At 41.6% G+C, this 56547-nt stretch overlaps 3 protein-coding genes across 5 annotated transcripts; all 3 read left to right on the forward strand.

The window, feature by feature from the left end:
* The first annotated feature begins 1321 nt into the window (after positions 1-1321).
* cUnh8orf76 (chromosome Un C8orf76 homolog) lies at positions 1322-13645 on the forward strand. The gene is made up of 8 exons (XM_082551989.1): positions 1322-1517; positions 2155-2256; positions 2882-3025; positions 9187-9237; positions 9683-9827; positions 9952-10081; positions 12473-12605; positions 13154-13645. Exons 1-8 carry the CDS (start codon positions 1413-1415, stop codon positions 13424-13426), a joined length of 1083 nt encoding a protein of 360 aa, XP_082408115.1. The 5' UTR covers positions 1322-1412; the 3' UTR covers positions 13427-13645.
* Positions 13646-16961: 3316 nt separating this feature from the next.
* LOC309717612 (fucolectin-5-like) lies at positions 16962-19845 on the forward strand. Of its 3 annotated transcripts, none has more exons than XM_082552296.1 (5): positions 16962-17171; positions 17466-17489; positions 18184-18478; positions 18886-19034; positions 19212-19845. In XM_082552296.1, exons 1-5 carry the CDS (start codon positions 17138-17140, stop codon positions 19556-19558), a joined length of 849 nt encoding a protein of 282 aa, XP_082408422.1. In that variant the 5' UTR covers positions 16962-17137; the 3' UTR covers positions 19559-19845. The 3 variants fall into 3 exon arrangements, 2 of the variants coding, with proteins under 2 accessions (XP_082408422.1, XP_082408421.1); XM_082552295.1 differs by having other exon boundaries at positions 16964-17171; positions 18172-18478; XR_014279758.1 differs by having other exon boundaries at positions 16968-17171; positions 18196-18478.
* Positions 19846-23810: 3965 nt separating this feature from the next.
* On the forward strand, positions 23811-27895 carry LOC309716888 (fucolectin-5-like). The gene is made up of 5 exons (XM_082550978.1): positions 23811-24067; positions 24362-24385; positions 25099-25381; positions 25789-25943; positions 27116-27895. Exons 1-5 carry the CDS (start codon positions 24034-24036, stop codon positions 27457-27459), a joined length of 840 nt encoding a protein of 279 aa, XP_082407104.1. The 5' UTR covers positions 23811-24033; the 3' UTR covers positions 27460-27895.
* Positions 27896-56547: the final 28652 nt, after the last annotated feature.

Below are 56547 nucleotides of genomic sequence, written 5' to 3' on the forward strand. Positions count from 1 at the left end.
GGAAAATGGTACAAAGGGAATATAATATTTCATTAAAATAAAGGATTTAAAAAAAGTTCAGGTGTGATGTTTTTTTATTCTTGTTATTCTTGGCTGGTGAACTCTTAGCCACCTATATAGCAGTTTCTAAATCCCTCCCCAGGTGTCTCAGCCCCCACTCCCACCTTCACCCATGTCACCCAATAACTCACATAATAGCATGAAGGAGCAATGTTTCACTAAGAATCCAAACCTGCTTATAAAACTGGTAACTACTTTGATTGGTTCACATTAAATACATTTGGATCAGACAGAATTGAACTTTAAATAAGTTCAACTTTGATGTATTTAACTATAACATTGTCTTTTAAGTACCAGTGGGTTTTCTTACCACAATATTAAGAATTTTTCCTCTCAATTTCAGTCTTTTCCCTTTTTTGACACTTATTTTCAGTCTTAGCTCTGTCACTGTGGAAAGGAGGTGTGAAGGATAATGATAAAGTACACAGCTCAGTGAAAGTGGAACTGAGTTTCATGTTTTTGATGTTTTTCCTTTCAGAGCCCTTCAACCTAACATGACATGGAAAGACGCCCTGTACCACTGCAGAGAGGAACACATGGATCTGGTTTCCATCCTTGATGAAGAGACTCAGGGCTGGGTTTAGTTGGAGGCTCAGAAGGCTGACACTCCCTTTGTCTGGCTGGGTCCTCACTACACCTGTGGCTTCAGCTTCTGGATCTGGGTCAACGATCAGTGTGTATTTTTTAATCAGTGGGCTCCAGACAAGACAAGAACAGCAGTCTGTAGCATAAGTAGATTAATTTGTCAAATACCCTCAGCACGTCAGCACGTCATCACGTTGCCTGGTGGGTGGTGTGGAGACTTAACTTTGTGACTAACTCAAGAATGAGGTGACATAGGCTTTTTAAAATTGATGCCATAGGTGCATCAACTTGGAGGCTGAGGGGTAGCGCTGCCAGCCGCCAGTGTGGTGTAACATTTCCGTCAGGTTTACAGATATTCAGTGATTGCATCTGTGTCAAATTTCCTCCTTTAAATAAACTGCATAATTCCACATATGTCTTGTACATTGTAAAATGATGCAGCATCATCAGTGTATTTTTGCCTTAATTTCATTGGATGAATATGCAATTTGAGCACAGAGGCAAACACTTATCAAAAGTGGTCAACTGTTTAGATGGGAGGACACAATGGAGACTCACTTTTACATTTTACAGCGTTTGTCTGAGCCGCATGTTTGACACCACGATATGAATTCTTCTTTATATCCAGGGAGCTGAGTGGTTACTGCGTCATCAGCCGGAACCTTTCTGTCCGGAAATGAATTCGTCGGGCTGTTTAACCAAGCGCACAGTAGTTGCTGTATGGGCAGCCTGTATTTGTGGAGTAAATTGTATGTATTTAGCTCCAGATGGAGATATTAGGGAGCACGTTTGACGACTCGGTGTTTTCGGAGGTCAGAGACCGAGTGTGTGCGTCTCTGTCTTCTTACAGCGCCAAACTGTGTGAGCCAGAGGTGAGAGTCTTACACAGAGACGTTACTACATGAAGATAGACATGAAGGTTGTTTAGATTGTCCTTCGTGGTGAACACGAACACAGAGCGTTATGTACAGAACAAACACGGAGCTAAAAGACTAAAGTGCGAATTGTAACGTTTACGATCTGACATGTAGCTCATACAGGAGAATAACTGTAACTATGGTTCGTCATTTTAAGCGTTTGTGTCAAATTAGGCTGGTGATTACAGACACTCAGTTTTAAACACACAAATTAAAGGAAATGAAGTTCATGCTTCTAAATAAGTGCCCAAATAAGTACCCTGTGGCATTTCTAGAGGCCAGACGTCTCCCATGTTATTGCACTTGGCTGAGTCTGTCACATGTTTCGTTTACATGGAGAGAAACAAGCAGACAAATCGGATATCCCACCTCTGAATTAAGTGCGAGATTTCAATATTGCTCCTCTTTGATATTTGTGCTGCTCGCTGTAAGTTAAACTGCATTATTATTATGCTGACGTTTAAGCATAGATGAAGCTGAGTAGCTGCTGCATCAGGGCAAAAGTGGAGACATGTACTTCTCTGGCAGTGACTGACTGAGCAGCATCCTCTAACAACCTCATGCTGTGTAGTAAAGTTGTTCCTCTCTGCAGTGGTTTTGTGACAGTGCTGCTCTGGATGCTGAAGATTCTCTGGAGAAGCAGAAAGTCTACAAGTTCAGAGGTGACCTGGCTGTGAGACAAGGAAACTATCAGGTACTGTCACTCATTCAATTTAGTCTGTGCTCTCTTACATCAAACACTTCCTCGGAAAGTTTCACTGGGACATGGAGGTCTATTGTAGCAGGTATTTGTATAGCTGATAAACCTCCTGTACAGCTGATGCAAACTAACAGGCAAAAAAAAAAAAAAGTCCATTCATGACCATCACTTTGTTGCTTTATCAACAGCATCAGTATTTGAATATTTCTGTAAGACTGTTGTAAAGTTATGAACAAACAAGACTAGTTAGATCATTTTCATATTTCCAGCCTAATAAGTGACTTATTAGGCTGGAAATATGAAAATGATCTAACTCAGAAAAGAGCAATTTTTATAGTCACATTTCACACAGCCAAAGAGCACAGATGTAGTCAGCAGTGGTTTACACAGCAGCAACATTTCCAGACAGCATGGAAAAGATTTCCTAAAATATTGACAAGAAACTTCTGTTTCAGTGAAAAAATAAAACCTACAGAAGCTGTTTAAGCGTTGGACCAAATCACACTCTGGGTTTGACTCTTCCTGTTGTTGTTGCTGCCACTCTCACTTTTCCACCTTAGCGTTTGTAACGTTTTAGAAGTTTTGTTTGGTTTCTTTTTGTTTGGTGTGTGTGGGTCAGAAAGCCTTGGAGGCATACAGCAGCTGCCTGCAGTGGATCGCTGACAACAACCTGACCATTAGACGAGATGTCGTGGAGGGGATGGCCCGATGCTGCACCAGACTGGGACAGAGAGACAGAGCGCTGGAGTTGGCCCAGTTACTGGTAATTCTTTACCTGACTGGGTTTTCCATGAGGAACAGTCAGAGTGAATACTGTCAGCTATCATGTGACCATCCTGTGACTTTTTATCCGCTTTTTAAAAATCTGTCTTCCTTAACAGTGACCCTGTCTGCACTATAAACTCTGAACACTAAGGGTGTGTTCCAAAAGTCCCTCCTATCTCCTTTTTCTAACCTCTTTTCCTCTTTTTGGATGAAAACATCATTGAGGTCAAAGAAAAGTGGGTAGGATCACTGAAAAGCATTTAGGAAAAGAGAAGAGCTGTGCGATGAGAATTGGAACAACCTTACACCAGTCGGATGACGAATGTTGAAACTAACTCGTGCAGATGGACTACAGAATACAGAATCTTATTTCACCACAATGTGTTTTAACCTCACTCTGCTTGTCATTTAAATGATAGCAGCCTGTGAGAAATATCTCTTTGGAAATTATAAAGAAGGAACATTTAGGGCCAGATTTATTAACGTCATGCAGCACCACTAGGCCTTCTTTTGACATTTTAAAGGTGCATCTACACACGTGGTACAGTCACACAGCAACTGGGATGGACAATTTTTTTTTTGTTTCTCTGCACATTGTACACGTCAGCTGTTCCACTCACATTTCAGGTTTATATGGTGGAACAGTTTGTAATATTATAAAGAGACTAATCTCTGCTGCTTTTGGCAGAATGCTGTTTTTTACTGAAGTGAACTCACTGCATCTTTGTAAATAAATTATAGTTTATTGTGAGTAGGTCACCCTGCAATTGCGGCATCACAATAATTCGCTCCACTTAGTAAAACTGTCCCATAGCCTATAAAATTAAACCCATCTTTTTGGCTTATATTAACCAGCTGTGATCCAGTGGATCATACTTCTTTTTCCCTTTTTAGGATTTCTGTGACTGCAATAAAATTCCATCCCTCCCTTATACCAGCTGACCTGAAGTAAAAATAAATTTAAGACAATCCGAAAGTCTTCAATACAGCAAAGGACGAGCTCATAATCTTTACAGAGCTTACATAAATCCATGTCCTTCATGCCATAATCTGCTGATATAGTTTTACATTTTAACAGCAACCTGTTAAAGTTGTTAACTTGTTATTTTCTGTTTTATTGCGAGAGTACGGTTGCCCGCGAAGTGTTGTTGTTGTGTTCAGTATGAAAAATGGCGGAACGGATAAAGCGCTGTGAATGAGAGTACGACGTCGTGTCTTTTGAGTTAACATTGGTAGCAGAGGATGGTTTCCAATTACAAAGTACCACCAAAGCTTGATGAAGCCAGGCCATACGAATGCTGGAAGAATGAAGTCAATATCTGGAGACGAGTTATGGAGCTGGATAAAAAGAAACAGGCACTCGCGGTGGCGCTGGGGCTCGAGGGAAGAGCCAGAGAAACGGCCATGGAGATACCCGCGGAAGATTTGGACAAAGATGACGGTATGGAAATACTACTTGCAAAACTTGATGCGGTGTTTCAGAGAGAAGAGAAAGACCGCGCTTATGAAGCCTACTCGTGTTTTGACTCCATTGCAAAGAACCACAGCGTGTCCATGCCAGACTACATTATAGACTTTGAACAGCGTTATAACCGGATGAAAAAGTACAACATGACGCTGCCTGACGCTGTGCTAGCATTTAAGCTTCTAGATACAGCTTGTCTTGATGAGAAAAGTCGACAGCTTGCACTGACAGCGTGCACGGACTTAACGTTTGCGTCTATGAAGTCTGCACTGAAACGGATTTTCGGAGGGAAAGTAACCGGAGTTTTCAGCGGAATTCAACTGAACCAAGAAGCAGTTTTCCTTACGGAACAAAAAGGTCCCAAATACAAACGAAACAACGGTACTTCGTCGCGGAGTGGACAGCGACAACCACTACAAGGTACCAACCCACTTGACAAGTTTGGCAAGCGAACAAGATGTGCTATTTGTCAGAGCACTTACCACTGGGCGAAAGACTGTCCTCATCGTAATGGTGACCAAGTAAAGCTAACTGAAGATGGGAAAGTGGAGGAGCGTAACATTACTTTGTACACTAAAGCCTCAATGACAGACTCTGAAATCTTCCTGACTGAGGCACTGGGGTCAGCCATTATTGATACTGCATGTACACGTACAGTTTGTGGTCAGAAGTGGCTAGACAGTTACATGCGTGACCTCAGCCAAGGCCAAGTAAACAAGCTGTTGCAATCAGAAACCCCCAGCTCCAGACCATTTCGCTTTGGGGATGGTATTGTAGTGTATTCCAGCAGAAAAGTGAAACTTCCAGCCAAAATTGGACAAACAAAATGTGACATTGAAAGTGAAGTAGTTCCTGTTGACATTCCACTACTACTGAGCAAAACGTCTCTCAAGAAAGCAGGGACTGTTCTAGACATGGAGAATGACAGTGTTGTCATGTTCAAGCAGCCTGTTCCCCTAGAGCTCACTAGTTCGGGACACTATTGTGTGGACATTAGAGATGAAAATACTACAGAAAGCTGCAATGAAAATGAAGTTCTCATGGTAACTGCTGAAATGTCTACAAAAGAGAAACAGAAAGTCCTTGTGAAACTTCATAAGCAGTTTGGTCATGCATCTGCAGAGAGGTTATTGAGGCTCATCCAAAGCTCTGGCAATACAGATAACTGTGACATTTGTCAGAAATATTGCAAAACCAAGCTGAGACCTGCTGTTGGTCTACCCCTGGCTTCTGAGTATAATGAGACAGTAGCGATGGATCTACATGAGCTGGAGCCCAATGTGTGGTACCTTCACATCATCGACCACTTCACACGCTTCAGTGCCGGCAGCATCGTAAAGACAAAGAAAGCTGCAGAGATCGTCAACTCCTTCATTCACACCTGGATAAGCATTCACGGTGCCCCCAGACGGCTCTACACAGACAACGGCAGAGAGTTCAACAACACAGACATTCGGGACATGGCTGAAAACTTCAACATTGAGGTAAAAACAACGGCGGGGTATAGTCCCTGGAGCAACGGACTACTGGAGAGACATAACATGACACCTAAAGAAATCCTCCTGAAGGTAAAAAAGGAACGAGGATGTGACTGGCACACTGCGCTAGACTGGGCCCTTATGGCCAAAAACAGTATGCTTAATGTACATGGTTATAGTCCACATCAACTTGTGTTTGGCCAAAACCCCAACCTTCCTTCTGTGTTGATGGATAAGCCACCTGCCTTAGAGGGCACAACTGTAAGTGCAAGAGTAGCTGAACATATCTCAGCATTACATGCTTCCAGGAAAGCATTTACTGAGGCAGAGTGTTCAGAAAGGATCAGGAGAGCACTACGCAAACAACTTAGGCCTACAGATGACAAATATGAGGCAGGAGATAAAGTATACTACAAACGAGTCGACTGTACAGAGTGGAAGGGTCCAGGTGTAGTTATTGGGCAGGATGGAACTGTTGTATTTGTAAGACATGGGGGGACTCTTGTAAGAGTACACCAGTCAAGATTGACTAAAGTGGATTCACAGACTGGAGATAAACAAATACCACACAGTACTACTGATGATGACAACAAAGACGCAGTTGAAAATGATGACACTGACACACCCGATGGTGAACAGAGTATTAGTGAGGAAGAAGACATCACTATTGACAGAGAAACTAACACTACAGAAAACATGTCTGTCACACAAACTGCAAATGAGCCCTCTACACCCACTGATCATGTCTCTGCAAATGTAAAGTTAAGATCAGGACAGCTGATTGCTTTTACCAACAGAGACAACGGTGTTCAACACACAGCCAGAGTGCTAGGCAGAGCGGGAAAAGCAAAAGGGCAATACAAAAACTGGTACAATGTGCAATATCTTGAGCATGATGGTAGTGAAGGTGAAAAGAAAGCTGTAGACATGTCACTTGTTGATGGTCTTTGCACTGAAGCTGAAAACAGAGATGCAGATGTACTCATAACAAAAGATATTTCCTTTGATTCTGCTAAGCAGCAGGAGATTGAGAGCTGGCAAAGTAATGGTGTGTTTGATGAAGTGAAAGACCTGGGTCAAAAATGTGTGTCTACTAGATGGGTCTGTACACTCAAAGAAACTACTAATGGTGTTGTCCCAAAGGCTCGACTTGTGGCACGGGGGTTTGAAGAGGTAAATACTAAAGAACTACAGAAAGACTCTCCAACATGTGCGTCTAAGTCCCTCAGACTGGTGCTAGCTGTGATATGTCAAAACAAGTGGAGAGTAAATTCAATGGACATTAAATCTGCCTTCTTGCAGGGAATGGAACTGTCAAGAGACATCTATCTTCGTCCCCCACCTGAAGCTGGCAAGGACAATGTTCTATGGAAACTGAAAAAGTGTGTTTATGGACTTGCAGATACTTCACTTTATTGGTACAATAAGGTCAAAGACATTATGCTCAAAACTGGTGGTAAAATATCACAGGTTGATCCTGCAGTGTTCTATTGGCAGAATGAACAATCTGAGGTTACAGGAGTGCTTGCATGTCACGTTGATGATTTCCTTTGGGCTGGTTCAAGTCACTTTGCAACTCATATCATTCCTGTACTGAAATCTACCTTCCTTGTGGGCCGTGAAGAACATGACAGCTTTTCTTATGTTGGTATGGACATTTGTACAGTTAATGATGTAATAGAGGTGCATCAACAACTTTACATTGACAACCTACAACCGGTTCAGTTACAAGCAGCACGGGCTGTACAGAGGGAGGCTTCCTTAAGTGAAACAGAACGTGAGCAACTCAGGTCAAAAATAGGACAGATTTTGTGGGTTGCCAAACAAACAAGGCCTGATGTTATGTTTGACACATGTAGCCTTGGATCTAATATCAAAGATGCAACTGTACAGTCTATTCATGAAGTGAACAAAGTTATCCGTAAACTTAAGGCAGAGAAAGTGACTCTTAAGTTTCAGCACTTGGGTAACAGTGAGGATCTGGCATTGGTTGTTTTCAGTGATGCTTCATTTGGCAACCTTCCTGATGGCGGTACTCAAGGAGGGGCATTAATCGTCCTTATGGGTAAAGGAGGAAAGTTTTGTCCTCTCTTCTGGCAGTCTAAAAAAATCAGGCGCGTAGTCAGAAGGACACTGGCAGGAGAAACTCTTGCCATGTCAGATGGAATAGACAGTGCTGTCTTCCTGGCAACACTTTTTTCTGAGCTTACAACTGGTAACACTGGTCTAAACGCTCTTCCTTTGATCTGTGTAACTGATAATCATTCCTTGTTTGACGCACTCAAGTCTACTAAGCAGGTTACAGAGAAAAGACTGAGGCTAGAAATGAGCAGCATTAAAGAGCTCATACAAGCCAAGAAAATCAGACAGGTTTGTTGGTCAGATTCAAAATCTCAACTTGCTGATTGTCTGACAAAAAAGGGAGTTTCACCTTTAACCCTTCTAAAGGCGCTAGATGAAGGACTCTGGATACTGTAATCCTTTGTCTACAAAGTTGTCTTTGCATTCAAATGTACCATTGTTTATTGTGTGCAATGATAGTATGCTTTAAGTAAAGCAAAGCACTTTTGAAATGTTTTTTTTTATATAAATATATACATATATGTATACAAATGTTTACAGGGGTGTGTTTATACTTTTATTTTATTTTTTTTTAAGAAAGAGGGAGATTGTTAACTTGTTATTTTCTGTTTTATCGCGAGAGTACGGTTGCCCGCGAAGTGTTGTTGTTGTGTTCAGTATGAAAAATGGCGGAACGGATAAAGCGCTGTGAATGAGAGTACGACGTCGTGTCTTTTGAGTTAACAAAAGTCACAGCTGAACTCTGAACATCACACAGCTGGATTAAAAACTACTTCTTGATGAGTTGTTTCTTCATGAAGTATAAAATACAGTTATAATTAACATTTCCATGATCTGCACCACTTTGTTTATAATGTCGATTGTTTTCATTAACAGTCGGATGGTCTGCCGCTCTGAATTATGGTATGCCATCTTCTCCCCTTCGTAAAGGATGTTCCAGTGGATCCTAAGGAAGCAATAAAGGAAGGATTGAAGAGTCACTTTTCTCACTTAGGACCTTAATAAGCAAAATGGACTATTGGAACGCACCCAGAGTTTGTCCTCAGAGGCTAAAAGCCTACGGACCAGATTTAGTGTGAACTGGTTTAACTCTAATCCGGACCTGATAGTAATATGTACGTGATCTCTCTACAGAGCAAAGACGCCTCCAACACCTGTCACCTAACCAGCCTCCTGCTGCTCAAGGTCAGCTTGAAAAACAAACACACACACACACACACACACACACACACACACACACACACACACACACACACACACACCCACCCACCAATGATTTAGATTCACTAGTTTAGTTTCCACTACTTGAGAGAGAACCAACCCTGACACGGGCAGAACATGTGAACACAAAGGCCCCAACCAGATGATGGATTTGAACCCACGACCTTCATGCTCTGAGACAACAGTGCTACCCACGGGAAAAAATAAATGTTCGGAAGTGATTAATACTGCTTTTTTCATTTTATTATTGATACTTTTTAGAAATCATTACAAATGAGTAACTTAAATATTGAAGAATCAGTTCCACTGTGTTGCTCCCAGTATTCCTAACACAGACGGCCTTTTCACCCTTTTCTTGCTCACAGTCCCAATCATTCTGTACAAATCTAATGTTTACTTTTTCTCCAAGGTCAGCATCTATGAGCAGTTTGGAGCTGTAGGATCAAAGATGTCGTCTCTGCAGCAGCTGTGTAGCCTGCTGCCCTTTAACCCCTGGCACTGGTTCAGCCTGGGACAGATGTGTTTGCAACTGCTGGACAGAAACAGAACCACAGGTAGTGTTTCTTTAACTTCCTTCTTCAAGTGTATTGCTATGGTAAATGAACTCTGTTGTAATTTTTTACAGCAGGTAATCAAAGATATAACATTTTCCCTTTGCTGTATTTGTGTTTTTCAAAGAATCCTCCTCCTCTGAGAGCTGCAAATCAACAGATGAGCAGGAGGACAGAGAGGGGCATCAGGAGGAGACCGCAGAACTCAGCGAGGACAGAGTCTGGCTCAAAGCTTGCACTTGTTTCATCAGGACAAGGTACAACATGTGACTGTGACCCCTGTATTTACAGGGAGTGCAGAATTATTAGGCAAATGAGTATTTTGTCCACATCATCCTCTTCATGCATGTTGTCTTACTCCAAGCTGTATAGGCTGGAAAGCCTACTACCAATTAAGCATATTAGGTGATGTGCAACTCTGTAATGAGAAGGGGTGTGGTCTAATGACATCAACACCCTATATCAGGTGTGCATAATTATTAGGCAACGTCGTTTCCTTTGGCAAAATGGGTCAAAAGAAGGACTTGACAGGCTCAGAAAAGTCAAAAATAGTGAGATATCTTGCAGAGGGATGCAGCAGTCTCAAAATTGCAAAGCTTCTGAAGCGTGATCATCGAACAATCAAGCGTTTCATTCAAAATAGTCAACAGGGTCGCAAGAAGCGTGTGGAAAAACCAAGGCGCAAAATAACTGCCCATGAACTGAGAAAAGTCAAGTGTGCAGCTGCCAAGATGCCACTTGCCACCAGTTTGGCCATATTTCAGAGCTGCAACATCACTGGAGTGCCCAAAAGCACAAGGTGTGCAATACTCAGAGACATGGCCAAGGTAAGAAAGGCTGAAAGACGACCACCACTGAACAAGACACACAAGCTGAAACGTCAAGACTGGGCCAACAAATATCTCAAGACTGATTTTTCTAAGGTTTTATGGACTGATGAAATGAGAGTGAGTCTTGATGGGCCAGATGAATGGGCCCGTGGCTGGATTGGTAAAGGGCAGAGAGCTCCAGTCCGACTCAGACGCCAGCAAGGTGGAAGAGGAGTACTGGCTTGGGCTGGTATCATCAAAGATGAGCTTGTGGGGCCTTTTCGGGTTGAGGATGGAGTCAAGCTCAACTCTCAGTCCTACTGCCAGTTTCTGGAAGACACCTTCTTCAAGCAGTGGTACAGGAAGAAGTCTGCATCCTTCAAGAAAAACATGATTTTCATGCAGGACAATGCTCCATCACACGCGTCCAAGTACTCCACAGCGTGGCTGGCAAGAAAGGGTATAAAAGAAGAAAAACTAATGACATGGCCACCTTGTTCACCTGATCTGAACCCCATTGAGAACCTGTGCGTTGCAGGACCACTTTAGTGTTCAAGTAGTACAAAAAACAAATAAGAAAACACCCACAATGTGTCACAATGTTTATGGGGTGGCTGTGGCTCAGGTGGTAGAGCAGATTAGGTACTGAAGGTTAGTAGTTCGATTCTTGGCTTCCCCAGTCTGCATGCCAAATATCCTTGGGCAAGATACTAACCCCAAGTTGCCCTCGATGCGTTCATCGGAGTATGAACATGTGTGAATGTAGTTTAGTTTGCACTTGTGTTGAGAAGTGCTTGTATGAGTGGGGTGCGAATGGGTGAATATACAGCGCTTTGAGTACTCCGGGAGAGTAGAAAAGCGCTATATAAGAATCAGTCCATTTACCATTTGTTTGTTTTTTATTTCAAATATTGTGTAACAAGACAAAACTGCAAATGTGAATGCAATTTTTTTCCCCCTCACTCTAAACTAACTGAAGCCTTTCATTGAACTACCACATAAACAAATTAGTACTGTCTTTCTGGCCAGACACGTGGCAGCACTTCTGCTATAATTTTGTTCGTATTTAACAAAATAAAAATGCAGACATAAGTGTTCACATTAGTTTTTGACTGCTAGTGAAAATTGTTTTCTTTACAAATAACTCTCCTACTGAACTAACACGGCCAATCCCTCAGCATGTTTGTCTTCTCTGCTCATATTGCCTTCATAATAAATCATTATTTGCTTTTTAAAGAACTTATTTTAACATTGCACTCAACAACAAACAAATCCTTCCTAACAAAAAAAACTAACTTCTAGGGCCAAATTTCATTATAGTTCTTCATGCCAAAATACGGGCCGCAAGTGCCCCCCTGGCCTTGTGTGAATATAATGAGATATACAGTTCTTATCCTAACAGTGAGCAAGTTGCTGGATTACAGTATCCAAAACAGTTAAGACATAACTCTTACTAAATAAAATATACACAATATGACAACACAAAATAGGTCAAAAAGGTGACACTTACACTAAATAACAACATTAGTGAAGTAGAAAATGGAAAAAAATAAAAAATGAATAAAAACCTAAATTTAATACAATACAGAGCTTAATATGTAAGATGGTAACAAATAAATGCAGTTATTGTGGTGTGAAGTGGAGCTGAAACAGGTGACTGTCCAATAAGTGGTGCAGAGTGTTGTATGGATCCTTTAATTATCCACAGCCACAGTCTTTTGGATGATGTCTGTGCCAGCTGTCAAAGATTTAAGCATAAAAAAGACCAAGTATAGACCGATAATATAGGGTATAATATTAGATATAAGAGTACTCACATTGTCTTGCTGCCTCCTACAGACTCCTGTTGAGAATCCTACGACAACAGCAGTCCTCCTTTGTGCTTCAGCGTAGTGAGAGAGTCCTACAGATGACAGAAGAGGCGTTACAGCGGCTAAACCCCAAACAAGAAACCCTGCAGGCTCTCACTGAGGTGAGAACCCTTCTTGCACACATACTCTGAAACCAGTTTTTATAGTCCCACGATTCTGGTCGAAGGGGTTTTCACACACCAGACTTGCTCCTGTTGAGTTCGTCAAGATCCTGATTGGGTGTCAGTGGAGGTGGATAACATAAGCTTCTGCTAAATGTTGACTGGTTGACAAGTGGGCTTGATTAAAGAAAGTGGTGACAGTGGATTTACAGGAATATGGAGAAGTTCAAAGACAAAAAAATGGCATGAAAAGCAAAGACAGTGGCTGTAGTGGACAGCTCATTGTTTTTAAGATTCTGGTTTACTTCAGCTCTTTGTACACGGTTGGCTGGTGGACCAACAACAGCACGAGCATCAGTGGCCCACAGACAGTTTGTACCACATACTTTAAAGACTGCTTCCATCTGGCAGCTTGGCTCTCTGTAGGTAGACGGGACATGCCGTCTAGCTGGACTACAAGACCTGCTTGAGGAGGCTTAAATTCCAGGCAGTTTGGGTTAAATTGGCTCATTTTTACACATCAACATTATCTCTCTTTGGTCTTCCAGGTGATGTCAGAGGACCTGATCCCAGAGAAGATGAGGGAGGACTACCAGGATGGGGAGAGCCTGACCAGTGTCTCTTTGCACAGCTTCAGACAGCGCTGGTGGAACAAGATCTTACTGACAGGCGTGTTAGAGACTGACGGGCAGCAGCATGAAATACAATATCCTCATGCTGCAGTGTTGACTGTTTACAAAGGTGAACACAGACAGGAAGGAAGTGAAGAACCAGCTGAAGATGGTTCAGACAAGCAGCACAGTGAATGTGGTCGTCATTAAGCCTGCAGACTGAACCTTCACTATTTCATCCACTTCACGGTGATAAATATACGGCAGTGCCTCTGATCTGTATCAAACCATGAAACAAGTGAATTATTTTAACTGCTTCATTTTGTGCTTAACATGTTTAAAATGTGTAACATCTCTGCCAAAGAGGTGATGTTTTCTAACAGTTTTATGTTGTTAACAATCCATTAAAATTTGGCTTACATCCATCAACATCTTCAAGGTCAACTTCATGATTTATTGGTTGAAAACTGACAAAAACTGAGAGACTGTGATTCCTACAAATGTGGTGTATACTGTCAGCATATAGAAAGTAGCACGAAAGGATTTAAAATATCTTCGACTGACAGAATTGATAGCTCTGCATGTATATAGCATTGTTATCTAAAACTGTGTTTTTTACTTATATTGTTTGTACTAATAACATATAGGTATATAGAGAATGATATATGGGGATTTTAAATATCTTGTTACTTTAGACCTCTGAACTTTCCTTCAAGGCCAACGAAGGTCAGACTTTCATAAAATGTTGTTTAAAAACAAAAACAAATCTTAAATTGATCCTGCTTTTGCTTGTACTGAACATTTAGGGAATGATAAAGGTATATGGGGATTCTAAATATCACATCATAGTTTGCATCCAAATATCATGTAACATTTGACCTCACTTTTACACCTCACTTCTGCCTGTCTCTGAGGCTGACCCCAGAATGCATTTAAATGCATTATATCCTACATAATGTTTGTGTAATCATAGTAAACATCTGTCATTTTACTGCACTACAAACTTCTTAAAGTACTTTTAAACTTAACAAAGCAAAGATTGTTTTGGTTCCAATTATACATATCAGTAAAATAGTTAGCATCATGTGGAGATATAACAATTTAATTAACCCAGGACCTTGAAAAGTGTAGAGCGTTAAACATTTATGAAAGCTCTTACTAAATCAGGCACTGTGACCACTGCTGCAGTGCAAAATGAACAACTCTGATAGGACGATGAGGATTTGTAGTTATGTTCCTGCTCGTGCAGGATCAGTGAGTCTGTTTAAAATCAAGCAGCTGACATGATAATGGAACAGCAGCATATCTACAGGAGGACAGAAGTCTGAGGTCTGCATCCAGCTTTGGAGAGGTAAGACACTCTGTTGATGGGATACAACTGTTTATAATTCCCTTTTCTGTTTAGTCTTTCTGTATTGTGCTGGACAAATCCACTTTTCTTCAGGTATATTTCAAATAAAAGCTAATCTTTTGCTGTAATCAGATAAATCACAATTTGATATTAATTCTGCTTTTAAAGCATGCAAGCTTTTTCTGACTTGTTTTACCTTCAATCATTTCAGGTGACACAACAGAAGCTAACAGAAAGAATAAGGCGGGTAGTGGGATTACATCAGACAACAGAACAGACGAGAAGAAAGAAAAGAGTGAAACAATAATATAGAGGTAATTGTGTGTCAAGGGCATTGAAAGGCAGCAAGAAAAGGGAATAATGGCAAGAAGTAACAGATGAAATATTATTAGAAACATACAGCAGATAAAATAAAAACTGAACACATCCCCAATTTGTTTTTCTAAAGGTGCTATTGGCACGAAATTCTCATCAGATGTCGAGAACAACCAATCCAATTCATACATGCAAAGAAATCAAACGATAAATATCCATAAATGAAGCTCTGTGTAATAATGGGAAATGACATAACTGCCTCCTTTATTCTACTTGTCTGCTGCTGAATGTGACCAGAAGTTTGTAAAAGATTATGAAGGGGCTGAAGAGTCTTTCTTTTTATTTAGACATTAAAACAGTAATTCTTTATATCATTATTTAACTGACAATAAAAAAGAGGAATTACAAATAAATATTTCTGAAACTATTAATCCATTGATGAATGATAAAAAAGAAAAAAAGGCTTAAAAAAAGCAGCAATAGCAAAGACATAATTTCTTAAAGAAGTTGCTAATTTTATCCATATTTTCTCATTATTATTCCGATTTGTGTCAAAAAAAGTTTATTAGATTTACAAATTATTAGATTTACAAATTTCTTTACAAATTGGAAAGTTAGAACAACACAGTAACACAGTTACTAATGTGGCAGACGTGTGGTCTTTGGCCTGCTGCAGAGGAGGGGTGACGCCGTGAGCTCACAGGGCAGCGTGGAAGCGGGGAAGAGCAGGTGTGCTGAACTGGACTGATGAATGGAAATTTATGTCTTGAAGTGAGATGGAGCAGAGGGAAAGAGACAGCTTCAGAGAAGTGACAGTTGCACTGCTATCGATAAAGCTGAAGAGTGAATCCTTCGGTCCTGTGTCGCGACTAAATAACAAGAAAGGAGCATTAAAAATGTTAAAAATTTATTTTGAATAAGGAGTGGCAATAACTGAGCTAATAGGCAGTATAACACAGAGCACTCACTGTAAAACAAGATGAACAGCTGATTGTCTTAAAATTGACCTCATAGCTGACAACAAAAGAATAAGAACACATTTTTAAAATGATTGTAAAAGTAGAACAGAGTTTATCATCTTATCTGCATCTGCCTCTGATCAATAACCTGCAGCCCCTGCTTGCACACTGCTCCACCACAGTCCACAGTGCTTCACCTCCTCAGCTCTCCTCGGTCTCTGCTCTGGATTTCACTCTATATTTGCTCAGAGTAGTTCTCCACACTCTAGAGGTTGTGCTCAGTTCAGCTACGGTTACCCAAAATTCAGAATTTGATGAATAAATCTATTCTAGTAAACGTCATAAAATATGAGATGATGGATTTTAATTTAACAGAGTAAAATTCCACATGGAAATACCAAAGGGTTCAAACAAAAAACTCCTATAACAAAATCTTTTTAAAAATCCAATTTAAACTGAGCAATAAGTAAAGTGATCAAAAACTCAAATTTGGAATCCAGATTTTTTTAAGTGATATGTAAGATAGTGATTCATCGTGACGAGATTGTTATTACTGTTATATCAAGTGTGCATGGCGGAAATTACTTAACCACCTGTTGAAGGCAACATGCTAATATAATGCTAGCAAGCTCATTACAATGACGGCTGTCAGTCCAGTCATTCCTTATTTAGCAATGTACTTGTGCTTCACCTCCTACTCAGCTGCATTATTTACCCACCTAGTTTCAAAATAAATGTAACTTTCTGTACTTAGAAAGCTTTCCTCCTGGCAGCAGTGAGAGGTGAGAAAATCTCTACAAGATGCACATAGATGTCACTGAATGTACGTCACTTTCAGGAATTTAAATAAAACTGAATTTGAATATGAATCACAAGCCTCCTTTTTTTCTTTCAAGCACACCAAATATTTCTGAATATCTTTTTATTTAGTCAGCCTCGACTGGTAAAGTTAATTTCCTGGTATGCTAAAGTATTTGCATGTGCTGCTGCTTGGATGCATGCACAATGTAGGTTAAACAGGGTGATCATAAGAATCATGATAAGTCCAGAGATGCAAATCAGATGTAAAAGACTGGGAATGCTTTGCCTAACAGCCTCACTCTGAGTGTTAACAGGAGAAATTTATATTTTCATGTTGGCATCTATGAGGGAAGTGACAGAAATACAAATCCAGCTCTGACTCAGAGAGGGGATCATATCAACATCAGTGTGTCTACAGAAAACTCCAGAGTGAGGGTAGAAGTCTTTTCTTTCTCTTATTAGAGGACACATTTGTGCAAAGAGTCTAAAGTAAAGATGCTGTGGAGTCTGTTGTTCATCACTTTGATTGGTAAGTGGATCATTTGATGTTCCTGCCTGGCACAGTGATGTTTCAATGATCGTTATAAAGAATGAAAAAGATCAAATATAACAGTTCAGTTTTACTGTGAGTTGATCCAAACTGCTCGATAAAGCAAAAGTCGTTTCATTTAGTTTAAAGAGGATTTGACTTTAGTAAAGCCAGTTTCATTTCTGAGTGTTGAAGGATGGTTTACATTCTGTGCTTTCTGCTGTATTACCAAACAACAATATCAGAGCTGGCAGTAATTCACTCATTCTTACATCGTTCTCTGAAACTTCACAGGAAGATCAACTCAAAAGGATCCAGGTAAGAGTGCATTTCTAATCAGTTTCTTCCGGTTATATCAAAAGTATGATGGTGCTTCTGTTCTGAATATACTTATTTGTAAAGTATTTAATTTTATGCCTTTTTAATTATTTTTATATATTTTTTTCTCCCTTTATTTGTGCATCACAGTAGACGCCATATCTGTGGGAACATGTTCCATGTGGGGATTTTTTTTTTGGGACTGAAGCAATATTACAAATATCTGTATAAATGTATGATATAAATGTAAATTCATATTGAATTATGTTCTATGATACGTTATCACTGTGATTTAGAAATAAATGCTTTGATAAACATGCAGTCTTTGATGTGTGGGTGGGAGTGTAATATATTACAGGGTCATCCTTCAGGATGTTTTGAGAGTCCAATTATTCATATCATTAATTTTGATGATTTCTTTTTCACCAACTGCGTGAGAGAGAGAGAGAGAGAGAGAGAGAGAGAGAGAGAGAGAGTGTGTGTGTGTGTGTGTGTGTGTGTGTGTGTGTGTGCACGCTAAATATGTTTGCCACAAAAGATTTAGTCAGATCATGAAGTCATAATTCAGATTCATTATTTAGGAGTGAAAAGGAGATTTTGATAAAGAAACACTAGAACTCCTGGTCTGAAGTATTATTGCCACTGACATTGTTTGTTTTTTTATTTCCAACTTCACTTTCAGTTACATCATCAGGATTTAGTCCAGGATGGGAAACTATCAAACTGGATGACAAAGTGGCATTTCAGTCTTCAGTCTACACAGATTATTATGGTGTCAACTACTCTGCTGACAGAGCTTTGGATGGAAATTATTTGACAGGTTCCTTCACTGAATATGAAACCATCAGCTGGTGGACAGTTGACTTATTTGGTCTATATGAAATTTCCTGCATCAGCATTTACAACATGGATCATTTCAAAGTTGATCTAAGAGACGCGCACATCCTCATCGGGAACTCATCTGAGAGAAATGCTGCTGACACCACTGAGTAATACCTTCATCTTACTTTGAATCATTCTGTTCTCAGTCAGGCTCCAGCATGTCCAATGTTTTTAGATAATTTTATGAACATTTAAATGCATTTAAATCCAGTAATACAGTAACAGAGATAAACCTGTATCAGTCCTATCAGATGAAATAGGAGGTCTAATATGGTGTGATGTGGTTTGGAGTAATAATCAAGTATATGTGAAGAATATAAAAATCTTTATTTATTCTCATTTTCCTTTGTTGTTTATTTGTAGGTGTTTTCCTTCTTTCTAAAATGTTCTCAGACAGCAGCTCACATTTATTATCCAGCTGTTCGACTGTCTCCACTGTTTACAGCATGATTTAATCAAACAGAGCCAGAAACTCTTTCTGTACATCTGTCCAACCTTTTGTCTTTGTTTACAGGTGTGCAACAATAAGCACAACTACTAGTGGAGAAAATAAAACATTTAACTGTGAAAATGGACCAAAGTGGGGGCGTTATGTAACTGTGTACAAAAACACATCTGGGTTTTTAATTCTGTGTGAGGTGACGATGAAAGGCAGAAAAAAAGGTACAATAAAACATTCTTACCCACTAAGTTAACTGGTCAGTCAGTAGAGTCAATATAAATGTGTAAATGTTGACAGTAAGAATTATGTGCTTGAATCAACGCAGCATGTTAGACACTCAGAAACACTGTTTGGTTTGATGCTTCTAAGTTTCATGTTTTTGATGTTTTTCCTTTTAGAGCCCTTTAAACTGATTAAAGAGAACAAGACATGGGCAGACGCCCGGTACCACTGCAGAGAGGAACACATGGATCTGGTTTCCATCCTTGATAACGAGACCCAGGTCTGGGTTGGGTTGGAGGCTCAGAAGGCTGACACTCCCTTTGTCTGGCTGGGTCTTCAATACATCTGTGGCTTCGACTTCTGGATCTGGGTCAACGATCAGTGTGTATTTTTTGATCAGTGGGCTCCAGATGACACAAGAACAGCAGTCTGTGGCATGAACGCTGCCATGAATACAAGTGGGAACCATTTGTGGTACAAGAAGTCTGTTTATGATAAATATAATTTCATCTGTGCAGTGTAAGAAGATCCATGGGTTGGTTTTGTTTATTCAGTTAGACAGGTGTCAGTAGTGGCTTGTTGGGTTCTAGCAAACTTTCCTCTAATAAATCAAAGGTGATGGGTTCAGGCTCAGTGTAGCAGGAAGATAAACAGTGGAGAAATTAAGAAGAACTTTTCTATTAACACTCAGAAACATGTTATTATTATAAATTACTTTTGATTGTATTTCATGATACACTGATATGATGATTATATGACACTTAAAAAACTTAAGCATTTAGTGTTTTCTATAATTTTAAATTGACATATATATATATATTATTTCCTTTAGTTGTAAATGGATTGTTGGCCTTTGAATTGTTTTACTCGCGTCTGTCATGTTTAAACCTGCTGAACAAATAAAACATAAACTGGAAAACAAATGTTTGTCAATTCAGTTTATTTTTGTTGGGATGTTTGTCAAGTTTACAGACATTCAGTGACTGTGTTTGTGTTTCAGATTGTCTCCTTTAAATTCACTAAATAACTCCATATATGATTTTTACACTGTAAAATGCTTGTTTCAGTTAAAATGGTCATTTGCACAAAAGTGTCTTTTTAATGTTTTCAAATGGAGACAGTTCAGTAACGACCACCACCTGATGACCCTTTTATTCAATCCATGAATTTGAACCAGTGATAATTATTCTGAATGAATCTGTATGAGCAGTGAAATTACGGCACTTACAGTGTTTTAATAATATAGCCTTCATTAAAGCCAAAGACACTGAGAAAAGGTTCCACACCCATGACTGTACTTTGAACTGATGTTACGTTGATATAATTAAAAAAGGCCTTAAGTTCCTGATATCTTTTAAAAGACAAAATGTGTTTTTGTGCAGGATTTTCCAACAGTTAACATCTGAGAATAAAAATAACTACATCAATATCACATTGACTGAAGTGCTCTCCATTTTAAGTGTTGATGCTTGATCATCGCGGTAAAGAAAGTTTCTGGAATCTCCATTTTAAGGTCGCTAGCCTTGATCTAGCAATCCTGTGCCTCACTCAGAGTCACACACATCCGTTATTACAAATGTTTACCAGGATCCTGTAAAGTATCTTTGCTCTTCGTAGAGCTGCACTCTTCTGGACACAGATCTCAGATGTCATTCCTGGGATCTTCTGGAGCCACCTGCCCAGTTTAGGGGTCACTGCCCCGAGTGCTCTGATTACTACATGGACCACTGTTGCCTTCACCATTCACATCTTCTTAACCTCCTCTCTCAGCCCTTGTTGTTTTTCCAGCTTCTGGTATTCGTTATTCCTGATGCTGCTATTACTCGGTATAGTGGCTTGTCCATCACTAGTATGTCTGATGGTTTGCTATCACCAGTTTGTCCGTCTGTATCTGGAAGTCCCACAGGATCTTAGTCCGGTCATTCTCGACCACCCTTGGCGGTGTCTCCCATATTGACTTTGGGACTTCCAGGCCCGGCCTCTGAACTATGCCAGCCATTTGGTTATCATGTTCCATGTATGCCCTGCACGTTAGCATCTTGCACCTTCCTGCTATGTGGTGTTAAGGTTCAAATATTGAGGAAGGAGAGTACAAACCACCCATGGTCCAGAAGCTCTTGGTCAAACGATTGATTTTAATGAATACACATGTGTGGGAAGAACACTCTGTACGCAGACAGCAAGTGGTCTTCGACTTAATCAAAGCATGAACAGATATTTTATACCGTCAGGGCTTAAATTTACTGACGCCCCTTTAACGTCACAGATACATTTTATACATAGATCAAATCAAAACCACAATGACTTTTAACACAGTTCAAAAAACATTGTCTTCTATCTCCCTAACAGGTACATCCTGTCACTGCCGGATGCTCGCTTGTCATCTTGACACCTCAGCAGCAGTTCTGCGACAAACTGCTTTTTGCAACCCCAGCAAAACATAATTAAACTTTCCCCTATAAATGATTCTCTCTAACTGAGTGTGTGTGTGTGTGTCACGACCTCACATGCTCTCTGTGTCACCTCTTCACCTACTAACTGTCTGTGTCTCGTCCTCAAATGCTCTTTCTCAATTCACCTGTTGCACTTCTGACCTTTTACCAGAACAGAGGCTCATCCTTATGTGTTACAACCTAACTGAGACTATTTATATGTCCTCTACTAAATAAATGTTTTAATCAAGAACCTCTACTAAAACCTTAATATAAATGTTTTGTAAGCATGTATTGCAATTCCTTCTATGTTCTAGTTTTCCCTCAACATGTATCACCTGAACAGTCGCGCCAGTGAAGCTTCAAACCTTTAAAGAACCTGAACATCAACTCAAATAAGCACAGATATGCAATGTGTACAAAATAGTTATAACTGCACCTGAAATACAAGGTTAACATAATAACTGTATGCATAACATCTTAAGGCCTTCTTAAAGCTATCTGTTACATTGTTAAAGCCTCGTCTTAGCCTGCTGCTCAAAATAACTTTCACTTCTGCAAACTCTCTGCAAGCCTGTTTCCTGCCACTTAGTCTTTCTGAAAGACACACACACTGTTCAACCTCTGAATGCAATATAAACTCCAGATTATATTATTAATGCAATGGTAATGATGACAATTATTTAACAATAGCAGTAAAATAATTTCCCTACTCCACAGTGGTTCATAAAAGTCATTCCTTATTTTACTGCCCTCTGCCATGGCAAAGTGCAAGTCCAGCATTAAACTTCTGTGGTTCAGATTTATTAGTAGATGGAAAACTTTCTTCCATGTAAATAAATCTGTGTAGATGAATGGAATAGAAGACAGCTCTTATGCAATGGCCACCATGAAAGTCAGAGCATCTCATTCTAAAAGAAAAGAAGAAAATTATTCAAACAGTATCAAGGTGGGAAGAAATTTCACAAACTGACTTGTTGCAGTGGCGGTATCCTTTTACAGTAGCATGCTCGAATTCAGTGAGCTCTTTAGAATGACAAATTTTTTGACAAATGACAAAAAATGACAAATTGATTTAGAAGCAGTTCTGAGCTCAGGAGCTGCTTCATGTTTGAATCTCAGATCCTCATTTTATGCAGCAGCGCCACCTACTGCTCAAAGCATTGAACTACCAGATGAGGTTGAATATTGTCTCCTTGGTCTACACACCTCCATGTTCACTGAGCTGTGTGCTTTATCACTACTCTTTCACCCTCTTTTACACATGAACACAGTGACAGACCTGAGTCTGAAACCAAGTACCAATGAAAAGGAACTCTTGATTAAAATGACTTACAATATATATACCGGTATATATTTTTAAAAACAAGAACTTCACACTGTGATAATAAAACACGCCATGACTTAAGCCTGATATGTAGATTCCTGTGCTTTTGCAGCAAAAACCATGATGCTGCTTTACTTTGAATATCCCAGCTGCTTCTCTGCTCCAATGACCAAATGTATTTAATGTGCACAAATCAAAGTGAGAACTGCACTTCAAGACTGTACATGATGGAATTCATGTTATTGGTGATGAATAGGACTCACCCTGCAGCAAAGGTGCAGAAGCTACAGGGGGCTGCAGTGACGTGCCCGCAGGCTGTGCTGGCAGCCAGCTGCGGCAGAGTACCAGGCCCAGCCACCCAAGGTATGAGGGCCCCCTGCCTTCTGGTAGGGGCCCGACCGAGCCACGGGCGCCAGGCCCCGCCAAACAGCCACCGGGAGTGACCCAGTACATACCTAAGTGCCCAGCCCTGGACACCGAGAACCACCAACGCACCGATGCCCGAGGGCATCAACCACTGGTATGGAGTGTGGAGAGATCGGCCCCCACACCTGGGGGTAGCCTGACATAGACTTAGAGAAACAGGCTCACACAGACACAAACATGCATTCCTGCCCTCATGCACACATTTACAAATACTCAGCAGTGTGTGAAGCACTTTGCTATGAATAATTTCTGCATGAAACATGAAATCCAGACTAAATGCAGATGCAGAGCAGAAAGTAGACACAATGATGGACTTGTGAAGGTTTTTTCCCGGCAGCTTATTAATGAATGACCGATTGTTAATAATGTCTCTGTTTTTTTCTTTAAAGTAGACCAAATGTCCACCTGTTGAAATGTCACTGAATACCTTTTATTCACACAGCCTCCACTGGTGAAGTAAATTTCCTGCTATGCTAAGTATCAAGTATTTGCATGTACTTGGATGCACACAGGATGTAGGTTGAACATGGTGATCATAACAGTCGTGGTATGTTCTCATCTGCAAATCAGATGTAAAAGACTGGGAATGCTTTGCCTACTGAACATAACAGCCTCACTCTGAGTGTAAACAGGAGAAATGAATATTTTCATGTTTTCTGCTGTGAGGGAAGTGACAGAAATACAAATCCAGCTCTGACTCAGAGAGGGGATCATATCAACATCAGTGTGTCTACAGAAAACTCCAGAGTGAGGGTAGAAGTCTTTTCTTTCTCTTATTAGAGGACACATTTGTGCAAAGAGTCTAAAGTAAAGATGCTGTGGAGTCTGTTGTTCATCACTTTGATTGGTAAGTGGATCATTTGATGTTCCTGCCTGGCACAGTGATGTTTCAATGATCGTTATAAAGAATGAAAAAGATCAAATATAACAGTTCAGTTTTACTGTGAGTTGATCCAAACTGCTCGATAAAGCAAAAGTCGTTTCATTTAGTTTAAAGAGGATTTGACTTTAGTAAAGCCAGTTTCATTTCTGAGTGTTGAAGGATGGTTTACATTCTGTGCTTTCTGCTGTATTACCAAACAACAATATCAGAGCTGGCAGTAATTCACTCATTCTTACATCGTTCTCTGAAACTTCACAGGAAGATCAACTCAAAAGGATCCAGGTAAGAGTGCATTTCTAATCAGTTTCTTCAGGTTATATCAAAAGTATGATGGTACTTCTGTTCTGACTATACTTATTTGTAAAGTATTTAATTTTATGCCTTTTTAATTATTTTTATATTTTATTTTTCAATTCATTTATTTATGTATTGCATCACAGTAGACGTCATATCTGTGGGAATGTTTCATGTGGGGATTTTCTGTTGGACTGAAGTCATTTTACAAACATCTGTATAAATATATGTTATAAATGTAAATTTATATTGAATTATGTTCTATGATATGTGATCAACGTGATTTAGAAATAAGTGCTTTGATAAACGTGCAGTCTTTGATATGTTTTGAGAGTCAAATTATTCATTTCATAAATTCTGATTAATTTTTATTCACTAACTGCAAAACTATTCAACATTTATAATGTAGTGAGGCTGCTTGGAAATAACCTGTGTGTGTGTGTGTGTGTGTGTGTGTGTGTGTGTGTGTGTGTGTGTGTGTGTGTGTGTGTGTGTGTGTGTGTGTGTGTGTGTGTGTGTTAAATATGTTTGCCACAAAAGATTTAGTCAGATCATGAAGTCATAATTCAGATTCATTATTTAGGAGTGAAAAGGAGATTTTTCCTAAAAAACACTAGAAGACCTGGTCTGAAGTATTATTGCCACTGACATTGTTTCTTTTCTTTTTTCTTACTTTACTTTACTTTCTGTTACACCATCAGGATGGGAAACTATCAAACTGGATGACAAAGTGGCATTTCAGTCTTCAGTCTACACAGATCAGCATGGTGTTTATTACACTGCTGACAGAGCTTTGGACGGAAATTATTTGACATGTTCTGCCACTCTATATGAAACCATCACCTGGTGGACAGTTGACTTATTGGGTCTATATGAAATTTCCTGCATCAGCATTTACAACATAAATCAATCAAATACTGATCTAAGAGGCGCTCACATCCTCATCGGGAACTCATCTGAGAGAAATGCTGCTGACACCACTGAGTAATACCTTCATCTTACTTTGAATCATTCTGTTCTCAGTCAGGCTCCAGCATGTCCAATGTTTTTAGATAATTTTATGAATATTTAAGTGCATTTAAACCCAGTAATACAGTAACAGAGATAAACCTGTATCAGTCCTATCAGATGAAATAGGAGGTCTAATATGGTGTGATGTGGTTTGGAGTAATAATCAAGTATATGTGAAGAATATAAAAATCTTTATTTATTCTCATTTTCCTTTGTTGTTTATTTGTAGGTGTTTTCCTTCTTTCTAAAATGTTCTCAGACAGCAGCTCACATTTATTATCCAGCTGTTCGACTGTCTCCACTGTTTACAGCATGATTTAATCAAACAGAGCCAGAAACTCTTTCTGTACATCTGTCCAACCTTTTGTCTTTGTTTACAGGTGTGCAACAATCAACACAAATACCAAAGGAGAAAATAAAACATTTAACTGTGAAAATGGACCAAAGTGGGGGCGTTATGTAACTGTAACTGTGTACAAAAACACATCTTGGCCTTTAATTCTGTGTGAGGTGACGATGAAAGGCATAAAAAAAGGTACAATAAAACATTCTTACCCACTAAGTTAACTGGTCAGTCAGTAGAGTCGATATAAATGTGTAAATTAATTGCTTGATTGCTTGATTGATTGATTGATTGATTGATAATACTTTATTCATCCCGAGGGAAATTGGGTTAAGGCTGCCGACCTTTGCCAGCGCCATCTTACCCTCCCGACCATACACACATTACACAGCATCACATGGGGAAGTCAGGTCAGAGAGATATAACAATGGAAAATGCACAACATGAGGAAAGATGAGGAGAAAAAAGAACTCCCCCCAGGCTGAGCTCCAACAGCGAGATCAGTTTGAGAACAGAAAAAAACACCTCAGCACATGAGTGATCACATCTCACAACATAGAAGACATAAGCTTCAAAGGCATTTGGAGGGGGTGGGGGGTGAGTGCAGGTCTGTGTCAGTGTACATGCGTGTGTGTGTGTGTGTGTGTGTGTGTGTGCGTTTTCTGTGTTCAGCCGAGAGAAAGTGTTCCTTCACCCGGTTAAGCAAAAGTCAACAATCTTCGATCAACGCGGATGGCCTTGAAGGAGGGACAAAGAGTTTTGACAACAATCCTGTTATCATGGAAGAATTTTTGTTGTTCCAGTCAGCTTCAACCTTGGCAGGCCTTCAGCTGGCACCAATCCTCTCAATTCCTGTTGTTCTTCTCCAAGATGTTATCCATTTTGCGTTCAAAACACAATCTGAGTACTCACAGCCTTGCCCATTGTCTATCATGTCGGGCAGCCTTATGGGATTTTGAACAGCTGTAGCCGCTTCTTTTACTTCGATAAGCCAGGTCCAATCAGCCAGAACTCTGTTATCGTGGTTCCGAATTGGTAGATGTCATTCAATGTCCTCCATCGAGAGTGTCGCCAGGCACACGACGCAACCGACCATCGAGTATCCTGCAGCAAACGTCTCCGCAGGACAATCGGGCTCTCCCAAGCCCAGCAGGGTATCAATTCCATTACGGGACCAGTTGATCAAGCGCATAATTCTTTAGGTTTTAGAGAACAAGACTGAGAAACTCTTTGAGGGTTAAAGAATAAGCGAGAATAAGTAAGAAGAATTATGTGCTTAGATTAACGCAGCATGTTAGACACTCAGAAACACTGTTTGGTTTTGATGCTTCTAAGTTTCATTTTCTTGATGTTTTTCCTTTTAGAGCCCTTTAAACTGATTAAAGAGAACAAGACATGGGCAGACGCCCTGTACCACTGCAGAGAGGAACACATGGATCTGGTTTCCATCCTTGATAACAAGACCCAGGTCTGGGTTGAGTTGGAGGCTCAGAAGGCTGACACTCCCTTTGTCTGGCTGGGTCTTCACTACAGCTGCACCCTGGACCTCTGGTTCTGGGCTGATGATCATTGTGTAGGTTTTGATCAGTGGGCTGACAAGACAAGAACAGCAGACTGTAGCATAAGTGGTGCTATGAATACAAGTGGGAACCATTTGTGGTACAAGAAGTCTATTTATGATAAATATAATTTCATCTGTGCAGTGTAAGAAGATCCATGGGTTGGTTTTGTTTATTCAGTTAGACAGGTGTCAGTAGTGGCTTGTTGGGTTGCAGCAAACTTTCCTCTAATAAATCAAAGGTGATGGGTTCAGGCTCAGTGTAGCAGGAAGATAAACAGTGGTGAAATTAAGCAGAACTTTCGTATTATAAACATGTCATTGTTTATTTTTAACAACCTTCTACAGCCTACTTAACTGTTGTCATTGCCACCTTTGTGTGTCTGAACTTACATTCAGTACAAACTCCTGTTGAATTTACTTTGATATGATAGCTATGTGAAACTAAAATGTTCAGAGTCTAGGTATTTCTCACAAATCTTTAGATTATAAAACATATATTATTTTGAACTTATATATTCTTTCATTAAAACATGATTTCCTCGTGTCTGTCATGTGTGAACCTGCTTTAAAAATAAAACTGTAAATGGAGTACAAATGTTTGTCAGTTTAGTTTTCACGCCTCACTATGTCATTACCTGGTGGATTTGTGGTGTGGACACTTAACTTAGTGAACACTGTAACTCAAGAATGAGGTGATGTTTGATTTTTGAGATATGCCACAGCTGCATCTCCTAAGAGGAAGCTCGAGGGGAAGCTCAGGCAGCCACCAGTGTGGTGTGATGTTTCTATCAAGGTTATTCAATGACTCCATCTGTGTTTCAGATCGTCTCCTTTAAACACACTGTATAATTCTACATATGTCTTGTGCACAGCAAGACAACACATAATAATAATAATCATAATCATAATAATGGCTCCGTAAAAGGCTTCGGATAGTAGTTGAAATGTCTTCATAGTTTTTATATGGAGAGAAATTTCTTTTTAAAAAGGCTTACAGATGTAAGTTTATGGTCATGAGAATTTGCATAATCATGATGAAGTAACTGACCTCCCAGCCCATTGTTCCTTCAGTGGGCTGGTTTCAGTCATTATGCAAATGTACTGTTTATAAGATTGGGGAAACCTGCAGCTGATACTGAAGAAGTCTCTTGGATGAGTGATGAAACGCTACGTCCAGATGAACAGAATCAACCTTTGGGGAATAATAAATATTATAATTATAATAATAATAACAACAATTATCATTATTATTATTATTATGTTGATGTTTAACCATAGAGGAAGCTGAGTATCTGTGGAGATATGTACTTCTCTGGCAGTGACTGACTGAGCAGCATCCTCTAACAGCTTTGTGCTGTGTAGTAAAGTTGTTCCTCTCTGCAGTGGTTTTGTCACAGTGCTGCTTTGGATACTGAAGATTCTCTGGAGAAGCAGAAAGTCTACAAGTTCAGAGGTGACCTGGCTGTGAGACAAGGAAACTATCAGGTACTGTCACTCATTCAATTTAGTCTGTGCTCTCTTACATCAAACACTTCCTCAAATAGTATCCGGCTTAAGCTCAGCTAGTATTTTCATTCTTGACAAACCTATACAGCTGATGCAAACTAAAAATGATGCAAAAAAGTCTTCATTCATGACCAGCTTAGTTTCAGTGAGACGTGGAGGTCTTTCGTAACTGGTATTTTTTTAGCTGACAAACAAGTGTCCATTCATGACCATCAATTTACATTTTTATCAGCAGCATCAGTATTTGAATATTTCCACAAGGCTTGAACCTAGTTTTCTTATTTCCATGTTTCCTACCCAACAAGTCGTCTCATTAAAAAGGGGATTTTTGTGGTTCCATTTCACGCAGCCAAAAGTGCACAGATGTAGTAAGCAGTGTATTTATTGACAATTTGTTTTTGCCTTTATTTTGTCATTTAATTCGTCTTCAAGACCCAATAAAGTCTTACTTGTTATCATCCATCGTTCACCTGGGCCTTACACTGAGTTTCTGTCTGATTTCTCAGACTTTTTATCTGGTTTATTGATCAGCTCAGATAAAATAATTATTGTGGGTGATTTTAACATTCATGTAGGTGCTAAAAATGACAGCCTCAACATGGCATTTAATCCATTATTAGACTCAATTGGCTTCTGTCAAAATGTAAAAGAACCCACCAGACACTTCGATCCATACTCCAATATATTGTAATCATGCATTTCCACCCTCATGTTTAGACGCCTCTTTTGAGGTCTGGACACAGAAAGGTATTATTACTCTCAAAGACTTATATATTGACAGGCAGTTTGCATCATTTACTCAGTTGCAGAACAAGTTCTCTCTCCCTGCGTCACATTTTTTTTATTATTTACAGATAGGAATCTATGTTCGTCAGAGTATTTCCATCTCTTCCGGAAGAGGGGTCAATTTTTACACTCCTTCTGAGCTCCCCGGATTCTAAAAAGTTGGTTTCTGGTTTTGTGAAAGCCTTTTCTAAGTATTTAAATTTTAAATCTGACTTTTTGAAGATGGCATGGGAGGAAGAGCTTGGTTTGCTGATTGGAGATGAGGTGTGGGAGAGGAGTCTGTGTAGGATCCATTCTTGCTCTATAAATGCAAGGCATCAGTTAATTCAATTTAAAGTGCTTCACAGACTTCATTATTCAAAAATTTAACTGCACAGGATTTTCCCTTCTATCAGTCCGATATGCAATCGTTGTAAACTTGGAGATGGCTCTCTCACTCATTTATTTTGGACTTGTCCCAAATTGCATAACTATTGGTTGGACATTTTTAAATGTTTTTCTGGTATCTATAATTGCACATTAGAGCCGGACCCAATAATTGCATTGTTTGGATCTTCCTCTTCCCTTTTACACCTCAGCTCTGCTGCACAAACTACAGTTTTGTTCGGAATGGTAATTGCTAAGAAAATTATCTTGACTCTCTGGAAGTCTGATATTGTACCTCAATTCAAAATGTGGCTAACAGAACTGACTGCTCTACTACATATGGAGAGAATTAGGTACACATTAGCGGACAAACTTAGTAAGTTCTTTGATGTGTGGCAGCCATTTTTAGACCATGTATTAAAACAAAGTCCTGTTTGATCGATCACCAATAACTCGGCCTACCACCTTAGCGTTTTATTTCTGTTTATTCCCAGTGTTGAAGTAGTATTTTTGTCGATGCAGTGTAATCTTCTGTCTTCTTTGTGTGTTTTAGCCCTTGCTGTTGTGTTGTCTGTTGTTGTTGTTTTTTGTTTGTTTTTTTGTCTCAAAAAATCTCAATAAACATAATAAATTTTTTTTTAAAAAATGTAAAAGAACCCACCCACCACTTTAATCACACTCTAGATCTTGTTTTAACATATGGCATAGAAACTGAACATTTAACAGTGTTTCCTGAAAACCCTCTCCTGTCTGATCATTTCCTGATAACATTTACATTTACAATAATTGATTACACAGCGGTGGAGAGTAGACTTCATCACAGTAGATGTCTTTCTGAAAGCGCTGTAACTAAGTTTAAGAATATAATCCTCCCACTGTGAGCAGCTTCAATGCCCTGTACCAACACAGAGCAGAGCAGCTACCTGAACGCTACCCCAACAGAGGTCGATTATCTTGTTAATAATTTTACCTCCTCACTGTGTACGACTCTGGATACTGTAGCTCCTGTGAAAACTAAGGTCTCAAATCAGAAGTACCTGACTCCGTGGTATAATTCTCAGATGACACTAAAGCAGATGACTCGTAAGCTGGAGAGGAAATGGCGTGTCACATATTTAGAGGATCATAATTTAGCCTGGAGAAATAGTTTGTTGCTTTATAAGAAAGCCCTCCGCAAAGCCAGAACATCTTACTATTCATCACTGATTGAAGAAAATAAGAACAACCACAGGTTTCTCTTCAGCACTGTAGCCAGGCTGACAAAAAGTCAGAGCTCTTTTGAGCCAACCATCCCTTTAACGTTAACTAGTAATGACTTCATGAACTTCTTCACAAATAAAATTTTAATCATTAGAGAAAAAATTACCAATAATCATCCCACAGATGTAATATTATCTACAGCTACTCTTAGTACCATTGATGTTAAGTTAGACTCTTTTTCTCCAATTGATCTTTCTGAGTTAACTTCAATAATTACTTCCTCCAAACCATCAACGTGTCTTTTAGACCCCATTCCTACAAAACTGCTCAAAGAAGTCCTGCCATTAATTAATGCTTCAATCTTAAATATGATCAACCTATCTCTAAAAATCGGCTATGTACCACAGGCCTTAAAGGTGGCTGTAGTTAAACCTTTACTTAAAAAGCCATCTCTAGACCCAGCAGTCTTAGCTAATTATAGGCCAATCTCCAACCTTCCTTTCATTTAAAAAAATCCTTGAAAGAGTGGTTGTCAAACAGCTAACAGATCATCTGCAGAGGAATGGTTTATTTGAAGAGTTTCAGTCAGGTTTCAGAGCTCATCACAGCACAGAAACAGCTTTAGTGAAGGTTACAAATGATGTTCTTATGGCCTCTGACAGTGGACTCATCTCTGTGCTTGTCCTGCTAGACCTCAGTGCAGCGTTCGATACTGTTGAGCATGCTGTAGGTATTACAGGTACTGCACTGCAGTGGTTTGTATCATATCTATCTAATAGACTCCAATTTGTGCATGTAAATGGAGAGTCCTCTTCACACACTGAGGTTAATTATGGTGTTCCACAGGGTTCAGTGCTAGGACCAATTCTGTTTACATTATACATGCTTCCCTTAGGCAGTATCATTAGAAGACATAGCATACTACATAGCATACAGACATAGCTGTCAGACTGTACAATCAGAACTGCTCCCAACAAACATAGATGTTTACATCTGCGCTGTAACTGCAATAAGTTAATCAACCAATTCGCACTACAACCTGGTTTGCCTCTTATCTGTAGTTATTTTTCTTTAATGCAATAACTGTACAGTACTCTGTTTATAGTAACCATTGTCCTTAATGTAAATATGTAAGAAAAATTGTGTATGTTTCTGTTCTGTGTCCTGTGTACTGTTTGTTTGTATATGTGTCTTTCTGGCTTCTGTTACAACCAAATTTCCCCTTGTGGGACAATTAAAGGATTATTCTATTCTATTCTATTCTATTCTATTCTTCTATACATTTTCACTGCTATGCAGATGACACTCAACTCTATCTATCTATGCAGGAATGTCTTAAAGACATAAAGACCTGGATGGTCGCTAACTTTCTGCCTCCTAATTCAGATAAAACTGAGGTTATTGTACTTGCCCCTGAAAATCTTGGAAATATGGTATCTAACCAGATTCTTACTCTGGATGGCATTACCTTGGCCTCCAGTAACGCTGTGAGGAACCTTGGAGTCATTTTTGACCAAGACATGTCCTTCAACGCACATATTAAACAAATATGTAAGACTGCGTTCTTCCATTTGCGCAACATCTCTAAAATTAGAAATATCCTGTCTCAGAGTGACGCTGAAAAACTAGTTCATGCATTTATTACTTCCAGGCTGGACGACTGTAATTCATTATTATCAGGATGTTCTAAAAACTCCCTGAAAAGCCTTCAATATTCCAAAATGCTGCAGCAAGAGTGCTGACAGGGACTAGAAAGAGAGAACATATTTCTCCTGTTTTGGCTTCCCTTCATTGGCTTCCTGTTAAATCCAGAATTGAATTCAAAATCCTGCTCCTCACATACAAGGTCTTGAATAATCAGGCCCCATCTTATCTTAATGACCTTGTAGTGCCATATCACCCTATTAGAACACTTCGCTCTCGCTCTGCAGGCCTACTTGTTGTTCCTAGAGTATTTAAAAGTAGAATGCGAGGCAGAGCCTTCAGTTTTCAGGCCCCTCTTCTGTGGAACCAGCTTCCAGTTTGGATTCAGGAGACAGACACTATCTCTACTTTTAAGATTAGGCTTAAAACTTTCCTTTTTGCTAAAGCATATAGTTAGGGCTGGACCAGGTGACCCTGAATCCTCCCTTAGTTATGCTACAATAGACGTAGGCTGCCGGGGGATTCCCATGATGCATTGAGTTTTTCCTTTCCAGTCACCTTTCTCACTCACTATGTGTTAACAGACCTCTCTGCATTGAATCATATCTGTTATTAACCTCTGTCTCTCTTCCACAGCATGTCTTTATCCTGTGTTCCTTCTCTCACCCCAACCGGTCGCAGCAGATGGCCCCGCCCCCTCCCTGATCCTGGTTCTGCTGGAGGTTTCTTCCTGTTAAAAGGGAGTTTTTCCTTCCCACTGTTGCCAAAGTGCTTGCTCATAAGGGGTCATATGATTGTTGGGTTTTTCTCTGTATCTATTATTGTACGATCTACTGTACAATATAAAGCGCCTTGAGGCGACTGCTGTTGTAATTTGGTGCTATATAAATAAAACTGAATTTAATTGAATAAAGTTAAATGTTAAGACTTTTTGTATTTTGTTCTAAATACAGAAGATGGCACAGGCAGGCGGAATGACAAAAAATAAAAAATAAAATAATACTGAAAAAATTACTTGGTACACATGAGAGTCAAGAGTAGTTTTATTTTTTTATTAGCATGTTAAATGAACTCTGTTGTACTTTTATTCAGCAGGTTATCAAAAATATAACATTTTTCCATTGTTGTATTTCATCAGGACAAGATACAGCATGTAACCTTTGTATTTACATTCTGTATGTCACATGTTAATAGTAAACTTTCCACGGGGACATCCCATGATATACTGAGCCTTTCTTCTTCACTCTCTGTGTGTTCATAAACCTCTACTGCATATGAAAAATTATTAAAATCTCTCGTATGTTTGCCTTTTATTATGTTTTTGTTATGGTCCTGGGTCTGTTTACAGAGCGGTTTTTAGATTTTTGGACTTTTGAGTTTGTTTTCTTTAAATCTAGACAATTTAAAAATGTCTTAGGGTTTATATTATTTCATATAAATCTTCCTCTTTGTGTAATCAGACTTGTTCTTGGTCCCTAGATTTTCTCGTCTGGACTTGCCGAGAACGCGAGTATGAACTCGCATACTCGACAATTGAGAAAGGCTCAATAAGTCATATATGGAAGCAACAGAGAACAATAAAGCATGTGTAATGGTTTCTTGTTCAAGACATTCTTGTAGAGAATAGCAATGGGTTTTGACAGTTTTGTTTTCACATGGTTTATATTAGACTTCCAGCTAAGTTTATCATCAATTATTACTCCAAGAAGTTTATTTTCGTACACTCTTTCAATTTCAATTCCATTAACCCTGATTTTAGATAAATTTTTCATTTATCTAGTGCCAAAAATAATACATTTTTTTTTGTTTAAATTTAACGATAACTTATTTATATCAAATCAGTTTTTCAATATATTTAACTCCTTTTGAACTGTAGTCAGAAGCTGTTCTAGGTTTTTACCTGAGCAATAAAGAATGGTATCATCAGCAAACAATACACATTTTAACGGTTTGGAAACATTACATATATAATTTAGATTTGGGTATGATCCGTTTCCTCCTCTTTTATCAAGTATTCATCAGTGATGTTCCTGATAGCTGTTCACTCTCACACTCACACCAATGGCCCATTTCGAATCACCAGTTAACCTAACCCTGTTAAATGCATGTGTTTGACTTCAGGAGGAAGCCAGACTACCCTGGAGAGATCCCACGCAAACACAGAGAGAACATGCAAACACCTCAGCCAGATGGTGGAGCTTTTCTCCAGTCTTACCATTTATTTTTACATATTCAGCTGTGCTCCCACCCGTTTCCTCTTCCTTCTTTACCTTGGGTGTGTTCAAATGTAAATGGTAAATGGTCTGTATTTATATAGCGCTTTACTAGTCCCTAAGGACCCCAAAGCGCTTTATATATCCAGTCATCCACCCATTCACACACTGGTGATGGCAAGCTACATTGTAGCCACAGCCACCCTGGGGCGCACTGACAGAGGTGAGGCTGCCGGACACTAGCGCCACCGGGCCCTCTGACCACCACCAGTAGGCAACGGGTGAAGTGTCTTGCCCAAGGACACAACGACCGAGACTGTCCAAGCCAGGGATCGAACCGGCAACCTTCCGATTGCAAGGCAAACTCCCAACTCTTGAGCCACGATCGCCCCTATCTTTTTTTTCCTATCTTTTTTTTCCCAACCTCTTTTTTGCTTAACCTTGATGATGTTTTTATCAAGGTCAGAATCAAAGGTTGGTGGGAGAAGTGATAAGGAGCTAGAAAAAGAAAAGCCGTGCATTTATTAGAACAATCTTACTCTAGCATTTTTATAAGTGTGTGGTGCCGGATGTCCACCATGTTAAAACTATAATGTGCAGAATGCAGACTACAAAATTTGCGTCTTAGTTTACTAAACTGTGTTTTAACAGTTTTTTTTATACAGGTTATGTAAATGAGAACAGGAAAAGAGAAAGAGAATAGTTAAATGAGTCACACAGAAGCGAATTCAAAAATCTGTGGCGCATAATTTACTTTGCAAATTGCACAAAATCTAACTCCAAATAAAATCCAGTCTTCTGTCTGTAGCGGCTGTGATAGTTGTTTTTTTAGAAGTTTGTAGTTTTAGGAGGGGAAGATTTTATCAATGTAGTGATCAAATGTGCTAGTTTCTAATTACTGCTCATTGCTGGTAGAGTTTATGACTCTTAGATGCAGATCTTTTTATCTACCTCGGGAATTCACCGCTGTGCTCATCACAGCAGTGTACATCCCACCCAGCGCTAATACTACGGAGGTGCTCTGAATGTGTGAGCTGTACGGGCGATCAGTGAGCTCCAGAACTAACACCCCGATGGACTGTTGATTATTGCCGAAGATTTCAGTCACACAAATCTCAAGTCAGTGCTTCCGAAATTTAGAAGTTTGTAGTTTTAGGAGGGGAAGATGTTACCAGTGTAGTAGTCAATACACGCCAAGGCCTTTATCCTACTCATACAAACTTCCAGTCCAAAGATCTTACAGGAATGAGCCCAGAATAAACAGAACAAGGGGTCAATATGAGGAAGGATATATCCAAAAAAAATAAGGTTTGGAATAAAATTAGAACATCACAATAAAAGGTCACTAACGACCCACGGTGCACCTTTAGTGGTGCAATCCACCACTAGTATGTCTGGTTGGTTAGCCATCACCAGTTTGTCCGTCTGTGTCTGGAAGTCCCACAGGATCTTAGTTCGGTCATTCTCGAGCACCCTTGGGGATGTCTCCCATTTTGACTTTGGGACTTCCAGGCCATACTAGGCACAAATCTTCCTCTGAACTATGCCAGCCACTTGGTTGTGATGTTCCATGTTTACTCTGAATGCTAGCATTTTGCACCCTCCTGTTATGTGGTTCATAACAGTCATTCCTTATTTTACTGCCCTCTGCCATGGCAAAGACTAGAGATAATGCTCAGTTCAAGATAGTATTTTAACACGTAATAAGAAGAGATGAGTAAATAGTGAGAGTCAGTCAGGGTGTTTGTTGGGTCTGTGTTTCCACAAACCCCGCCAATTCTAGAGACTTATTCATCATGAAGAAAACAAGACAGTCGATCGATCGATTATTTGCGCAAGGGAGGCCTCGTCTGTGTCCACCACGAAAATGACCCCCAGATCTGATCTGGTGTGTGTGTGTGTGTGTGTGTGTGTGTGTGTGTGTGTCAGACCTCCTGCTGACCAAAGGGTCGTAAACCCAGGAAAGAAACAGATCTTTCAGATAGGATGTATCTGCAATAAAACCTCCCCCAGCACAGAGTGGTTGGAGAGGTGGTAAGGATCAAAGGAATGGCTTTGATCCTACTGCTTGAACTAAGACTGTACAAATTTAAGAAACACAATGGCAACATTCAACAATTAGACTTAACAGTGTTAGTGTAAATCAGTGGTATGTGTAGCTGTGGAAAAGATGAAGAAATACATACTGAATACTAAATGAATACTTACTACATACTAAATGAATAATACTCACATTACTGCTGTTTCTGCAACACTACACCACCCTCCTTTCCACTGAGGCATGGCTAGCATATTCAGTCTCCCCTGAATCACTGTGTTTCTTAGAAATGTCCTCATTTGCTCTAAGGCTCAACTTCTGCTCTAGTCATGGGTGTGGTGATGGGATCATTGGGAGAGTGACAGTCTCTGAAAAGACTTCCCCTGGGTTGTTCAGCTGGAGCAGGTCTACAGAACCACAGCAGGCTCTGAACACTTCCTCGGTGTAGATGAGGCAAAGCTTGGTCTTTAGGTTGCCTCCACTGAGGACAGGATAGACTTTCAAGGTGTTGCTTTAATATTTAAAATGACCAACCAGCAGATATTCTTTCTAAAATGGAAGAACCAGTTACTGTGATTTGAATGAATTGTGACCAGTGTTTTAAGTTTTTAATATCACAACAACAGCATGAAGAAATTTCAAATCTGAGGTCATTTTCACAGCCTGCGCTGCCATCTTCAGGACAAAAAGTGCAAAACATTTTTGAATGTCTTTTGAATAAAATATGAAATATTTAGAAACCAAATGCTCAAAGAGACACATTGCAGATATATTTGATTTGATAACTTTCCATTTTTACTCCCTGGATTTTTGTTTTTTTTAAGCAAACTTCAGTTCTCTCAGTGAAAGTCCAGCATCAAACTTGTATGGTTTAGATTTATTACTGGATGGAAAACTTACAATCATATAACATATTTTGGTTAGATGACTGGAATAAAAGACAGCTCTTATGCAATAGCAAACATGAAAATCAGAGCACCTCATTCTAAAAGAAAATGAAAATAAAAATACTCAAATACTATCTAGATGGGAAGAAATTTCACAAACTGACTCATTGCAGTGGCGGTATCCTTTTACAGTACCATACTCCAATTCAGTGAGCTCTTTAGAGCGTCATGTTTTTGTAAAGACAAACTACAAAGCTGAGTGTTACACATCCATGACCAAGGGGGGCTCATATACGTTTCCCCCCAGCAAAAAATACTTCAGCAACCAGTGGTGCTATATACTCTGAACTTGTACTGTACTTCCTACTACTACCAGCCTAACTATTTCTATTAATCTTCCTGCTACTAATAATAATATAGTGATTATAACAATAACTGAAGCTCAAATATAGCAAAAATGATTTTCATGGTTTTATGTGATGGCCAGTTATCAACCTGCATAATAAATATTTTTAGACATGGACACATGCAGGTATTAAAATGTAAGTCTACTAATATATGCTGTGCTATTGTAGATAAACTTGTTAGTCTGTAGTGGACCTCTTATCACTTCTGAAGGCTGATTCATGTGTTAAAACGGATCTAGAAGTAGCTCTGAGCTCAGGAGCTGCTCAGGTCCTTATTTTATGCAGCAGCGCCACCTGCTGCTCAAAGCAATGAACTACCAGATGAGGTTTAATATTGTCTCCTTGTTCACAAATTAGGCTCTACACACCTCCATGTTCACCGAGCTGTGTGCTTTATCAGTACAACTCCTTCACGCTCTTTTACACATGAGCACAGTGACAGACCTGAGACTGAGACCAAATCAAAAGTTCCTTTTCAGTGGTATTTGGTTTCAGTACTCCGTGCTTATTGTTTCAGTGAGTTTTCATCCTGGCAGCAGTTAGAGGTGAGGGAACCTCTGCAAGATACAAATAGATGTCACTGAACTGGAGCTCTGGGACAGACGTCACTTTCAGGAATTTAAATAAAGCTGAATATGGCAGAATATGAATCACAAGTCCCTGAAAATTAGAGTTTCTCTTGATGTCTTTGTTTTTCCTCCTTGGATAGATGATCCAGCAACAACACTTTTGTCCTGCAGTACTACCGACTGTCTACTATTGGCCATGTCGGTCACATGACTGAAAACTATGTTGGAGGACAAACCCAATAAATTTGGATCAAAAGATCCGAACGTGTGAGAAGCACTTTTTTCTTTTCTTTGTCCCTGTCCCCTTCGTGCTGTAGCAATCAGAATTATTGTCTGAAAACCAAAAAAAAAAGAAAAAGAAAAGCCAAATGGATTAATTTTTTCAAGTGGATCATTATGGCTTTGCCATGGTCCATGTGAAGGACCAGGCAGCAAAGGGATAGAGAACACAGGAAAAAAATTCTTCAAGATGGTTTTTGTAAATTTTTTTATTTTAGCACCCAAACAAAGCTAAAAAAGGAGACAGAATTCAAAAATATAATTGTCACAGCGTGGAATGGACAAGTTTAACTAAGTGATTTTATTTTGCATGTGTTGCTGTGTTTTATTAGTTTTAATTTTTTAATAATGTACAGTTTTTTGTTCTTATGATTTTATTGCATGTTTTTATTGTATATATTAACTTGTCCTGGAGAGACTCCAGCCCCTCCTGATCACTAATTGCACACACCCGGCAGGTCACAGAGACCTGGCAGGACAGAGCGAGGGATTGGCAAAGTAGATGGTGGCAGGCGGCGGCGGCGGCGATAGAAACCGAGAGATCGGAGGATATTCTCGAGGGAAGCTTGAAGACACTGGCGAATTGGTTGCAGAGAGGCAACTGGGAATATTCTGCTGCGGTGCGGGAGATTCGCAGCTGGGGGACGAGCAGAAGTAAGCCGGATTTCGGGCGAGACAAATGACGCGCGCTTGGGCCTAGGATAGCACCGGTGTTCCAGATCTACTGGCGTTTAAATCAACTGGCGTTAGTCGAACAGATGTGCGGCAGTCTTGCGTTTCAGGAGCTGCTACCGACAAACCAGCAAAAAAAAAACGCCAAATGTGTCATCTGTGACACTTGTGAGGTTATCTCAAACACACTCCGTCAGTCTTGATGCTGTTGAACAACTAAATGTTTAAAAATGTGGCGAGTTTACCTGGTGATATCCTCACGCGCGACGCGATCGCGAAAACAGCAAACAAGTAACACCACACCGATGTTGTTCACAGGACAGCAAGAGTAAACGATCGGGAGACTCTTGTCGTCGTTATCGTCCCCCCCCACGGTTTATTTCTCCGAATTCAGCGTTTTTGCTTCACAACTAAAGCGAGCAGTTTACTTTGTGCACTAACATGGACTCGAGTCAACCAGCGCCACCTCTGGCCAAGTGCCACAGCCTACAGCCAGATCAACTTGTGACACACATCTGCACCACGTTTGAATTCGTGTCATGCACATTTGTACCTTTCAATTGTGTCTGTTTGTGCGTCATGCAAATAAACCTTTGAAATGAATGAAATGACACTAATATTTCACTAGTGTTGTAACATCAAATGTCGTTAGTGTAGTATGCCTGTGTCTTTTCTCTGCGAACAAACATTTTAGAGTTGGTTGTTATATACAGTCCGTACAAGTGTGGTTAATCTAACGAACATTTGTAAGGAGATGGCAGTTACTGTGAATGTACAGCAGTTACACAGTGATTAGTAATAAACAGTCAGACAATGACCCTGACAATCTCATTCAGTCTTGCAGATTGAATGCACCTTCTGTGGAAAGTGGTACCACACAGTGTGTGTGGACTTCCCCTGTGCAGAAGGCGACTACAAATGTTGTGGGTGCTAAATAAACAGAAGAAAGTGATCCCTGTTGTCTTTGCTTACTGATTGTTTTCAGTGTTGACAATCCACATTGCCGGGATTGTATCTGTCAACATGTTTGTGGGTAGATTTGGATGTACCAGGGGTAAGTGCAGCCACTCAGCCTCTACTCACTGTGATCATAGCAGCAGGTGCAGATGTGTCACAAGTTAATCTAGTAGTAGGCTATGGTACTTGGCCACAGGTGGCAGCAGTGGACTGTAGTGATGGGCAGATGAAGCCCCATGAAGCACTGAAGCTTTTCATCCAATTGGTTCACCCCAACGCGAAGCTTCATGAAGCTTCATTTGCTCTAGCAGGACACCTACTGGACATAAAAATAATAGCTGGCATGAATTTGAAGAGTGTGGCATTTTGCACACAGCCTGTAAATGTCAACAACAAAAGGAGTGTGTAAAACATGTATATTGTAGTGATGGCAGTATACTGTGTATATTTATAGTGGCAGTATGGGAAATGATTATTTGGAAATGCTTGAAATGGAAATGATCATTTACTGTGAGGTGAGGTGTGGTTGGGGTGTGGACAGTAGTTGTGCTTTTGTAACGTTGAGGTATGGACAGCTACACACTGAGGATTTGAGCCTCAGTCCTGCCTGTTCACATTTTATTCTGTAAAAACTAAATTTTCACTGCTTTTACGACCTTTTTAGTGGGGAGAACATAGCTGGGATTTAATGATTTAACAAATCTTTTGAATCCTTTGTCCTCCACAATGCTAAATGGCTGGGAGTCCTCAATCACCATGCTGACCAGGTCTTCATCTATTTGAGATTGTTCTCCTGAGGAAAGACAATAAAGATAAAGCACAAATATAAATATCACATACGTAACTTATAACAGTTGTATAATATTGTTATATCATTTAGTAACATTACAGCATGCTATATTATCATTGCATTTGATGGCTCACCTGGTCTTGCTCCACAATCGGTGTTCCTCTTATTCTCATGCAAAGCTCTGTAGTGCCTAAGCATGGATGAGGTGTTGTTGTTATATCCCAGCTCCCTGGCACATAGCAAACACTTCACCTTGTACAAAAGTCAAGACAGCTCAACATAAATTGTATTGCACCATCAGTATCATGACAATACATCTTCTGTAGAAATTTACATACCTTGTTGGGAGGAATAAAATCAAAATGTTCCCACACAGGGGAGGACATCCTCCTCTTCTTAGCTGGCTCCATTCTCTCCTGACTTTCTCTCCTCACTCTCATAAACCTCCAAACGGTCTCCAAACTCTCTCTAACCGCAACTCTCCATCAAACACCCACATTTTGAATGAAGTCTGAGGGGTTTATATCGCTGTCATAGTTCGAACCACTTCATGAACCAGTCACGTGGTACAGCCGGGCAGCGAGGCTTCGGACGTCATCATTTTCAGCTCCTCCCATAAATGAAGCAAGCCTCGATACGCGCTTCGCGGAAACGCCCCCTCCATTACTCGACACACGCTCCGAAGCCTCGATACAGAACGTCCCATCACTAGTGGACTGACCTCCATTGGAGACTGCTCCAGCTGCTGTGTGATACTGGATCTGCTACAAATTGAAGATCATAAGCAAGTTTTGGAAATTAACCCTTGTATTAAGTTGAAGAACAAACAATTGACATTGATTTTGTTGCGGGTCATTTAGATCCGTACTGTGTAAATCCACTCAGAATTATCCAAAAACTGCAATAAAACAATAGCAACTTTATTTTCCATTAGATAAACATGTAGAACACAGACATACAACAGTTAGACTTTCCATAACTATTTTAGGAACAATTTGGTTTTTCTTTCTTACAAACACATTTCTTTTGAACTTGCCCAACGTTCTCAGTTTTTCAATGCTCAACATTTTCTATTTTGTCCACATGATGGACAGAATGTAACTGTGTGCTTTCTGCAGATGTACTTCTTGCATTTCTCACAAAAAGTGCTTGTTTTCAAACAGGAACCTTCCTAACTAAGATTTAAAACAAAGGATTTCTACGTCTCCTCCAGTCTCACAAACAGATGACAAACCAAGCGACACACCTGAGTCACTGACTTTCTTAAATCCACTCACTCTCACTGGCTTTTTATTACTAATCACCGTGTAACTGCTGTGAATTAACAGTAACTGCCATCTCCTTACAAATGATCATTAGATTAACCACACTTATACAGACTGTATATAACTACCAACTCTCCAGCCATGTTGATGGATTGCCTATATTGGCTGGAAATATTAATTTCCAGGGAAAAGACACAGGCAGACTCTGCTTACAGGATGTGACAACACTAATGAAATATTGATGTGTCATGTTTGTGTCACGGGGTGGAGAGAGACAAGTTACCTAGGTTTTTTGTTGTGCATGTTTTTGTTGTGTTTTGTCTTTTTAATGTTTTAATATTGTACATTGGGTTATTTTTATGAGTTTTACTGCATGTTTTAATGGTATTTATTTGGTGACTTGTCCTGGAAAGACTCCGCCCCTACCTGATAATAAACTGATCACACCTGCGAGAGATCCCAGAGAGGCCAATAAGAGGGCCTGGCAGACCACAGGAGGGAGTTCGACCAGTGTCGTTAATCTAAGTGCACGACCCCCCCCCCCCCACATCATCTGTTACCAGGCAAACTCCAGTGCAGCCTGCCGAATGCACACAGGCAATATGTAGTAAATCATACTGTAAACATGTAGGCAACCTTTCAATAGCTGAACTTTGCTCCATTGATCGGCCAGACATCGCGCTGCCCGTAGCTTCAAACCATTAATTAACTTAACCGAGCTTCAACCCTTTAATTATGCAATATGTGTATAACATGATTACAGTTGCACCTGCAATGAAAGATTATGTGCTTATGCTAACACCTGAAATACAGACTTTAATATAACCTCACCAGTTTCAATAAATGTGTCAATGAAATGATAACAATGATAAATCATAAATGATGCAACAATAATAATAAGGATTATGAATATAAAATAATATTTCATCTCGACAGCAGAAGAAGAACTACTTCTGCAACTGGCCTAAGGAAGGTTCTTGTGTCACCTTGGTCGGTCGTTTTTACTTCAACCTTTCTCACATGTCCATCCTTCCCAGGAAAGGTTGCTGTGACTATGGCCATGGGCCAGTAGTTGCGGATGGTCTGCTTGTCCCTGAGGAGGACCAGATCCCCAACTTGAAGGTTTCTGCGTGTCACTGTCCATTTTTGTCTTTGTTGTAAGGATGGTAAGTATTCTTTGCTCCAACGGGCCCAAAACTGGTTCGCGAGTGCTTGAACTTGCCTCCATTGTTTTGTGAAGAGGTCCTTATCTGTGAAATCTCCTGGAGGAGGTGGAACTCCTGATTTCTGTGTGAGGAGCATGGCTGGTGAAAGAATGAAAGGTTGGTGTGGGTCTGTAGACACAGGTAGGAGTGGACGTGCATTGATGATGGCTGTAATTTCTGCCATTAGTGTTGACAGCACTTCATGGGTCAGGCGACTCTTTTGCTGCAAGAGCATTGAATCAAGGATTCTCCTGGCAACACCAATCATCCGTTCCCATGAGCCTCCCATGTGGGAAGCATGTGGAGGTCTGAAGTTCCAGCTACATCCTTGCTTGCTGAGGTACCCCTGTACAGTATTATCCATCTCCAACTCCTTGCTAGCTCCAATGAAGTTGGTCCCACAATCAGACTGAAGTTCTTTTGCAGGGCCTCTGAGAGCGAAGAACCGCCTGAGAGCATTTATACAGCTAGATGTGTCCATAGACTCAATCAGCTCAATGTGGACGCCCCTTGAACTCAAACAACTAAACATCATGGCCCACCGTTTGCTCTCTGACTGTCCTCCTCTGGTGCGTCTGGTTACAACAGACCAAGGTCCAAAGACGTCAAGCCCCACGTATGTGAAGGGAGGGCAAACCTTGAGACGTTCCGGCGGTAAGTCAGCCGTACGTTGTTCTTCCGGTCTCCCACGCAGCTTCCGGCAGATTACGCATTTGTGTAGGACTGAATTGATTAGTCGCTTCCCACCCAAAATCCACAGTCCCAGCTGCCCTTACTGCACCTTCTGTGAGATGTCGACCCTGATGTCTCACCTGCTCATGGTGATGTCGTACGAGCAGTAAGGAAACGTAGCTGTTCTTGGGTAGGATTACTGGGTTCTTTTCTTCACACGTTAGTTGAGAATGTTCCAGTCTGCCTCCAATGCAGATGAGACTACTCTCCAAAGTTGGACTGAGTTTATGCAACGGGCTGTTTGTGGGCACCACTTTGTTTGCTTGGAAGGCTGACAGTTCCTTGGCAAAGGCTGGCATTTGTGCTGCTTGCAGAATGACATGTTTTGCTTGAGCTATTTCATCCACAGTACGAGGTAAGCGACATGTGTGCCATCCTGTACACCTGCTGTTTTGGTTTGAATGTTTGTGAGATCTTGCCACATGGATAAGGAAAGCCACTGCTCGCAGTAGAGAGGTAAAGGTGGAGAAACGGCGAAAGCGATCAGGGGTAAGTACAGGTTCCTTCAGATGAGTAGTGTAGGTGCGTACCTGTGGTCGAATCTCTGAGTCATTTCCCAGGTCGATGAGCTCAAACGTCTCACTGGTTTGTGTTGTTTCTGCAGATAACTGATGCAGGAATGAAGGTCCGGTGAACCAAGAACTCTGTGTCAGATGGGATGCAGGCAAAGATCTGGATGCATGGTCCGCAGGGTTTGCTTCCGAGCACACATAATGCCATTGTTCTGGTCTGGTAGATTGTCGGATACGTTGGACTCTGTTATGGACATATGTGTAGAAGCGTTTTGTCATGTTACAAATGTACCCGAGTACCACCTTACTGTCCGTGTAGAACCTGACAGCATCCAATTTCAGATCCAGCTCCTCCCGGATGAGATCCGCCATTTCTACTGCTAGGACAGCAGCGCAGAGTTCGAGCCTCGGGATTGTTGGTTCAGACTGGGGTGCTAATTTGGCTTTGCCCATAACAAATCCTACTTCCACTTTTCCATCCTCCTGGATGGCTCTCAAGTAAGCGATAGCCCCAATGGCCATAGTTGAGGCATCTGAGAATACAAACAACTCTGTACGCACAGCTTTGGTGAGCGAGGTTGATGTGTATGCACGTGGCACATGAAGCTCCTTTAGGACTTGAAGAGAATCTCTCCAGGTTTCCCATTTCTTCAGCTTGTCTTCTGGGAGAGGTGCATCTCAGTCAGTTCCGAACTAAGTTCCCTAAGAAGAGCTCGTCCCTGGATTGTGACGGGTGCCAGCATACCCATTGGATCAAAAACACTATTGACGGTAGAGAGGACTCCACGTCGGGTGAAAGGTTTGATAATAGTTGATGCAGAGAATGTGAATGTGTCTTTTCTGATCTCCCAAAGCAAACCCAGGCTGCGCTGCATGGGTGCTGTCTCTCCGCTCAAATCCAGATCCTTGATGAGCGCGACACAATCTTCTGGCGGGAAAGCTCCAGTGACTGCTGGACTGTTCGACACAAACTTGTGCAAGCGGAGGTTTGATTCAGCAAGTGACGCCTGAGTCCGTTGGAGAAGCTTGATTGCTTCTGCTTCAGATGGGAGAGACACCAAGCCATCATCCACGTAAAAGTGCCTTTCCACAAATTTCACTGTGTCGGCACCGTACTTCTGGGCACCTTCAGCAATGGCTCTTCGCAGACCATAGATGGCCACAGCCGGAGATGGTGAGTTGCCAAAGACATGAACCCTCATGCGATAGTCGATAACTGCCTTGGTGAGGTCGTTGTCCTCATACCACAAAAACCGGAGGAAGTTGCGGTGCCTTTCATGGACCAAAAAGCAGTGAAACATTTGTTGGATGTCGGCGAGGATAGCTACTCTCTCCCTTCGAAAGCGTAGAAGGACACCCAAGAGAGAATTGTTGAGGTCGGGACCGGTCAGAAGCACGTCATTGAGGGAGACCCCGCAGTACTGAGCGCTGGAATCAAAAACCACCCTGATTTGGTTGGGCTTTTGTGGGTGGTATACCCCGAATGATGGAAGAAACCAGCACTCTTCATCTTCCCTCAAGGGTGGTGCCACCTCTGTGTGACCGTTGGCAATGATCTTCTCCATGAATGCCACATATTGCTTCTGCATCTCGGGTTTCTTCCTGAATTGGCGTTGCAAGGATTCAAACCTCTTAACCGCATGCTCTTTATTATTTGGCAAACGTTGCCGTGGTTCTTTGAACGGCAATGGAGCAACCCAACTACCAGTGTCATCTCTGTGGACATTTGTATCCATGATCTCTAGGAAGAGGATGTCTTCTATTGATGGGGCAGGTTTGTTATCATGTTCAGATTGGTTAAACACTGTGTGTCCTAGCATCCTCTCTGGCATTTTGTTAGACTCGTTGAAGCTTGGCTGTATTTCTTTGACCTGCATGAAACTTGCACAGGGCTGAAATATGGAATGGCGACCGCTGTCTAGCACATGGGTCTTGAATGTGTCAACTATTGGCTTATGCACATTACCTAGGCACACCTCCCCTATCACCACCCAGCCTAGATCGAGACGTTGTGCAAAGGGAGCGTTGTGCGGCCCGTTAACTTGCTGCCTGACCTTGTGTGCTCTAAGCACGTCTCTCCCGAGCAGCAGGAGTATCTCTGCTTCTGGGTCTAGATCAGGGATGTGTTTGGCTATATGGTGGAGATGAGGATGATGCAAAACTGCACCTGGTGTTGGGATTTCAGCTTGATTGTTAGGGATTTCAGGGCACTCAAGGAGTGGTGGAAGAGGTATGAGAACGTTGCCATTCAACGACTCTATCTGGAATCCTTCTGCCTTCCTGCCATACGTTTCGATGACGCCGGAGCATGTTCTGAGATGGTATAAGAGTGGTTTGTTCTCCACACCAAACAGCTCAAAGAACTCTGGCCTGGCTAATGAGCGATTGCTCTGGTCGTCCAGAATTACATAAGCTTTAATGGCTTTGTGTTTTGAATGTTTGGGGTAGACCTTTGCAAGGCAGATCTTAGAGCAAGAACGACCCCACTGGCCGGGGCCACAAACCTCTGTGCAGCTGGTTCTAACATCAGTTACATTAGAGTCATCTTCTCCCTCCCCGCCGTTCTCTTGTGGTGGTGGAGGAGCCTTGGTGAGTTGAGGTTGTGGGCCAGGGTGCATGGCTGCATCATGATAGATGCTTTCACACTCTAAGCATGTCACGGAAGATTTGCAGTCTTTGGCAACATGTGAAGTTGAAGAACAACACTTGAAGCATATTCCTTTCTGTTTTAGAAAGGCCTTCCTGTCATCCATGGACTTGTTTCTGAATGTCCTGCATTTTTTAAGTGGGTGAGGTTTATTGTGCAATGGGCAGTTCTTGTTAGGGTCGCTGTTGATTGTAGAGACATCTGTTTTGTGAACTGCGATAGACTTGTTGGTGTTAAAGCTCTTCATAGGTAATCTTTCTGATTTTGTGGGGTTTGCGCCGTTGCTTTGACGAATAAAGCTGGGGTCATTTCGCTTCTTTGCCTCATGACAGACAAAGTTACAAAAGTAACTAAAGGGAGGGAAGCAGCCGTTATTCTCTTCTTTGTACCACGACCCAGATGACACCCACTTCTCCTGGAGCCCATATGGGAGCTTGTCTACTATGGGTCCAATACCTCTGGAAGTGTCTAGATATGACAGCCCAGTGAGGTATCCATCCTCCTTGGCGCCTTGTATCTCCATAAGCAAATCCCCAAATTCATGTAATCTGATGTGATCTTTGGCTGCAATTTTTGGAAAACTGTCAAGTCTCTGAAACAGTGACTGCTCGATCATTTCAGGGGCACCATAGCAGTCATTCAGCCTCTCCCATGCCTTGCGCAGAGCCAAACCAGCATTATTCACATGCACTGAGCGTATGCATCTTATTTGCTGTCCAGACTCTTTTCCTAACCATTTGGTCATGAGGTCTAATTCTTGTGTTTCTGTAAGTTGAACCTCAGCCACAGCGTTAGTGAATGAGGACCGCCATGCACGGAAATTCTCTGGCTTATCATCAAATTGGTACAGTCCTGACGTAACGAGATCACGTCGCGCCAAATATTGTGCCAGAGGGTCTGATGGTTGTGACACGCTCATTGGAAGCATATGCCGGGGTGTTTGTGATTGAGCACCTATATACGTGCGAGGGTTTGCTCTTTCGACGTCGGTCTTCAATTCAGCTCTAGTCAGTTTAGACAGGTTTGTTGTGGGTGGATGTGTCCCATTATCCACTTCAGGCTTGGGCTTGCTATTGCTATGTTGGAATTCCGCTAAGCTTACAGGTGGATGCCATGTTCTGAAACTGTCTTGTGATTCTGCACGGTCTACAGATTTAACAGGTGGGACAGATACTGGTGCGAAGGTAGACTGATTCTGATCATTTGAGAGCAACATATTCACTAGTACGTTGCAATCTAAGCCTGTCTTCTGACTCAGATTTCACATTTTCTACATTTCCATGCATTTCTGCTACATCTTCTAACACCTGTGCTTCAGCGATGGCTGCGTCTGCTTCACGATTTAATGTTAGCACTTCCAGCTCTGTATCAATTCTAGCGGCTTCCAACTGATTTTGAGCTTCTCGAGTTTTCCTTTCTGCTTCTCTAGCAGCCTTTTCCAATTTTAATTTAGCCTCCTGGCTAGCATATGATGCTCGTACCTTCTGCTTCAGCTTCTGCTTTAGCTCTGGCGCGAGCCGCACTTACAGATGATGCTGATGTCACGTTGCTCCTGGTATTTGATACTGATGACTTGTTGCTTGCTGCCATCACGAACACGTGGGACCATCGAGTGCCGCCTTTTCACTGTAGTGTTCTGTTGCAGAGTGTAGCAACTCTGATCAAACACCAAGCTAAACCTCTGTCAATGAATACACGAGTCCGAGTAGAGTTGACTTTTTACTCAGAATCTTGATTTGACAAGCGGTGAAAACTGTAGTTGAAAAGAAATACAGAATAGAAAAAATGATCGTTTACATAAATATTGCATCACGAAATAACTCAAAATGTGACCTTACACCTTCGTGTTAGCTTTAGCAACAGTAATGATCATCAAAACTGCCTTTTTTAACATGTACAAATCAACCTCCATGAATCACAAACAAAATATAATTTTTAACAAATACCGCTATTTATGCCTTTTTAACACCTTCATCATTAAATATATACATTTACGGCGTTGCTTGAACAATGTTCCCAAGTGGATGGCTGTGGATAAGCCTCAGAGCAAGACCGCATGTCCCTCTCCCTCTTAGAGCAACCAGGAAGAGGAATTAAACAGGAAATGAAGCAATACAGGTAACCCACCAGGAAGTGAGGTTATTAGCAAGTTCACCTTTAAAATTAAAGCTTCTTAACATTTTTAACTCTTTTTACTGTTCTTTTTAACTTAAATACATACAAAAGAATTATTTTAAAGCAAACATTAAAGATAAATAACATAAATGCCTTTGAGGCATCACAACACATATGCTTTCAATTGTGTAATTTAAGTAATCTAGGTAGGTCTTTAGTTAGAGCTACCTAGATAGAGATATAGTGTGTATCTGTGTGCATGAGCGTGTTTGTGGCCTGGGTTCAGCCACCCGAGGTCTGAGGGCCCGCCACCTTCCATCCAGTGTGGTCGGGGAGATTGGCCCCCACACCTGGGGGGGGGGGGGACTGACAGACATAGACAGAGATACAGGCACACACAGACACAAACATGCATTCCCACCCTCATGCACACACAAATACTCGCAGTGTGAGAAGCGCTTTGCTCTAAATAATTCTGCATGAAACATGAAGTCCCGACTAAATGCAGAGCAGAAAGTAGACACAATGATGGACTTGTGAAGGTTTTTTCCCCGGCAGCTTATTAATGAATGACTGATTGTTAATAGTGGCTCTTTTTCTTTAAAGTAGACCAAATGTCACTGAATATATCTTATTCACACAGCCTCCACTGGTGAAGTAAATTTCCCGGTATACTGAGGTATTTGCTTGTGCTGCTACTTGGATGCACGCACAATGTAAGTTGAACATGGTGATTATAACAATCGTGGTATGTTCACGTCTGCAAATGAGATGTAAAAGTCTGGGAATGCTTTGCCTACTGAACATAACAGCCTCACTCTGAGTGTAAACAGGAGAAATGAATATTTTCATGTTGGCAGCTATGAGGGAAGTGACAGAAATACAAATCCAGCTCTGACTCAGAGAGGGGATTTATTCTCCAGCCACAACCTCCAGGAGTACACGGACACTGTACTCTCGTACATCAGGAACTGTGTTGACAATGTCACCGTCAACAAAAGGGTCAGGGTGTTTCCAAATCAAAAACCCTGGATGAATAGCGAAGTGCAATCCCTCCTAAAAAGCCGCAACACTGCCTTCAAGTCAGGGGACAGGGCTGCATATAGGGCGGCCAGGGCAGACCTGAGTAGAGGCATCAGGAAAGCTAAGGCTGCCTATAGGAGGAGGATTGAAGATCACTTTGCTGACAACGACCCCAGAAAAATGTGGCAGGGGATCAATCACATTACCAACTACAGAAGCAATAACCAGGCAACATCTAGGACTGATGCCTCACTGGCTGAGGATCTAAACTGTTTCTTTGCCCGCTTTGAGATGACCAGGCCCTCAGCTGCCACACCACTTCCACCCGCCCCCAGCACTGGCACACTAACACTCAGGGAGCATCAAGTGAGGTGTGTTCTAAGGTCAGTGAATCCCAGGAAGGCGGCAGGTCCTGATGGAATACATGGAAAGGTTCTCAGAGCATGTGCTGACGAACTGACCGGAGTCTTCACTAAAATCTTCAACCTTCCCTTGTCATCAAACACCGTCCCGCCCTGCCTCAAAACCTCCACCATCATCCCCATCGCCAAGAAGACAGCTGTGGCCAGCCCAAATGACTACAGGCCTGTTGCACTTACGCCTGTAGTGATGAAGTGCTTTGAGAGACTGGTCTGTCAGCACATCAGGGCCGGTCTGCCTCCCACTCTGGACCCCCACCAATTTGCCTACAGGACAAATCGTTCCACCGAGGACGCTATCACCATAGCGCTCCACACTGCGCTGAGTCACCTGGAGCACCGAGGAAGCTATGTGAGAATGCTCTTTCTGGACTTCAGCTCAGCATTCAATCATATCATCCCGGAGATCCTGGTCCAGAAACTGTCTCACCTGGGACTCTCCACCCCCATCTGCCTCTGGATCAAGGACTTCCTGACAAATAGACCACAGTCTGTCAGACTCGGCCCCCACCGGTCCAGCACCATCACACTCAGCACCGGGTCTCCACAAGGATGTGTTTTGAGTCCCCTCCTGTTTACGCTCTACACATCCGACTGCTCCCCTACCCATCTCTCAAACACCATCATAAAGTTCGCGGATGAGACCACAGTGGTTGGACTCATCTCAAGGGGGGATGAGTCGGACTACAGAGATGAGGTCAACAGACTGACTGAGTGGTGTTCAGTTAACAACCTCCAACTGAACACCACGAAAACTAAAGAACTTATCTTGGACTTCAGGAAGGGCAGAGCAGACCCGGCCCCACTTTACATTCACGGGAGCTGTGTGGAGAGGGTACACTCCATGAGGTTTCTGGGCGTGCAGATATCTGATGACCTCTCCTGGACTGCAAATACCACGGCGGTGGTTAAAAAGGCCCAGCAGCGTCTCCACTTTCTGAGAGTGCTCAGGAGGAACAACCTGGAGGAGAGGCTGCTAGTGACATTTTACAGAGCCACCATAGAGAGCATCCTAACGATCACTGGCTGCTCTCTGCCCAGCCTGGAGGTCACTGCAAACTCTCGGTACCTCAGCAGAGCTGGCAATATCATCAAGGATCACTCTCACCCCAGCAACCAACTGTTTGAACTATTACCGTCAGGCCGACGGTACAGGTCACATAAAATCAGGACAAACAGATTCAGGGATAGCTTCTTTCCCAGAGCTATCACCATAGTAAATAAGCACAAAAACAATTGAACCTATTCCATACCGTCACTGTCATTATATTATGCTGCTATTCATACTGTCATTATATTAACGCTGCTATCCTGTATATATTGTACATACTATTGTTTGAGTACTTACGATTGTTTTTTTGTACTTTTTATATTTTACATTTATATTTATTATTGAAACTTGCACCAAGGGAGTGGCACTCCAATTTCGTTGTACTCTGTACAATGACAATAAAGGCTATTCTATTCTATTCTATTCTATTCTATTCTATATCAACATCAGTGTGTCTACAGAAAACTCCAGAGTGAGGGTAGAAGTCTTTTCTTTCTCTTATTAGAGGACACATTTGTGCAAAGAGTCTAAAGTAAAGATGCTGTGGAGTCTGTTGTTCATCACTTTGATTCGTAAGTGGATCATTTGTGGGGAAACTTGGCTCGAAACCAATAGAATCTCAACGAGACCAAAGTCCTGACCACTGACGGCTCACCAGCGATCGTCCACCTCAACGGTGTGCAGATCAAACAAGTTCAATAATTTAAATATCTGGGGTCCCTCGTCGAGGAGAAGAAAGTGGCATCATCAGTGGAGATACGCTCCAGAATTGGGCAGGCAGCGCAGCGTTCGCTTCCCTGCACTGGTGCGTTTGGAAGAAGAACAACATCTCATTGGCGACAAAGATCCGCCTTTACCAAACCCTGATCCTGCCCACTCTTCTTTACGGCGCGGAGACGTGGACAATGCTCAAACACGACCTGAGCAAGCTCGAAGTTTTCCAAATGCGTTGCCTTAGATGCGTTCTCGGCGTTTCCCTTCGCGACCGTCATTCGAATGACACCATCCTCACCAGCTGCGGCAGCCAACCGACGATCGGCGACCTAATCCAGCGCCGCCGACTCCGTTGGTTTGGCCACATTTGTCGAATGGACCAGAGCCACTACCCCCATGGCCTACTCTTTGATTTTATGGGACCCCTAACTTCCAAATGTACTTCCTCCATTAAGAGCCTCGGTGTTACTTTTGACAGTGCTTTTAAATTTGATAAACAAATCAGCTCCGTAGTCAAGGGATCCTTTTATCATCTACGGATTTTAGCTAAAGTCAAGTCCTACCTGTGCAGGAACGATCTAGAAAGGGTGGTCCATGCTTTTATTACATCACGGCTGACTACTGTAACTCCCTTTATGCTGGTTTAGATCGTTTCTGTCTGCATCGCCTCCAACTGGTGCAGAACGCTGCTGCTCGCATGCTGACCGGTTCCAAAAAGAGAGACCACATCACTCCGGTCCTCTGCTCTCTCCACTGGCTCCCAGTTGCTTTTAGAATTGATTTTAAAATTTTACTGCTGGTTTTTAAGGTTCTTAACGGTACTGCACCTCCTTACCTGGCAAAGCTTCTTTGCATTTACTGCCCCAGGAGATCTTTGAGGTCAGCAGACCTGATGCTTTTAGATGTTCCCAGGTACAGATTAAAGACTAGGGGAGAGAGGGCTTTTGCTGTGGCTGCACCCAGACTGTGGAACAGTTTACCTCCTCACATCAGATTCTCCACAAGCCTAGGAACTTTTAAAACTGCTCTTAAAACTCACCTCTTCTCATTGGCTTTTAGCAAGGTTTAACTTACTGTATTAACTTATTGTTTTATCAGTGAGGTGTTTTATGTACTTGTGTTTTATTGTATTTTATATTTGTATTTTATTGTACAGCACTTTGGTCAGTCTTGGTTGTTTTTAAATGTGCTTTATAAATAAACTTGACTTGACTACTCTGGTTGACCTGCCCCACCGATTGGAGGGTGCATCGAAATGCACCAAAAAAGACATGGATGAAACAAATCCAGGATGATTTCAAGGCCCTTCAACTTGACCTCGAGCAGGCAAGAACCATCGCCTTAGATCGAAAAGCGTGGAAGATAATCGTTGGTCAAGCAGGAGAACCTGCGGCACCTACAGCAGCGTACTGGTTGCGCGGCCGACGACCACCGCCGCTCGTCGCCCACTAAACGACAAGAATTGGTTTAAAACTGAGCAGGCTGCTTCTAAGTTCAATATAGTTTTGGACCTAGTGACTTTAAACTGTACTTCCAGCGGGGGAGCTGTCCCCAGGGAGGGGCCGCTTGCCCCTCCCTTTCTTCCCTCCCCATCCTCAGCTGCCTCCCTATTCCCGCTCTACGAATTTGCGTGTCATCCTTGCGCAGGGGCCATGCTAATCTTCTCTGTATCGTATCCAATTTAGCGTACGTGCTTGCCGAAGCAAGCGCGTCCCCTTCTGGCCGCCTGTGCCTCAATTTTATTCTGCAGCCTAGACATCAAAATTACTCACACTCTCACATAACACATAAATATAGGGCCTTGGGGGTGGGCACGTTTTACAGCATCCAGAGGATGGTCGGTGTACTCCAACCCACCTCTGGCGCTGGTGCCCTACCCTCAATTTTAAATGCATTTAGACACTAAGGGTTTTTGGGAGGAGCCGTGCTGCTCTCTGAGAGGAAGCAAGTACCATACTCTCCTGAGTTTTAAATGCACTTTAGAACAGCACACAGCAACACTACATATGAGCGGGCGTAGGGAGGTTTGAGGTCTTCACTCACCCCGGTTCTGTTAGCCGTCAGGGCTGGGGGGCTGGGAGGAGGTGCTGGCCGTCAGACTGGGGTCTGGAATGCGGGGCCTCCCTGCTACTGCAGATAAGGTGGTCCGCTTGCCTCCACCCCAGAGAGAAGGGTTACATCTCCTGGGTCTAGGTGCGGCTTGCCCCTCTGGGAGCGGGGGTACCTGGACCTGGGATATCAAGGTCAAGGTCAAGGTTCTTTATTTGTCACATGCATAGTTATACAAGTATAACACACAGTGAAATGTAGCCTGACACGCTCCTCGACATGTGCAAAAAAATTGGGGGGGGGGGGGGGTGTAGAGGAAAAACATTATATATATATATGCAGTATATACATTGGGTGAATGTGCAGTAGTAGCAGTAGCTATACTGCTATCTACTATAGTAGATATAGAGTATGTTTGGGGAGTGCGACTGTCTGTGCAGTGTCTATTTGTGTCTGTCTACACGTTGGGTGAGTGCCGAGTATTTGGTTGTGCATATGGGGTGGGAATGCACGTCTGTGTCCGCGTGTGCCTGTTCGTCTGTGTCTATATGTCAGGTTGGGTCTTAGACTCAACCTCTCTGGGTACATCTCAGGCCTTCTAAAGTACGGAGGCCTATCTCCCCTCACCACACTCCCTGCCGGTGGCTGATGCCCTCAGACGTTGGTGTGTTGGTGGTCCTTGTCGTCTGGGCGCTCATGTATGTACCGGCTCACTCCTGGTGGCTGATTGGCGGGGCCGGGCACCTGTGGCCCGGCTGGGCTCCTTCCGGGGGGCGGGATGCCCTCAGGCCTCTGGCCTCTGGGCCTGAAGCTCGGTCCTCTCTGGCACAGCTGGTTGCCGGCAGAGCCCGCGGGCACGCCACTGCAACCCCCTCTGGCCTCTGCTCCGTAGCTGCGGGGTGACCTCTCGTTTGGGGCTCTACTCAGCTCTTCCCAGGAGGGCCTCTGGATATCTGGGGCCTGGATCTCCTCCATACCTGCTTCATACCCTGGAGGACGGGGCTGTGGCTCCCCACACTCCCTAGCAGATCATTACATGGAGAAACCTTTGGAATACAAGCATGTTGATCCACACAGGTATGCACACAGGTGTACACACGGGTATTCACAGACGCGGACTACACCTTTCTTGGCTGCTGCCTCAAAGCACATTGTGCGCTGTCTATCTTGCGTGCTGCACAATACCGTT

The sequence above is a fragment of the Aulonocara stuartgranti genome (assembly GCF_965226115.1).
Source record: "Aulonocara stuartgranti genome assembly, chromosome: 11".
NCBI lineage: Eukaryota > Metazoa > Chordata > Actinopteri > Cichliformes > Cichlidae > Aulonocara > Aulonocara stuartgranti.

What these genes read in the sequence shown, in the direction of transcription:
- cUnh8orf76 (XM_082551989.1), top strand. Translation starts at nt 1,413, where the DNA reads ATGGAGATATTAGGGAGCACGTTTGACGACTCGGTGTTTTCGGAGGTC. An exon ending in TGGAGTTGGCCCAGTTACTG is followed by an intron (nt 3,026 to 9,186) that starts GTAATTCTTTAC and finishes ATCTCTCTACAG; the next exon opens with AGCAAAGACGCCTCCAACAC. An exon ending in GGACAGAAACAGAACCACAG is followed by an intron (nt 9,828 to 9,951) that starts GTAGTGTTTCTT and finishes TGTTTTTCAAAG; the next exon opens with AATCCTCCTCCTCTGAGAGC.
- LOC309716888 (XM_082550978.1), top strand. Translation starts at nt 24,034, where the DNA reads ATGCTGTGGAGTCTGTTGTTCATCACTTTGATTG. An exon ending in ATCAACTCAAAAGGATCCAG is followed by an intron (nt 24,386 to 25,098) that starts GTAAGAGTGCAT and finishes TTACACCATCAG; the next exon opens with GATGGGAAACTATCAAACTG. An exon ending in AATGCTGCTGACACCACTGA is followed by an intron (nt 25,382 to 25,788) that starts GTAATACCTTCA and finishes CTTTGTTTACAG; the next exon opens with GTGTGCAACAATCAACACAA.
- LOC309717612 (XM_082552295.1), top strand. Translation starts at nt 17,138, where the DNA reads ATGCTGTGGAGTCTGTTGTTCATCACTTTGATTG. An exon ending in ATCAACTCAAAAGGATCCAG is followed by an intron (nt 17,490 to 18,171) that starts GTAAGAGTGCAT and finishes CTTCACTTTCAG; the next exon opens with TTACATCATCAGGATTTAGT. An exon ending in AATGCTGCTGACACCACTGA is followed by an intron (nt 18,479 to 18,885) that starts GTAATACCTTCA and finishes CTTTGTTTACAG; the next exon opens with GTGTGCAACAATAAGCACAA.